Source organism: Protopterus annectens, chromosome 14.part0 (assembly GCF_019279795.1).
Source record: "Protopterus annectens isolate FY-2018-M chromosome 14.part0, PAN1.0, whole genome shotgun sequence".
Lineage (NCBI taxonomy): Eukaryota > Metazoa > Chordata > Ceratodontiformes > Protopteridae > Protopterus > Protopterus annectens.
Genome location: NC_056748.1, coordinates 211,142,391 through 211,214,479, shown reverse-complemented (window position 1 = coordinate 211,214,479; position 72,089 = coordinate 211,142,391).

Below are 72,089 nucleotides of genomic sequence, written 5' to 3'. Positions count from 1 at the left end.
TCAGGAAGCTCAATCATGTCTCTCTTCATATAGTCCAGAGATGTATGTCTCAAGTCCTTCACACCAACATGGACTATGACAGAGTCATAGCAGTACCTGTTATTGATAGACTTGATGCGTATGTGATATGGTGGATTCTGGCCCCTTAAAGACCACTAACCGTGACATTTTCCTTACCCAGCCTGGTGAGAGGCACATCTCTGTGTCTCACAATGGATTCTCCTATGACTAATATGTTGTGTTTAAGATGAAGCCTTAGTGGCTGTGAGGCACAGGTGTGTGGAGTATGCATGGTATGTGGTGTGGAGGGCTGTGGAGATCGCATTTGTTTTTGCCTCAGAGGTCTCCTTTGGGTATGTTTACGTGGAGGACCTCCGCATATGTAGGTGTGTGTTGTGTAGATGTGGATGGTGTTTGAGGTGTAGTGATTGTGTTGACAACCTTTTCAGTGCCAGATATACTGGCTTGAGGGGGAGAGAGCTTGAACGCTAGGTTCCTAATGTAATTGCATTTCTCACAAATTGTGTTCCTAAGTGGTAGTAGTAGATGGTTGTCCATGTACATGAGTCAGTTGCTACACTGTCTCAGGATGCCCATAGCAACCAGACTTGCAGGTGAAACTGTAGGAAATTCTCCATTCATATTTGTCAGAAACTGAGGGAGAGGGACCAGGGAGAGCTATGGGGTGGGCATAAAGCTCAAATGCTTAAACCAACACTAAGAGCTTAGAATAACACTTAAGAATAACAACAATTTAGGCAGGCTATAAACAAGCAGTAATAAATGCATCAATAAAAATGCAGTTGAACACTTTAAAGAATAGGCAGCAAGTAGCAGGAAAAAACAGAGCAAGATGAAGTAATAGAGTAGTAGGAAGAAACAAATTATAGAAATATAAGCAGCTGAATAAAGTGTCTTTTTTATAAAGTAAAAAGGGAGAGAGGAGGAACAGAAGATAATCCAAAGTTAAGGGACTAAGGAGTTTGGCCTTCCCAAATGATCTCTGTATTAGTTAGAATGAGCTAACTGTGGTGGTGATGCTACGGTAGCATTGTCGCCTCACAGTAAGATGTTATCCTGTTCGATTCTCAGCTAGAGCGTCTTCTGTGTGGAGACATGCGTGAATGGGCGTACCTTTGTTGAAGGTTGTATGTCAGAGCTGGCAACTCGGCACATAAAAATCTACTGCTAATCATTAGCGGACCGGAGTTCCACTGTGGCAACCCCTAACCAGGAAAAGCTGAAAGACACAACAACAACATTAGGTAGAATGAGCTAAAGAGATGGGACTGGGAGGAGTGTTGCAGATCACATTTACAGTAGGGGTGGGCAAAAGCTACCAACTTTAAGAAAACAGCAATACGTTGGGAGGGTGGAGAAAAAAGGTTTCAGCACAGATCAGAAAAAATTCTACCAGCAAATATATAAATTCAGTCAAGCAAAAATAAAAGCTCTGAACAGTAAAAGTGCAAAAAAATATACTTATCTGCTGTATAGTTCCAGATTGTTTGAGAGATACTCTCAGTCAGAATATAAGGAGATTCTAGAAATGATATGCAGGAATTTACAAAAAGGTAATATTTTTATACCAGCAAGACACAAGCCAAGCCTTGAGACAATCAGATAACACAAAAACTGTTAGACCTGTTTTACCATCTTTAAGAGCACAACAGCAATAGGGTGGAAGAGTGGGAGAAAGGGTGTCAGCACAGATCAGAAAACAATATTCTGCCAGCAAATATATAAATAATTCAATCAAGCAAAAATAAAGACAGTGCAGAACCTGAACAGTTAAGGGCCAAAAAATATACTTATCAGCTCAAGATTTCTAGATTGTTTGAGAAGCACTCTCAGTCAGAACACAAGGAGATTCTAGCAATGATATCTGGAAAAAACTCTTTAAATATAGTCTGGAGAAAATGCTGGGAAAGAAGAAATAAGAGGGAGAGAAGCATAATAAGCATAAAAGAAAGGAGCAGTTTTAGATTCCAAGTTGTAATGTTGTTTTAGGTGGGTAAGGAAAATAGGGTAGATAGGAAAATGTAGAAATTGTTTATTTGAGAAAAATAGGCATTGCATTTTAAATAATAGAACATAATTTGGTCAGTTGGTTGGTCATCTGGGCGATGCACATGAGCATAACCATGCACCTATTTATTTATTTTTTAATTTGTATATGGAGGGATGAGTGTTTTCTGTAAGTCTAATTTTGAGAGGGATGGAGTTCCATGGTTTGGCATGATAGCAGGAGTTCAAGGAGTTACCTGCAGTGTTGCATGCATTGGTTGCCATCAGCAATATTTTCTCAGTGGAGTGCAGTGTCCTGCCAGTTGTATAGAGTTGGAGAATATTTTTTAGACTACAGCATTTGTCTGGTTGACAACTAAGCTCATGGGAGGTGATTTGTTGTGAACATGTGAGGTTGTGCCTTAGTTCTAACCAATGATGTTTTAGGGCATGCCAGTCATGAGACCTGTAGTGGGGATTTGTGGCAAATTTAGCTATTTTATTACAACACTGGTCTGATAGAGTTGTAGAAGGAAGTAGCAGTTTTCAGAAACCACAAAAACTTAATAGGCCAAAAAGGAGCTTTAAAGATGACAGAGTGGATTTTTGAGGATGAGAAGGAAATTACTGTTATGCAAGAAGCCCCTCTTTTCCAGATATAAGATATTCAGAAAGATAAATAGAGAAATTAGAAGAAAGAAAAATACCTGCAAAAGAAAAGCTGTCAAACGCTTCAAATGCAAATTTGCATCATTAATACATCAGATCCATGAAAAACATTACGTAGACAAAGTAAACTTTGGGCAACCCGGACAAAGACACAACGGAGGAATAGTGAAAATATAAAGAACAAAACGGAGTGATTCTTGAAAGGTTAAAACACAAGCAAACAAAAAAAGAAAAACATGCTCATGGAAAGAAAAGGAATCTGATATGGTGCGATATTTATGCAACAGAGAAAGCCAATTAAACAACACAAAAAAGCAGGTCCAACGATATTTGAAGAGAAAAACAGGAAAAGCTACAAAGATATGACAATTTCACAATATAAAAAAATAAGAAAACAAAGGTTGAACATAGACTAGAAGGCTAGTAAGGTAGAACATAAACGAATACAAACTAAAGTTATGGATTACATGTGAAATGAAAGATTGTGTAGAAAGTCTAACATTGGTAATGTCACAACTCGATAGAACAATTAGTCCCAAAATTAAGGAGAAGCAGATGAAGTGGGAGACATCTGAAGAAGAAATATGGTCATGGTAAACAAAAAGAGATTTGTTATAGTGCGATATTTATACAGAGGAGAAAGCAAAATTAATCAATCCTAAAAAAGCATCACTAAGGATATTTGAAGAGAAATACAACCAGAAACACCTAGATATGGAAGATTTCACACTACAAAAAAATAAATAAATAAATAGAAAATAAAGGCGAATAACAGAAAAGAGGATTAGTAATGGAGAAGATAAAGAAACAGAAAATGAAGTATGGATCATCTGCAAACTGAAGGATTTAGTGCAGAAAATCCAACACAAGTAATGTCAGAGTGTGATGGAATAATGAATTCCCAAACTAAGGAGAAACAGATGGAGTGGGAGACATCTGATGACTTACTGCATGGTGATTTTCTGGAGCTTTCAGTAGCAAAGCAGTACAAAAGTTCAGCTGGAGTTGCACAGCAGGAGAAGGTGCTGAAAACAATGTCAAGTCTGAGGCAGGGAATTTTGTGTAGTGATGGGTCAGTGAGTTCCCATATGAAGGGGCAGCAGATGATGCAGGATGCAGCTGAGTAGGATATGTCACAGGTAGATGTTCTGGAGCTTTCTGTGGAATGCCCACAGGAAGCAAAGATCTAGGAAGTGTGCTCTTAGCTTAGAAGAAAATGATCTAAGGGAAGTATTGCTTGACTTGACGCAGATGTATAGATATAGTAAGATTGATGAAAGAAGCAGATAATGGAAGGTAAATAAGACCAACAATGTTAGAATTCAGATCAAGCAGATGAACACAGTAGTGAAGGCTATTAACAGGAATTCATGTTCTATAACAGAAGTAAGTGAGAAAAGAAAGCAAAACGAATAGAAACACCATCAGGAATTTAGAAATAGACACGTTTTGAAAAAATGTTAATGAAGACCCTGTGGAATCTAACAAAGATGCTGAATGGATAGAACAATTAAAAGAAACATTAAGGAGTTCAAATACAGGATATGAAATGCAACGAAGCAATGGCCAGAGAAACTGAAACAAAATTAGGAAACGGTCCTGATTGGAAACCCCAGGCCCAGGTGCAGTATCTAACTTCTGGCTTAAAGTATTCATATCTTTACACAAAGATTTAGCCCTGAGTAAGACCTGGTTACATCAAGAACAATGATATTTCTTGTTAAGAGTGAACCTATAAGCTGTCCTAAAAAGTATAGACCAATAACTCGCCTTCCGACAATGTGCAACAAATATAGTGGAATTGATGCAGCCAGAGTTTATAGTTATTTACAAAAAAAATAAAAAATCACTCAGGACAATTGAACAAAAGTGTAACAGAAGAAAGTAATGTGAAACAAAGGATCATATTTTGCTAAATAAGCCATAATAGAAAATTGTAAAAAGGGGACAAATCTAATTACAGCATGGACAGATTAGAAAAAAAAACATTTGGCAACATTTCACATTCATGGATAAAGGAGAGCTTCCAGATGTATAAGATAGAGCCTACATTGATTAATTACATTACAATGACCATGAAACTGTGGCAAACCTATTTACAGGTAAGCCATGACAAAAGGCAAATTATTATCACAGGGATAAAAATTCAAAGGGAGATATTTCTTATTGATTCATTGCTACCACTGCTGTTTTGTCTTCCTGTTAGCCCATTCATCTGTTTACTTAACAGATTAAGTCGTGGTTACAGTCTGACTCCTAGAAAACTACTTTGCTTAAAGACTTCTCACGTACTTTTAGTGAATGACTTAAAATCATACAGTTCATCAGATGAGGAGTTGAAAGGGCAACTGCAGGTGGTTAAAACTTTCTCAGATGATACAAGAATGTCATTTGATCTTACTGTTGCAAGAAAATACCTATTTGAGACAGGAATGTGACATAAAGGAACCTGAGTAGGAGGGGGCACATATATTTTTGGAAACTGATGTTGGATTGGCAATAAAACATGAACAAATATAAATAAAACTCAATAAGGAGCACTCCACAAAACTAATACTAATATTATAAATGATCTTGACATCTAGGAATAAAGTCCAAGCTGTAAACCAATTTGCTCATCCTTTTCTAACTTACAGTTTTGGTGTGATTGGAAGGCCCTAGAAGATATTATCAGTTGGATAGGAAAAGAAGAAAAATGCTTCAGCCTTATCAAATGATGTATAAAATCAGTGTATACCAAGATTATATAATGTCCTTCTATTCATATGCTACAGTATCCATAACATGTGAGAGTCCACCTCTGGTTGACTCATATGTCTGGCCCTTATACCAAAGTTAAAATGCTACTGTAATGGTACATATGACAGCCTGCATCGCACAGCATATGTTGGCCATAAATGGATGTTGGGTATAAAGCGGACGTCAGCATCCACCTACCTCAGAACTTTTCTGCTGCCTTTTCAAATGCCAACTCCAGTCTTCAATCTCTTTGGGAAAGTCACCTTTGTGCTTCACTAGTGTTTCAGATAAGTACCCCATAGGGGGGTTTGTTATCTGATTTGCTACTGTGTTGTTTCTTGTGAGTTGGGAGAAAAAGTCTCAGTGTGGAAGGCAGAGTCTATATAAAGATGCCCATGAGCTCTTGTTTATTCTGTTTAGGCCCAGGACACAATCATACATCTTGTGATATTTGTAAGGCCTTCAACCCTAAGATCCTTAAGAGCCATTTCTCTTCCCTTAGGCTGTACTTGGAAAATCAATGACTTAAGCACCTTGCATGGGATATGCATTTGACATCAGGCCCTTTGGAACAGCCACAACCCAAGAAGGCTCGGCCTAACCCTGCGGCTGCTACCTCTATTCGGGCTTCACTCCCGAGGCTGATGAAAGCCCGGAGGCCACATCAGAAACTACAGAATCTCCTTTGATGGGTATCTTGGAGGAAACCATCTAGGAGTCTGCTAGCATGTCCCAGAGGGACTCGCAGGCTTCCAAACCAGTCCCCAAAGGGGGGGGGGGGCATGGCTTATTATTTCCAAAAGCCCATGTGGGGTTACTCAGATAGTGGTTCAAGAAGACGTTCTCTCGGATGTCGTTGAATGTCGTCTGAAATCAGGCCCTCCTACTTTCATCATCTTTCGGAGGCCCCTAAGAAGAAAAGCTACAAAAAAGGCATATTTCTTCTGGCCAGGAAGCAATGCCCTCTGATCAAACCTCTGATTGGCAGGCCTTTACACAAGGCCTCTTTAATGTCTTTATGGCCTTACACCAACCTCCAGCTCTTGTCCAGGCCCTCCGCCCTCCTTGGAAAAAGCATGTGGAAGAAGTTCAATCTGAGGAGGAAGACTCATCTGGGGATGGGGATGAGTCATTAACTTATTCTTCACAGATTGCTTCTCCTCTGGGGTATGTTTCCCCTGGAGTCTAATGCCACAGGTTCTCCTGGGGAGGACATTATATTTGGGGTGACCATTCTGCAGATGAAGGATTTTTTTTAATCGAGACTGCTGTCAGATCTCTGAGACCCAGAAGAGGTATTATGACCTCTTGCAAATGGAGTCCCCTAACCCTTTTGCTATTCCCCCTGTCCTGCCTGTTTTTTGGATGCCTTTTCTGCTTCTTCCAAGTCCCCAGACTCCCAGCCTCCAGCCCCTAAATATCCCAATAGATTATACAAAGTGTCTGAGGATGCTAAGTTACTCTTCAAGGCTCCATCAGCTGACCCCTCTACCATTTCTATAGCTGCAGATAAATTTCCAAGTTGTTACCCTCCATGTCCTTGGTTCTTTGTAATAAGGAGAGTAAAATTATGGAGAGGTTGGGTAAAATGTATAATTCTGCCACTCTGGCTTTCAGAGCTATATATTACCAAACCCATATGGCTAAATATTCCCTGGCCCTTATGGCAGATGCTATAAAACTCATTTCAGAACTAATAGATACCCTAACAAGGCCAAAATATCTAGCACTCTTCAATCCTGAAGCCAGGTTACTAGGCACTCCATAAAATGTAGTTACAATGCTGTGGAGGCCTTAGTCAGAGCAGCAGCATCAGGGTCTGTCTTAAGGAGTTATTCATGGCTTAGGTTGCACCCTTTGCCAGATGATGTTAAAGCCAAGCTCATGGATGCCCCTTTAGATAACAAGACCTTACTTGGCTCTGCAGCTGCAGAGCTCTTTAAAGACCTTCAGGAAAAGGAAAAGGAGCTACAAGATCTTAGGCACATTTTTGTTTCTCCTGTTTCCCACTTCAAGAGGAATTGTCCAACTAGGCAAACCTTTATGAGAAAGGACTCTAAGTATCACACTCCCAAGGGGAAAAAGGATAACAGAAAACAGGCCCCCACTAGATCTTCCCCTTCCATGCATTTTCAAAAGCAGTCTTTTCAGGCAAAACCTGGTAGCCTGTTACTACCAGGCCCTAAACCCTTCTATCCCTTTCTCTCTCTCTTTCTCTTCACCTATCCCTGTCTCTCCCAGCTTGGAAACAGATAACCCAGGAATATTTGGTCTTTACCATTATTGAACAAGGCTATATCATGGTTTGGGAATCCAGGTCAACCTTTAGAGGTATCCCACAACCCCCTCAGGACCAAATGGCTTTCTTTCCCACAGTCCTGAATTCCCTGCTATCCTAGGGTGCCATCCAAGAGGTGTTCCAAATCAAAAGGGAAAAGGGTTCTACTCCAGGATGTTTATAGTCCCCAAGAAAGAAGGTGCCTGGAGGCCTAGCTTAGATTTATCTCATTTAAACACCTTTCTGAAGGTCCCTACTTTTCGCATGGTGACTCTCCCTACACTCCTTCCCCTGATTCTCCCTCAGCCATACATGGTGCCATTGAACATAAAAGATGCTTATCTTCACATTCCCATTCATCTACATTTCAGGAAATTCCTACAGTTCTTTGGGGATTCTTCTCACTTTCAGTTCTGTGCTTTGCCATTCGGTCTTTCTATGGCTCCCAGATTATTCAGAAAATATTTGGCCCCAGTCATAACCTTCTGCAGAATGCAAGGTATTCAAATTTTTCCTTAACTGGATGACCTTCTCATCCAGGCTTCATCCCCAATGTTGGTGCAGGAGCACTTGGACTACACTATGTCCCTTCTGAGGGGTCTGGGGTTTACCATAAACCTTCAGAAATCTACCCTGACCCATTCCCAGAACCATGTCTTCCTGAGCTGCAGAATTCTCACAGACCAAATGATGGCCTGCCTATCTCCAGAAAAAATCCTGTCTCTCACCATGTACATTCAGGAACTAATTTCACTATAATCTCTGACTGCCAGAGAGTTGTACGAATCCCGGGATTCATGGCGTCCGTTATCACCCTTGTACCCTTGGCAAGGCTATGCATGAGGAAATTTCAGTGGTTCCTGAGGACAGTCTGTAAACAACACCTTCACCCTCTGGAGTTTGTGGTTCCACTCCCTGCTTAACAAAAGAAATAAAGTGGTGTATTTCACAGGTTGCAAAAAATCCAGGCCTTCCCCTTCAACCACTTCCCTCCAACCAGAATCTGTACACAATTGTATCAGACATGGGCTGGGGTGCAACTTTAGGGAATTGGAGGGTGAGAGATGTCTGGGACCCCTCTCAGTCAAGGGACTATATCAACATCAAAGAAATGAGGGCTTTGATCTATCAATTTTCAAGTTCAGAATCCTACCAACAGTGCTGAGATGGTTCACACACAACACCACGGTCCTCTGGTACATCAACAAGCAAGGACGGAAAAAGTCCTACATCCTTTGCAGATTGGTTCTGTACATGTGGAAGATTGCTCAACAGAATCACGTTTCTCTACAAGATGTTTACATCCCTTCAGTTCAGAATGTGATGGCAAATCCACTAAGCAGGTCCATGACTCAGTCCCACGAATGGATGTTAAACAGGGATGTGTTCAAGGACCTGGTCCATCCATGGGGTACTCCACAGATAGATCTGTTTGCCTCCCTCATGAACAGACAGCTTTCCAAATAATGTACCAGGATTGCCTCCTCTAGGACATGGAAGGTAGACACCCTTTACTTTCCTTGGAAGGTGATGCTTGTGTATGCACCCCCCCCCTTCCTTCTTATTCAGAATGTTCTGCTGAAAATTGAGAAAGAACAACCAAAAATTTTGACTGGTGACCCACTTTTGGCAAAGACAGCATTGGTTCCCCCTTCTTCATCATCTAGCCAAGGGCAGTCAGCACGAGTTACAATCAGGATAGGTCTTGCAGGACAAGAGAACTCTAATACACTCTCAAATGTCTACCCTAAACCTAACTCTGTAGGTGATATGGCTTTGATTCCTTTTAGACACCTTTACACTGAGGAAATGCCACAGGTTCTGCAGGAGACCAGAAAGCCCACTACTAGAAAATGCTATCTATCCAAATGGAAGAGGTTTTCTGTCTGGTGCCTAAAAATAATCTACAACCACTGACTGCGGAGCCACCAGTGGTCTGTCTTACCAGTGTGAACTGATGAAAAGTTGCTTGTCATACTCTTCCATCAAGGCACATTTATCTGCCCTCTCAGCATGTTTACCTTTGACTCCTCCCTTGATGTCCAGGTTGATAGTCAAGCTGTTCCGGAAAGGAGTTCTACACATCAGTCCACCAAGGAAACCAATTCCTCCCACATGGGATCTCAACTTTGTGTTGGAAAAGCTTACCTTAGCTCCTTTTGAACCAGCTGAGGCCTCTTCTCCACAACATTGCATGTAAAATACTGTTCTCCTGGTGGCTGTCACCTCGGCCAGAAGGGTTTCTGAACTTCAAGCCCTCATGGCATCATCTCCTTTCACAGTTTTCCATCGGGACAGGGTATCCCTACATACCAACCCATCCTTCATGCCCAAGGTAGTGAATAAGCTATTTCTGAATCAGGCCATCAATCTCCCTACCTTCTTCACATCTCCATAATCCTCTAGTGAAAGGATCCTTCACACTTTGGATGTGCACAGACAGCTCAGATACTACTTGGAAAAGACCAAGTCCATCCACAAGTCTGATAAGCCTTTTTATTTCTTATCCCTCAAGAGCCCTGTGACAGCCTGTTTCAATGCAAACTATTTCCTCCTGGATTTCTAAAGCCGTTACCTTCTGTTAAATTGCAAATAGGAAGGATCTTCCTTCTCCAGTTACGGCACACTCTATTACAGCTGTGTCTTCTTCTTGGGCCTTCTTTAAAGGTTTGGATGCAGCTTCCATCTTGGAGGCAGCTACCTGGTCATCTGTTCACACTTTCACCAAACACTGTGATTTGGATATCATCTCTAGGCCCAGAGCAGGATTTGTCAGGGCTATTCTGCATGGACTTGTGTAAAATGTCCCTGCTTCTCCTCCCAATCCCTTTTCTGCATGAGCTTTGGCATTCTCCCTCATGTTATGGATACTGCAACATATGAATAGAAGGACATAGAATAGTTGTGTAAAATCTTACCATAACCATAGATGTCCATCTCTTCTATATGCTGCAGTATAGCCCCCCCCCCTGCCTTGCCCCTGATGCTTGCCTGACCTCTGGATACTCACTCCTTTCAGGCTGGTGCATGGCAGCATTAATTTCTGAGGTAGGTACTTGCTGATGTCCACTTTATACCCAACATCCATTTATGGCCAAGGTATGCTGTGTGACATGGGCCATTGCACATACCTTTACAGTAGCATTTTAACTTTGGTATATGGTCTGATGTACGAGTAAACCGGAGATGGACTCCCACATGTTATGGATACTGCAGCATGTAGAAATGAAGGACATCTGTTGTTATGATAAGATTTTACACAACTATTCTTTCCTTGCTCTGAAGAAGGTATGGGCCTCCATGAAATTGATTGCATGTGTAGATCTGCAGTCAAAGGACTGTGTATGTATCTGCTGACCTCATCAAGTCCATATATAGTGAAAGTTTTAAAACATGAGGAGAAGAATTCTAAGATGACTTTCTGCTTAATTTAGCAGAAGCCTTCCTGTGTCAAGCTGGAATGGAAACCAAACCAGAAGTAGACAAAAAACAGACAACAAATCTTCTAGAATGACCTTGTGTTAATCAGGATTTGATATAGGAATGGTTAAGGAGAGGTGAGTTAAAACCAAAAGATGAAAGGTTAAAAATGGCAGCCTAGGATAGTGGACTACTTGCAGTCCGGTTTACTTGAACATGTAAAAGAAACAGACTAACTTAGGAAATGCAAAAAAAAAAAACTGTAAACAATAACACATCTGTCTGGGAGTGATACACTCATGTCAGAGGGCCTGTACACTGAAAGGCACAGTAATGCTGCATGGCTGTTGCACTGGAGTTTATGCAAACACTGCAATATATAAGTAGCTGAGAAGCTTTGGAAACATGAACCACAAAGAATTATAGAGAATGATGAAATGTATATTCCATGGGATCACGTATTACCAACAGTTCAGAAAAACATATGCAAGAAAGCCAGATATAGTAGTCCATGAAAAAGACAAAAGTAGAACTGACCACTGAAATTGCTACACCAAGTGATTACACTGTCTTGCATACAGAGAGAAACAAAGTCATTAAATATCACAATCCGCAGCTAAAAAAGATACCTTGATAGTACAGTCGCACTTAGATATTTTACCCATACATATAACTCCATATGAATTGCAGAAAGAGTCAGTCCTGGGCATATTATTAGTGCTGTGAACAGCACTTTTGGCTGACATCAAAGACTGAAACAATGCTAATATCATGAACTTTAATTGTATCTTGACTAAGGAATAGAGTACATTCCTGTTATGGTATTAGGGACCCAAAGGACTTGAAGAAATTAAATGGAGATTTTGAGTGGATTATAGGTTAATTAAAATGGGAACTGTGAATAATAGTGTTGAAATGAGGGATACAGTGATAATTTTCCTGGCATTATCTGTAAGGTTTTAACTATGGCACCTTGTTTTTGATGGATACTTTTTCCCGTATGTATTATGTGGTGGTCAGATTTTGTTTTCCACAATATTCACCCCAGAGGGATAGTATTGGCTTAATATGCTTGCTAATTGTGTCTTAGTCTTGTTGGAAGTGACTGAAAAGCAGTTCTTGTAGTCAGATAGTAGCTTCCAGGTAAATAGCATCAGTTTGTTTATTTGGGGGGGATTTAGGAACAGCTGCGAGTCAGTCTGCTAAGTGTCAGTGGTAGAAAAAAAACTCTTGGCTGACTGTCTTTATTTGTCTAGGCCTTTTGCAGATTAGATGAGTGTTGAATCATCTGAATTAGTTACTTGTTTGATGGATAAGTGGAGGTAATTTATTAATATATTGAAAACTGAAGGACCTTGAGGGACATTAAATGTGAAAATGAGAAAGGAAGAGATGTTATTTTATCATTTTGCTGCCTGCTATTTACTTGAGAGATAACTGGAAAGCCAAAATATTAAGGATTCATGAATTCCTAGAGAAGACAAATTGTATAGCAATTTTTGGTGTGATACCATGTTGAAGATTTTAGATAAGTCAAAGAAAAATGCTGAAAGTAAGTTGCAATTGTTTCATTTCCGGTCAACAGTAGTTATGTAACTAAGAAGGAGTTTCAAGGTGCTATGGAAAGGCTAGAAACCATATTATGCAGAAGATGGGAAGTAATTATCAGTGATAAAGGTCAGAAGCTAAGATTGGATATATTTATCAAGTATGTTTGAGAGATGAGATAATATGGTTATGGGCCTGAAGCTGGAAAGGTTGGTTGGGTTACCACCTTTGTATAAATGTAGTATGTAACCATTTTTTTTTCCCAGAGAATGTGAATAAAGCATTCTGTGATGAAACAGTTTATTAGACCAGAGTTTGGAGATGACAGTGAAGCTGCTGATATTCTGATATATTCAGCTATGAAGTTTTCAGGTGCAGGAGTAGTGGATTTTAAGGTTAGAAGTAATTTACTGATTTTGGAAATTGGAATGGGTTTGAGTGAGAGTGATTTGGGATGTAGCTTGGGGATAGGGGTGGGACACGGTTGGCAGTGGCCAAGAGATTATCAGAAAGGCTATCGTTTTGATAAAGTGAAAATTGATTTTTTTTTTACTATACTTTCCTCTTGATTAATTGTAGTGGGGCTAGGTTGAGTTGGTGTAGGATGTATTAGTTGGTTGACTGTGGAACAAAAATCACTGGGGTTATTGCAATTTGTTGCCTGTGATTTAACTAATTCACTCCAGTGGAGCTCAGGGAATTTACACTGTAACTTCCAATGGGCTGAGCTTAAGCCTTTTGACTGAATCAAATTGTTGTCACATTTCAGTCAAATGCTCATATCTCTGGATCCATAGTCATTATGAAAGAGGTATAAATGATAAACTCTTCAGCACAGACTATTTTTATAGTAGTAATATTCTTTATGTCTTAGGTTTTAAACTAAATTTCATAAATTACACTAAACACTCTATTACATTTTCAGTGTTTTGTAAACAACAACAGCACACATACTATCAACAGCATTTAATTCATCTAGATGACAGCATTCATATAAGGCTAAGGAGTTCTGTCTGTATTACTTGGTTGTTGCGATATATAGAAAGGCTCACCCAGACTCTGCTACCGTTTACTGTGAGGAAAAGGTTAGTTTGCTTTTTATTTGTTGTATTTTGTATTACTTTATACCTTGTTTGTATTTTGTATACTGTGATTTGTTTTCTTTACACTGTGTTTTACTTGTATTCTGCTTTTAACTGCATATTAAAACTTGAATATAGACCACGGCTCTGTCTGTTGTGAGTAAGACAGAAAAGTTTCCCACCCTCCTACCCAGTTACTGTTGTGTTTTTAAACACCACTGTCTTTCTAGTTGCCTGCCCCTTATGTTAATTTCACCATATATCTCATTTCCTCTCTGCTTTTACTGGCTCGTGTGAGTAAGCACAAAATTATCATTTTGTGAAATCACTCCCCTTCAACTATTTCAATTTATTGGTCATCTTACTGTATTCCATAGTACCAGAATACAAAAGTGATCACCCCCTTTCAGTCTATTTTGCTGTTTTAAAAATAGTGACTCTCTTAAAAAACTTTTTAGACAGGCAAAACTTAATTTACCTACTTTTACATCTAACTCCTCTAGTGCACACTGCAGTGTTTAGGATAAACCATTTTTTTTCATCTTACCGTTAAGCATCTATTGCAAGATCACCAGTTACTGGAGAGCCCACATTCCTGCCTCTCAGTAGTCATCTTGGGATTAGTGCTTCTGTTTTCTCCTTTGGAGAGAAGGAGTGCAGTTATATTATTTCCTGGAGAGTGCTGATCACCAGAAAGCTTAATAATTGCTTTATAGGTAACAGCTTGAAATCTATGCTTATGTGCTGATCCTGGTGAGAGTAGGAGCAAAGTACATTGATTCCAGACTCTTTCTGGTTGGAGAGTGAGTGTCTGTGTTCAACATACCTGACTGGTCTGGTTGCTATTCAAGGCATCTACCAGAAAAAGGCTACGAGTCTGTAGACCTTTGCATCATCTGGGAAAAAAAATGAGGATCACCAATCCAGCTAACATTTTGCTTCTGGTGAGAGAAGAAGCAAAGGAGTATTGTATCCAACAGAGTAAAGTTGTGCTGAGACTAGCATTAGTAGTAGCCAGGCAGTAGCCATTCATACGACTCCCCTCTTTTCATCATTCTTGACAAGCTAATTCTTTATTTTTAGTAAGTACTGCTTGATTTCTTTCAAATTTCAGAATATTTGCCTAAATACTTCATCCTTACATTTTCAGGGTCTACATATTAGTTTCTCCTCAAGTGTTTGGCAGTGCTCTGTACAGACTCAGACACCTTGAGTGAATTTTTCCTGTAAAAGGAATATATAGGGAAACAGCACCAGTACTTATAATAATGACCAACCCTCCTCACATGTCTAAAGGTCAGTTTCCTGTGTTTGCTCCTATTAACCTGGTGAACTTGGGCATTCTGAGGCAGTGTAGCAACTGTCTCATGTACATAAACAACCCTCTCCTCTTACTTCCCAATACTCAGACTTCTGAGAGATACACTTATAGATCCAAATTGGAAGCCTTGCACTCTCAAGCCAACACCGGAATAGCTGATCAAGAGGAGAAGATCAACACCTGCAACACACCACATGCAACACATAGCCCTCCAGAACACGTAACATCACAGCTCTCACAGAAAAGCACAAACTACACACCCTCTCTCAACAGAAGTCTACCCAAACAGGGGAGACCTCCAAGGCAGAAACACACTCAACCACTACACCACAGCTCAAACCACAAGACACATAGCTCACCTACACAGTGTGCCCATCATCCTAAGCCCCTAAGGCAAAACAGCTTGCCCAATACACTACGTGACTCGATAGTGAGGCACATTGATGTCCCACTCACTAAGTTGAATAAGGAGAAGGTAACAGTCAGCTGTCTATCAGGTGCCAGAATCCAACACATAACAAACACACTCAGGTCAATCTGTGACAGGTACAAATATGACTCTGTCACTGTCGATGTGGGTGTGAATGACCTGAGATGCATCTCCCTGGACTACATGAAAAGAGACATGGAGGAGGTCTCAGATTATGTAGCCCAGGCAGGTATGACCCTATCCCTGAGAAGCATCCTACAAAAGGCCCAGAATGATACTGCAGTACAAGCAGAAAATGACTGACTTCAACAATTGGCTAAGTTTCTGGTGTAATTCTAAGGGGTCCAGTATCTGCTGCTTGGAATGACATGATTGATGGACCTTGATGCTTTGCCAGAGATGGCCTGCATTTGTCAACCCTGGGTTTCTGGATCCTGGCTAAGACTCTTGCCGCCCTGTATAGTGCCATTTTTAAGCAATGTTCCAAAGACCAAATTACCACCATAACAACTATAAATAAATGCAATCTGAAGGTCATGCTGCTCAATGCTAGAAGTCTAAATCTCAAGATGCACTTGCTGGAAGCACTCCTCAAAATAGAGAACATCAACATTTGTGCTGTAACAGAGACTTAGTTTAAAGCAGCAGAAAGCACCCCTGAGCTACCAGGCTATAGCTCATTCCACACTTTTCGGCCCCAGAACATGGACCGAAGCTCTAAAGGTGGTGGTGTCTCCATATTCATAAATGATATGCATACCTTCAGACTTATAGCCCAGCATAATGCATCTGAGATACTTCAGGTACAATTAACATTAGGTAAGATGGTGATTCAGGTCATAGCCTGCTATAGGTCCCCAACCATGTCACAAGACTCTCACTCCATGTTCCTAAGCACCCTGGAAGCTATTAGGGTCCAACCCAGCACTCTCATACTAGGTGACTTCAACTACCCCTCCATCAACTGGGAAAACTACTCATGCCACCAATACACTGGCCCAATGCTTCCTGAAATTCATAAATTCCAGTGCCCTAGACCAGCTCATTCTTACCACCACTAGAGGAAGCAACATCCTTGACCTGGTTATTACAAACGTGGGCAACCATTGCTCTACACCAATAGTCAATTCCTCCCTGGTAAGATCCAACCACAAACTAATCACCATGGAAATCCACATCTCATCCACCCCCCCCCCCCGCAAAGGTAACCACAATGAAAAACTTCTACAAAGCTGACTTTGAGCTTCTAAAAACAGAGGCACCCATGTCAATGGAAAATAGATACATGACTGCTGAATCATACACCAATGCACTGTACGAGCATGCACATAAATGCATTGAACTAGCCATACCCAACAGAACCAAGATGCTCTCCTCCAAAAAACAAGCCAATCCGGTGGTCCTTGACATTAATAAACTCTACAACAGAAGGAAGAAACTCTTGTAGACAAAGGTGAAGTCCCAAGACTGGAAAAATTCCCTTATTAGCCTTAACAAAATGTTGAGATCCCTCATCAAGTCCTCTAAAGCTAGCTATGAAGGAAGAATTGTGGCAGACACTACAAACAAGCACAAAGCCTTCTATAGTTATTTCAGTAATCTCCACGGCAATACCCAGGTTTCTCTGAGTTACTACACAATGGTACCTCCTATACTGAGCCAACAGATATTGCCAGCATACTGGCCGACAGATTCAGTGCCAACTTTACCCCATCTCCCCCCCCCCCAAAGGACCAGTCACAATACCAGAGGAATGCCAGGCACCCAACATTACTGCAGCACAGGTTAAAGCTGCATTGTCCAAGGCCAAGAATACAGTTTCCGTGGGACCCGACAATATCCCTGGATGTGTTCTACATGAACTACAAAGTGAACTGGCACCACATATGTGTGCCCTGTTCAATCACAGCTTCACCTCAGGCTTTGTCCCTACTGAATGGCAAACTGCTACAGTCATTCCTCTCCATGAGGGGGGGGGAGCAACTACAGACAATGGGAATTATCACCCCATTAGGCCGATGAGTCTGATATGTAAGACTATGGAGCACATCATCATGGACCTAATTAACAAGAATATAGGGAATCCCCAAACTCTAGACACCACACAATTTGGTTTTGTGAAAGCTAGATCATGCTTGCTCAACCTGGTTGACTTCTTTGAGTCAGTCACCAGGGCTGTGGATGAGGGCAAGGCAGTTCATACAGCCTACCTCTATCTGGCAAAGACCTTTGATACCATTCCCCACTTGGGAATTATTGATAAACTCGCCAAACTAGGCATCAACCCCTATATCACTAGGTGGGTTGCAAATTGGCTCACAACTAGAACCCGCAATTTGAAAGTAGCAGACTCCAAGTCAGACTGCCGACCAGTCACGACTGGTGTCCTACAGGGATTGGTCCTGGGTCCTCTCCTGTTTGGCATCTGCTTCTCAGAAGTCAAGGCCAAAACAGAGGGACTGTGGCTGACCAATTTTGCAGATGACTGCAAGTTGGAAGCCATTATTAACTCACCAAGTGAATTAGACATCCTACAAAAAGACCACAAGAGCAATGACTCGTATCGAAACCATGGACTTTACCTTAATGCCAAAAAAATACATCCTCATCCCCTTTGGGAAAAACTGAGTACCCACTAATTACCACATTGATGGGAGCCCACTGAACACTGAAGGTGTTATAAGAGATTTGGGGACACAGGTTGACAGCAACCTCCCCTTCGACCACCACATTGTTACTGTAGTTAGAAAGTCCTACTATGTGGCACATCTCATTACCAAGGGTTTTGCATCCAGGAAGAAAGAGGTCATCATCTCTCTCTACTCTTCCCTCATTAGGCCAATCATTGAGTATAATGCCCATTTGGCATGTACCTCACTAGACATATGCAACAGCTGGAAAGGCCACAAAATTACCTCATGAAGAGAAACCTGGGCCTTATACACATGTCCTACATGGACAGACTCAAAAAACTCCAGCTATTCCCTGTCTCATATAATCTACTAAGAGGCAATCACTGCTTGACTTACAAAACCATGTATGAGCCAGCTCTGTTAGAAATGGTACCTCTAGGTGGTGGGTGACCTAATGGTTAAGGTGTTTGCCTTACAAACACAAAGTGCAGGGTTTGATTCTCACAAGGGATAATTGGCTAGGCCTAAAATGGCTCGGAAGGGCAGTTAGCTTAGTACGAACCTATGAAACTATGAACCTATGAATCTAAAGAATCCCATTCCCTCCACACCACATGCTCCAGAGACCTCAACCTCATTACTTCAATCAACAGAAAATGCTGGAGGGACAGGTTCATAACCCAGAGACTGACCATGCTCTGGAATAGACTTCCCATACATGTCAAGCAGAGCACCTCACTGGCCCTCTTCAACAGAAATCTTGATGAGTGGATAGAAACTAGAAAGTTCACCCCAGGGATTATTCCAGTGGTTCTACTTAAAAGAGGCACTGAGAACTAACGCTGGGTGGCACGATGCCAAGGCACTTCTGTGGGCTAGGCTTGTAAAGGCTCCAGGGCCATTAGCCTAGTACACACCTGTGAACCTATGAACCTAAATCTCTTTAACTCCAGATGGATTTTTAAGTCTTCTGTGGAAAGGTTGAGCTCTCCATTTTCTGAGAGTCGTACATCTCCATGGCTAGTCTGAGTGTCCTCCTGGTTGCTATTGTGTGATGCAGCTGTGACTAAAGCTGTGACCCTGTCTGTTTTTGTCAGGTTGGCATGAACCAGTCCTTTAGCCTGGTACATCTTAGCCAACTGGCTCTTTGTCAGCTTGCCATACTCCTCTGCTGACATGCTTGCTTGCTCTCCCTGACTTACTAAGCTAACAAAAAAATAAAACAAATGTGATATGAACTCTGAATGTTCACTGTGAGACTGATTGAGAGTACAAACACCTTCACTGACCACTGTACACAGGCTACAGGAATTCAATATCTACAACACTACAAGTCAGTTAATATGTGATATGGCTAACTCACCACTGACAGCCAATTAATATGTGATGTGGGTATCCCACCACTGCCAAGCAATAAATATGTGATGCCCCTGCACTGGCCCAGTAATCAAAGAGCCTCAGTCCTCACCACTAACACCAGTGAGGGACATATACTTTGGGGAGAAGACAAGTACGCACACAGTAAAGTAAAATTCTCCTTCTGAACACAGAGAGATCACAAGTCAGTCTGGGGCTGATTTCTGCCTTTCTCCAGATCCACAATAAGACTTCCCACTGGCAGAGTTATAGGGTTAAGATCTCAGCTGAGTGGTCAAGCCAAAACCTCCAGCACCCTGTCTGTCCAACCAGTGCTTCATGTCCCTGCCCAAGTAGTTCATACACACACACACACAAACTTTGACATTTGATTTATTTACAAACATACAGACACTCCTGGGGAAGGTTGGCACAAGTTTGCTAGCTATGCCCCCTTCTGTTCTGCACAGACTATAATGTAGTTATCACTGCCATCAGCCAGTACTTATCAGCTACTATAAAGGTCCTTACAAAGGGTGACCAATCCTACTGTGTAGTGTTACTATTATCCAAATGGTAAGTCTGACCAAGGCTAAGGCTATTTAGGAGTGGCCTGTACAGTGTCACCATGTACATATGCAAGTACGCTAAGAGCTTAAATATCTCTAAACAAACCAGCCACAAAGGTAGGTTAAAATATATTTAACAAATAATAAAAGAACAAAACAATACTCAAACAACACAATAGCTACAATGTTCAGAATCACAGGAAATATTTTAAAACAACATGGCAGGACAGTCTGAAATAAATACAGAAACATCTAAACTAATCTTTACTATATTCCTGTCTATATCTAAAATATACAATGCCCTAAATAACTTAAAGAACAAGACAAAGCAGATGATGGATGTTTCTATGTCCAAGACAAGATACAAAATGCCCAGTCTCTCTATCTGAGAGAGTTCTTACATTAATATCACATATTACTGCTGTGTTGCCCTGGATGACATCACTCTTTGTCACCTGCCTTCAGTTCCTAGGATAACAAAAACTTAACAAAATGTAACATTTCTATGGGAAAAATACATATGTCTCAGATGTTTGCTCAGAAGTCGCAAAACAATTAAACACTTTTACATTTGAAACCTAGAAATTATTTCTGTTACAAGACAATAGGAAAACCTCTATCTAGCTCTATACATTGTGTCTGCTTACTGAGATATAACACAATCATGAAACTTTTTCCTTTTTAGCTTATTTTCTTGGAAGGTTTGCAAGTTACCTCTGCATGTTCCAACTTCTACTATTAAAACATACATCTGCACAGGTATATAGTTTATAGTGGGTAGGGAATGGTAAGCACTAGGAAACCTATCTTCCACATAAGGAGTGGTTTCAGGCAGAGAAATTGTAGATACTGGCTGTTTGGGCAGTTTTTCCATCTCTCAATTTCTGAATTTAAAAGCCTGCATTTGCACTTGCTTCCCCCCCTTCCTGTAACTAGTCTTGTCCAGATACATATTTGCTGTATCCAGGACTGTTTGTAAGGTCCTGAGCCCCCCAAGCCTTTCTGTGTTAGAGGGAAGCCTTCTAGCTTATCAGTGGGAGTGGTAAGCACTAGGTAACCTATCTACCACATAAGGAGTGGTTCTGGCCCATATATTGTAGTTATTGGCCATTTGGGCAGTGTTTCCATCTCTCTCAACTTTCTGATTTAAAAACCTGCATTTGCACTTGTTTCCCCCTCTTTCCTGTAACTAGTCTAGTCCAGATACAGATTTGCTGTATCCAGGACTGTTTGTAAGCTCCTGAGGCCCCAAGCCTTTCTTAGTTGGAGGGAAGCCTGGTAGCTTATCAGTGGGAGTGGTAAGCACTCGGTAACCTATCTACCACATACAGAGTGGTTTCTGGCCCAGAAATTGTAGTTATTAGCCGTTTGGGCAATTTTTCCATATCTCTCAACATTCTGAAAAAGCCCACATTTGCACTTGTTTCTTTTCTCTAACTAGTCTAGTTCAGATACAGATTCTTAGCTTTAGCACTTGAATTTGCTTATTCGTGCTCAGCACTTGTTCAGAACATGTTCTAAGCACTAAATAAGCTACAAATTACTACAGCACTCAACCTTCCTCATTGCCTAGAGGAAAATAGTTTTTGTACTTACTTTCCTCACTTGCTTAGAGAAAAACAGCTCTTGTACTCACTTTCCTAACTTGTCTAGAGGAAAAACGTTTTTTATTCAGGCATGTCCAAGGGTCAGCTCCCAGTGTTCTTTCCTGTATATCGGATGAATCTGTGCATCTTGGGGCAATGTAGCAATTGCCTCATGTACACAGACAACCCTCACCTCCTACCACCCAAAACTACAACCTGTGAGATATGCACTTATCTAGCCAAACTGGAAATAAAGCTCTCTCCAACCAAGATTGAACTTGACAGTAAAGAAGAGAAGGTAAACACTTGCACCACACCACACTCATCACATAGTCCCACTAAACCTACACCACCAAACTCCACACATAGAAACACAAAAACATTTGCGGAGGCACTCAATAATAATCTGCTCAAGCAACAGAGACCTCTAAAGCAGAAATGCAAGCAACCACCACCCACCAACACAAGCCAAATGACACATAGCTCACAGACTCAGTGTGCCACTCAACCACAGCCCATAAGGCAAAACAATGTGCCCAACACACTAGTCATAGGTGACTCTATAGTCAGGCAAACTGATGTCCCACTCACCAGGTGAAACAAGGAGAAGGTTACGGTCAGCTGCCTGTCAGATGTCAGGATCTGCCACGTAACCAATGCACTTAGGTCACTCCACAACAAGTACAAATATGACTCTGTCATTGTCCATGTTGGTGTGAAAGACCTGAGATGTACCTAACTGGACTACATGAAAAGAGACATGGAAGAGCTCTCCAATCTTGTAGTCCAGGCAAGTATGACCCTAGCCCTGAGTAGCATCCTGCCATCACCCAGAATGATACTGCAGTACAAGGACAAAATGATTGACTTCTACAATTGGCTAAGCTTGTGGTGTCATTCTAAGGAGATTCACTATCTGTCTGCCTGGGATGACATGGTCGACAGACCACTATGCTTTGCCAGAGATGGCCTGCACCTGTCACCCCTGGGATTCCGGATACTGGCTAAGGTTCTTGCCACTCCTATAATGCCTTTTTAGGCAAGGTTATAATGACAAATTCACCACTGTAACAGGAACAGGCAAGCAAAAACTGAGGGTAATACTACTCAATGCTAGAAGCCTAAATCTCAAAATGCACACCCTCAAGGCACTTCTTAAAATGGAGAACATTGATATCTGTGCAGTGACTGAGACCTGGTTCACAGCTCCAGAGAGCACCCCTGCATTACCAGGCTATAACTCATACCACACATTTTTGGCCATCTAACATGGACCGGAACACAAAAGGTGGAGGTGTGTCCATATCCATTAAGCATATCCACACCTCCAGGCTAGTTGCTCAACATAATGCATCAGAGGTTATCCAAGTGCAACTAACTTTGGGCAAAACTACAATCCAAATTGTAGCCTGTTACAGATCCCCCACCATGCCCCAGGATTCCCACTCCTCTTTTCTTGATATACTTTAAAATATTAGGGTTGAGCCAAACACGATTTCAACTATCCCACCATTAACTAGGAAAACTACTCATGTACCAACTCTTTTGCTCAACACTTTCTGGAATTCATATATTCCAATGCCCTGGATCAACTTATCCATACCCCCACCAGGGGCAACAATATCCTAGACCTAGTACTTACCAACATGGGTGACTTGTATTCCACACCTGAAGTCAACTCCTTGGTCAGATCCGACCATAAGCTAATCACCCTAGATATCAACATCCCTCCTTCATCCCCCATTAAGGAAACCACGGTAAAAGATTTCTCCAAAGCCAACTTCATGCTTCTTAAGACAAAAGTGGTGAACTTCATGACACCCATTCAGATAGACAAAACAGTTAAAACTGCTGAATCCTACACAGATGCACTCTATAAGCACTTACACGAGTGCATGGATCGCACTATCCCAAACAGAACCAAGACGCTATCCTCCAAAAAAAGGAAGCCAATCTGATGGTCTCCTGCCATAAACAAACTCTACAACAAAAGGAAGAAACTGTTGCAAAAAAGAGTAAAATCCCATGAGTGGAGGAGCTCCCTGGTCAGCCTCAGTAAGAAGCTGAGATCCCTTATAAGATCTTCCAAAGCTAGCTGCAAAAACAAAATTGGCACTGATTCTAGGGACACCCACAAGGCATTCTATAGCTTTGTCAAGAATCTCAATGGCAACACCCAGACATGCTCTGAGTTACAGCACAACAGCATGAAAATTACAGAACCAACTGATATTGTCAACATCTTGGCAGATAGTTTCAGTGCTAACTTTACCCCCTCTCACTCCCTAAAGGCCCCATATCTATACAGGAAGAATGCAGAGTCCCTGTAATCACAACTACGCAGGTAAAAGCTGCACACTCTATAGCCAAAAACACAGCATCCATGGGTCCGGACAACATCCCGGGCTGTGTTTTACATGAACTTCAGAACGAACTGGCTCCCAACCTAAGCATCATGTTCAGTAGTAGCCTCACGTCAGGCTTTGTGCCCACTGAATGGTGCACAGCAACAGTTATCCCATGCCACAAAGGGGGAGCCACCACTGATCCCGGGAACTATTGCCCTATTAGCCTGATGAGCCTGGTCTGTATAGCCATGGAACGTATCATAACAGATTTCATAAACAAAGACATTGGTAACCTCCAGATTCTGGACCCCACCCTGTTCCGGTTTGTGAAAGGCAGATCATGCCTCCTGAACCTGATCAACGACTTTGAGGCAGTCACCAAAGCCGTAGATGAAGGTAAGGTGGTTCACACAGCCTATCTTGACCTCGCCAAGGCTTTCAACACCATCCCCCATTCTGGAATTATAGCTAAACTCACTAAACTAGTTTAAATCCCTACCTCAGAAGATGGGTTGCCAACTGGCTCACTGCTAGAACCCACTCTGTAAAAGTTGCAGCCTCCAAATCTAACTTCAATCCAATGACAAGTGGAGTACCACAAGGTTCAGTCCTGGGACCTCTCTTGTTTGTTATCTACTTCTCTGAAGTACAGGCTAACACAGAAGGCCTTTGGCTAACAAAGTTCGCAGATGTCTGCAAACTAGGAGCCATAGTCAAATCCCCAAATGATGTGGACATCCTACAGAAGGGCCTCACTGAGACAGATGCCTGGTGTTGGAGCCATGGCCTCAAGCTCAATGCCAAAAAGTGCATTGTCATCCCCTTTGGTCAAAACTCTGTACCCATGAACTACCACATAGGCGGCAGTCTACTTAATGCCAAATGTGTAATAATAAACCTTGGGAACCAGGCGGACAGTAGTCTCTCCTTTGATAATCACATTGCCACAGTAGTCAGGAAATCTTTCTACATGGCACACCTCATCACAAAAGGGTTTTCATCCAGGAAAAAATAGGTAATTGTTCCCCTCTACTCGACACTCATTAGACCCATTATAGAGTACAATGCCCCTTTTAGAATGTACCTCACAAGATATCTGCAGCAGCTGGAAAGGCCACAGAAGTACTTCATAAAGAGGAGTACTGGCCTCAAACAGATGCCCTACACTGACCGTCTCAAAAAACTCCAGCTTTACTCCGAAGCATATCGCTTACTCCGAGGTGATCTTTGCCTAACATATAAAGCTATGTCAAACCCAGAGCTGTTGGCATGCTACACCTAAAGAAATCCCAATCCCTCTGAGCCACATGCTCTAGGGACCTAAACCTTGTCACCACAATAAACAGGACATGCAGGAGGGATAGATTCTTGTCCCAGAGACTTCCCATACTCTGGAACAGGCTACCCATTTATGTCAAGCAAAGTTCCTTATTAGCACTCTTCAAGAAAAATCTTGATGAGTGGATGGGAAATAGGACATATACCCCGGGGATCAATTCTGTGGCTCTGCTCGACAGGGGCACAAGAAAAGAACTTTCCTGGGTGGCATAAACCAAGAAACCTTTTGGCTAGGCTTACTTAGGCCCTTGGGCTGATAGCCTAGTACCTACCTATGAACCCATGAACCTATATACATTTTTGTTCTTTTCCCATAGGGTACACTGTGGTTTCATTCTTGAAGCTCAGTACATAACATGCAGTTCTCTTACATTCATAAGACAGGCATATGAATCATATTAATATTCACAAATGACATATTATTATTTACAAAATTTCAGATTGCCAGGCTGGCAATGTCACAATAAAACATATGAATCATATTAATATTCATAAATGCCATGTGATTATTTACAAAATTCCAAATATCTGGGCCGGTAGTGTCACACAAGGGATCGTATAGTAGGCCCAACATTGAAGGAACTCTACACAAGATTATATTACTGGTCAAGTTTATATAGCATAGCTGCTGATATAGAAACTATTTTTGTTAATAACAGAAATGTTGTTTCCATTAGCTATTTTAAATTCACATATCCTATGCAGCTACCCACTGTAACTTCCAGATGTACCAGTAATATTCTAAGTAGTTTATAACTACAGCTACATTAAAAAGTTAGTATGTCTAGCTGCAGAAAAACATTGCAGAACAGCTGTAGCAGAATAGAATCAATAATGGTGCACTTTTACAACCACACATATTCTTACATACATCTACAGCAGTTGACATTTGGAAAGAAAAGTAAAAGGAAGTGATACATTCTTGTGGAGTAATAGGCAAAAATGTGTTTTGCTTGCATCACCAAAGTTATAAAAACTCAATAGCACAAAACAATAAATGAGAATAAACATTCTTGCATAAGGTTATTGCACTGATGAAAAACTGACATTTTTTGGCTGTCTGCAGATTACTAATCTAAAACATGAATTCACTATTAATCTGTACTTCCCAGTTTTTTAACAGTGTATCCCAGCATGTTAAAATAGATATTATACAATGACTGGCCATTAGCATTCAGAAAATAGCATGCTGATTGGTCAGCCCAACCACTGTGACCATTGTAAATCCGAGCATATACCAGTGGAAACAGGTCCAGTCACCTGGATTTTCTTCCATTAATATGTGCAATAAAAAATTTACTTTCTTTCATTTAAAAAAAGTAAACTCACAAAACTAGAGATCCAACTGAACAAGAGGGATGGCACAGAGAAAAATAAAAGGATAATCAGGTACGTTATGCAGAATTAAAGAAACATATCTGATTATTTTTTTATTTTCTCTGTCCCCTCTATCCTGTACATTAAAAGCCTCCCAGGTTCTTTTTTCTTTTTTAATTGCAACGAAGATCTTCCTGTCTCCTTTACTTCATTTAGACAACACTGGTGTACTGTAAGAATGGGAATGCAACTCCATACGCATTTGCAGTATATCAGCAATGCCCCAAGATCCCAAGGAAAATGCAGAAGAGCACCACGGTGCTGTTATACAAAGACATTATTTAAGAAAAGTAATTAATTTGTTTCTTAAATAATGCAATTGTTTTATAGCAATAACCAACTCCTTGGTATTGTATATTGAAGATTTAGCCACAATTAGCTTTGTTTAATCACTCGGGCTTCAAATCGTGATAAAACCATACCAAACGTGGGTAAATCTTCATTATACCGCACTCACATTGTTGGTTATTGTTATAATAAATTACGCACCAACATCACTAAGAGGAAGGAATAAGCCAGTACTGTCCTCCATCTGAATGTCCACAGAGGCTGTAACATGGTGGTTTCATTTCAGTCTTGTCTGTTAAGCAAAGCTCCAAACCACAAACGAATCAATGCCAATTAATGTGTGCAACAAAGTATCTCATGCAGTTGATGGTCAAATACTTTTTCAATAATTTTCAGGCATATTTGAGGGAACATTGAATAGTAAATAACAAAAATGGATGACGGAGAAAACAAATTCACTAATAATCACCACAAAATCTCTGTACCAGGATCCAATAAAGGCAGTCCCACAGCTTGGTAGAAAAAAGGCCAATATGAGAAATTCTTTTGAAAAACTTTGCAGTCCACAAAGAAACGTTTCAGTCCACAAACACGAAATACGAAATAAACTCTGTATAGTTTTAACTTTTATTAACAACACAGCACGACAGTATTCAAGTAATCCAAGCAGAAAGATTTAGCGCTTTCATTTCCATAACAGGAAACTTTGTCAGAATAATGCATGTATTCCTGCTTGCTAAATTATATGAATTCTAAACTCAATCCATTATTCAATTTGTTTTAATCTATTAATTAAAGTTAAAATGCAGTTTTTAACAACAAAAAATAAAAAGGAGAGAACTTTTTAGATCGTTTAAAATCATTTTAGAAACTTTTTAAAAAAACGTTTTTAGAAAATCATTTTAACAATCGATTGACCACAGGAAAACAAAATATATATATATATGTGTGTTAAGAAGTGTGGTTTGACCATATTGTCAGTGAATGAAGTAAGTACAAAGAAATAACGTATACAAATGTAATAGACCTGTATAATGTATGTATATGTATAAAATTATATATATAAATCTAATAAGTAAATATGATAAATATGAATATAAATATAAATTATATGATGAAGATAAAATTAAGTAATATAGTAGTAAGTATAATGTATAATATATAATAAATATATAATAAATATATAAATGTGAACTAATTTGTAACACCAACATAATAAAATTGGTATAATATGTACATATAAGTTAATCTAAAACATAAATAGTCACATCCATGTGATGTATTAAAAACTCCTGTTAAAATTTTTCTTTTTGTTTTTGTTATTGTTTTTAACTTTGTTAGCCCTTAACCTTAGGGCTGGTAAAATTGACATATAGTCATTCATTCCTGGGGGTGTATTGACATCCAAACGTAGCTGCCATATCAGTTCTCTATATGTTAAGTGATTTTCCCAATCCCCACCTCTGTTATTCCTAGGTAACATTTCCAATACCCAAAATTTAAAATTAGCCTGATTACAAGACAATGTATGTCTAAAAAGTGCATTAGTTTCTTTCTTTCTGTTTACATCATACGTGTTCATATATTCTTTGTCTCAAAATTCTTTCTCACTTTCCTACATAATAAGCCCAACAGAAAGTACAGTAAACTAAATATACTATTCCTCGAGTATAACAAGTATAATGTTGTTTACTTTTAAAATTAGCAAGCAGGAATACATGCATTATTCTGACTAAGTTTCCTGTTATGGAAATGAAAGCGCTAAATCTTTCTGCTTGGATTATTTGAATACTGTCGTGCTGTGTTGTTAATAAAAGTTAAAACTATACAGCGTTTATTTCATATTTCGTGTTTGTGGACTGAAACGTTTCTTTGTGGACTGCAAAGTTTTTCAAAAGAATTTCTCATATTGGCCTTTTTTTCTACCAAGCTGTGGGACTGCCTTTATTGGATCCTGGTACGGAGATTTTGTGGTGATTATTGGAACATTGAATAGTACTAGACTCCTTAATGATGATAATGCAGAGATAGTTACACTCAGAATTAACTGAGGCAAACTGTTTTGAGGATGAACAAGGAATGATTTTTCATGTGGTGCAGTAACATTTCATAAACATTTTAGATTTATTTTATTTATCATTCATTCATTCGGTTTCCATTACCTGCTGTAACCTGTTCAGTATGTCATAATAACAAGAAACCTGTCTTAACTATCAGAAACCATGAGGCAGAGAAAGAGTGCTTGATAAGACACTACATCACCCCCCCCCCACGCACACACACACACAAACAAACTCAATCACATTTCATAAATATTTGTGGGTAGTTTAGGGTTTGAGCACAATTAGGTTAGTATTGGTATATTTTTTGGAATGTGAGAAGAAACTGAAGCACCAGACGAAAACCTGTGCAGACACAGAAGATACATAATCCACATATTAGTCATCACAACCAGTGGTCAAAGCAGAGCTCAGAGTACTATGTGTAATTCTGTCATCAGACTAATTAAAGTCATTCAAAGTGCTGCATTTGAGCCAAAACAGCCAAGCTGAGATTCAGCTATCAGGGAAAAATAGAAATTATTTTGAAAAGGACTGCTCTGTGGATTTAGCGTCCTGAATCTGTACGTAATCTGGTTCTGGAGATCATGTGAGTACAGGTGTAGATCATTGTGTGTATTGTACTAGTTAGCCACTGTAGCTAGATAACACATGCATATAAGTTGCTGAGCACATGCAATATCAGTGCCATTTTGTATAGTCAGAATGACTGCAAGCTTGAATGGAGATGCACATGCAAGTGTGTTTGAAGTAACAAGTCAATTAGTTAGCTCATGAAGTTTGAAGTATATGTTCCACTTACAGCTCCTGATGTGTTTATGTACAATAAACAACCTGAAGCCATCTCATGCCTCCATGTCTTATTTGAATACAAGAGACATGCAACAACAGGGGCATTAGGCAGCTAGTCATATTTCAAAGGAATAGTACAAGAAAGATGTAGGCAGTAGAGGTCAACCATTTGACCAGATATTAAGGGGGCTAGGGCTCTTCTCACTATGAAATGAAAAAGGGAAAGGAGACGCATAATATGGCACACAAGTGAGTGAAATGTGGTGAAGGGGTAGTGAAAGGTAGGCATCTCATGTAGTCAGTTGTAGGGAAAAAAACTACTCCATGGATTTTTAAAAGTAGTCCTTCACAAGATGGTTGTGGACCATGAATCAGTGGTGGAGAAGGAATCCACAGATGTAGTTAGGAGGCATGGAATGATTGAATGAAGCAGATGGGTTGTAAAGCATTACATTCATTTAAAGCACATAGCAGATAGGCAATTGTCTCCTTCAAACAAGGCAAGCAAAAACTGAAATGGGAAACACTGGCATATAATGGAGGGACAATAATAGTTAGAAAGAGTCTGACAGATGGTGAGCAAATGATGATGATAGGGAGCAGTGAACTACAAAACAGTGGACTGGGTTTGAGATGAAAAGGTGGGAAACACACAGAGAGAAAGGCCTGCCCGTATGGCCCATAGGGGCACCTACCCAGACTTCAGTTATCTTCAAGACTGGGCATCATGGCTGCTCCTGGTCTATACCCCTAATGGTCTGATAGTCTGTGCCTGCTGGCAGTAAGACTTGGCAGGCTGTAAAAGGAGGAACTCCTGGATGCTGATGCTGATGTGGACATCAACCTGTTGGTCCATGTCCTCCTCAGCTGTTACACCTCACACCATGTGTCCCAGAACGATATCCTTGAGCCACTCTCTGAGGAGGAACCTAAACCTACAACAGGAGAAGTAGCAAGAAAGAGAATTAGTAAGCATTTTAGGTCTCCTTCCACAGGGTAAGATTTGTCTCTCTGTAGGGAGCCTGACCTGGGGATTTTGGTGCTACATTTCAGCAAATTTTCTTGAAACAAAGTTTTAAAATATTGGCCTAGGGAAAGGATAAACGTAGACAACCCCCCCTCCTCAATGCAGGTGACTTTAAACCCTGCATTTATTTACTAATAGTAATCACCTCTAAGGTTGTACTCTCTCAGAAGTAAAAGTGCATATTTTAGTGTTCTTTCAATAACAACTGACATGATGAAACACCAATGACCCCCTAAATGCATTTCTGGAGATCTTCCCTAAGGTAATGCCTTGCACTGAGACATAAAGTGATTTTAGGAAATATCACACAAGACTAGCAAGTCACAGCCATCCACCACCTGGCTCCAACAGTACCCATAATACTTATCAATCCTGAGTCGTGTCGGTAGTAGTCAGAAAGTGATGAAGCAATCGCAGGACCACTAAATTATGCAAATATTGTTAACTAAACTTTTTTATGTACAACATTGAGCCAAAAACCAATATAAACAACATAATTAAAAAAGAAATACAAAATTGGGCAGAGGATGCCACTGTGAGTTACATTGATGATGGCAAGTTAATTCTGTTCAGATATTAGTGAACTTGAAGGTAGTGGCAACAGAAGTGAACAAAACTGTACATGGTGGATGTTCCATGTTTGTGTACACCTTATCATAAGAATGAATTCTGAATGGACTCATAGATAGAAGACACTGAAAGGCATAGGTGACATGAAGCCTTTTCTTGCACCAGCATATGTTTTACAGTACACTTCACTCAACTTTTCCACAACACAAGAATTTTTTCAGTTGCTAATCATTTAAGGGTTCATATAGCCAGAAAGGCTATACCACAAAAGCTCTCATTTCAGTGAAAGCTATCACATCTTCTCTGTTTACCACTGTTGTCTGACTGAGGTCCAGCAACTTATCTCTGTTGTTATAGCTAAGCAAAGAAGCATAACAGAATTCTGGTCAACATTATGGAAATGTTGCGCAGAACTCGTTGCATCAGTGTATTCTGTTTAATGAATTACTAAAAGGATATCATAATGCCTACAAAATGACATGGTAGAAGTAAGTTACTTCAAAAATAAATAATTAAATGAAACCAGAAAAGGTCAGACATTAAGTGATAGGTCAGTGTGTTTAACTTCATTGGAAAAAAAAGTGAGCAAACAGCAACAAAAGCAAAGTTATAGTACATGTTGTCTTTGGATTCATTATGTTCAATCGTCAGAGTTGATTTTTTTGGGTCTATATTATATTCTTGAAAGCCGACAATATCGAAGCTGATATTGTCGATATGAGAATAGGGAAAGTGCACAACATCGAACATGTAAATGGAAATTTCCGTAAGGGGAGATTTCCATTTACTGCAATGTAGTGTGGTCTTGGAGTTGGTATATTTAAGTAGCGGGGGTGTGGGGGTGCAGAGGGGATCCCGCCCCCCTGCTTAAATTCATTAGGGTACTTTTTTCCTTTTTTTTTGTCATTTTTATAAGTTCGATGTTTGAAGACATCGACCGTTTGGTGTCAACCATATGGTGTTCAATGTTTTCAACCATCGGTCTTATAATTTAGACCTGATTTTTTTCTTTTACTCCTTTACTGGGGCAGATGATTTGTCATTTGCTCTTTGGTCTTCCTTTACTGCCAAAGATGATTTGTCCAAGGGTCCCCACATGACATGTTTTCCTGATATGTTGTGAGTGTATTTAAGGTGATAGTCCTGCACAGCAGATAGCAGTAAGGGTAGTAAGCAGGACCTGGAAAGGGCCTTTTTCACTTCAGACTCAAACAGTTTTTTTGGGAAAGGTTTAACATAAACCTAGTTACTGGGCCGCAGTTAGTGACACAGCTGGTCAGGCAATTGAGGAACAGCTTTTCATACAGTTTTGTGGTACTGCTGCAATAAATGAATATGTTTTGTGCAGTAAGACAATATAACATTATTCATTAGAGTTATTTTACACAGGTGGAGTAGCAGGAAGGGTCGTGGGTCTCCCCATTAATATCTCACAGGGGCTCAATCTCCTTGTAGTATTTAATGTACTCCTCATATTCATTAATGCTAAGGGAAGTGCCTCTTGTCATTTAATTTTTGTCTCAGCACAGATATTCAAAATCTTATTTTTAAAGGTTCTAGTGACCATCTCTACTAATTCATTCGACTGTAGATGGTTGGGAAAGTGAAGACCAAATTTAATATTAAAAATCTTGTATAGTTCTCTGGTCAGGCAATTATTAAAATGTATTCCTTGATCATTATTGATGGTACAAGGTACACCAGATCTAGGTATTAGTTCAAAAAGTATTTGTTTTTAACAACTGTCACAGAATCTGTCTTATGGGTAAGCTTTCACCCATGCAGAAAACATGCATAATACCACCAGCAAAAATTGTAAATTATGGACCTTTGCCATCTGGACAAAGTCCAGCTGCACATTAACACATGTCCCCAAGGTGGTAGTAAGCATGCAGCTTTAACATTTGAGTTTTTGCTAACATTGTATGTTAAACATACTGTACAATTATTAACATACTGAAGTATCAAAGCGGATACATTATGGGCATACCAACTTCGGGTAATTTGATTAAATAATGCTGTCTTACATGCATGGCCTGGTAAATGATATGCCCTTACCAGGTAAGTTAGCAAGGAGGCAGGTGCCACCAGTCAGCCATCCAGATGTCCCCATTACCCATTGTTCGATTTACTGCATCTATCTTTAAGTCACCGCTGGACTTCTCACTTTGATGCTTTAGCTTGGAAAGTTGATGCTCTCTTAAATTCAAACACATCATTACTGTTAGATTTTTGCAATAACATCACATGTAAGTCCTGCTACACCTTGCTTAATAGCTTTACCTGCCAAATTATTTCTCTTTGAAACAATATATATACTCTTTTGATGGGCACTACATTTAGATACTTCTAATTCTTTGGGAAACAAAAGAGAATTTAAAAGAGCATTCACAAAAAAGAATGTTGAATCTGACTTCCTGCTGAAGTTAAAAATACTCTGTTTCCAAAGTTGCCCAAAATCATGTACTATACCAAAAGTATAGCGACTATCAGTGTAGGCAATAGCAACGTTGTCTTTGGCTAACTCATAAGTCCATTGTAGTAGCACTAACTCAGCTACCTGGGCTGAATAAGGGCCCTCTAGGCTTTGTTGAAGCAAAACATTATTATTGTTGTAGACGGATATTTTTGATCTCTTCCACAGGAACCATCCATAAATGGGTCTAGTTTAGTGTTGGGTATAGGAATGTCCTTTAAGTCATTTTTAGGAGAAAGCAGATAATTAGTCTCACACACACACAATCATGATCTCTACCATCCTCGGCGATAGGTAACAGAGATGCAGGATTTAGAACAGGACAGCATATTATAGGGATTGGGAGGGTGGCCTAATGGTTAAGGTGTTTGCCTTACAAACACAAGGTGCAGGGTTTGAGTCTCACAAGGGATAACTGGCTAGGCTTAAAATGGCTCGCAAGGGCAGTTAGCTTAGTATGAACCTAGATAACCTAGATTAGAGAAATAGATGGATCAGAAAGAAGAGTAAGTTTCTATTTAGTTAGATGTGCAGCTGAGAGGGGTTGAGTTTTCACTTTAAGAGAGTTGATACAGAATGAGGGATGGCTACTGCAAGATCATGCCAGAGAACCAGGGGATTGCACAAGATGGACTAGAATGGCAGCAGCCACTGACCTTAAACATGGTGGACATCCCTTTGCAACAGAATTAAGTGCCATACTATAATGAGCTAAAGGATTAACGTTGTCCCCCTGTTTTTGTGTAAATGTTCCCTGAGTAAATCCATTTATTTCATGACAAAATAAAATGAAAGTCCTTCCATAATTTGGCAACCCTAAAGCTGGGGCAGTAGCTAAAGCTTTCTTTAAATTCTGAAATTATTTTTTTCTTCACTATCCCAAGGAAGGGGCTCTGGTATATCCCAGATTAAAAGATTTGTCAAAGGTTTAGCAATTCTTGTATAGCTAGAAATCCACTGTCTGCAATATCCTGTCATACCTAAGAAAGATCTAAGCTGATGTTGAATAGCTGATTGTGGGGCTTTAGCTATTGCCTAAATATGAGATGGTAACATTTGCCTGCTACCCTGATATATCAAATGACCAAGGTAATGTACCTGAGATAACCATAGCGGTAACTTTTTTCTCAACAACTTATGCCCCTTTTCTGCAAGGATAGATGAAAGATGCATTGTATTCTGCTGACACCCCTGAAAAGAATCATATGCTATTAGTAAATCATCTACATATTGCACTAAAACAGAAATGTCACATTTTCCAAATCTTTTTTTTTAGAATTTGCAAAAATAATAAAGGAGATTCAGTATATCCCTGTGGTAACCATGTACATGTATACTGCTGTCCCTTATAAGTAAAGGCAAAAACATAAACTGACTTTCAGTGTGGATAGGTATAGAAATGCTGAATACGGGTCCATCATACAAAAATATATTGTTATAGGTGTTATGCAACTCAGTATTGTTGTTGGATTTGAAGCCACAGGAAAAGTTGATAATACTGTATTGCTTACAGTTCTCATATCTTACAAAAAAACTATAAGTATCCTTTCCTGGCTTCTTTACAGGGTGAATAGCAGTATTACAAGGGCTTTTGGCTGGAACTATTATTTCTTGTTGTATTAAGGACTGAATTACAGATTTAATTTCTTGCTGTGCTTCTGCTCTCAGTGGATACTGTGGAACTCTAGGGAGAGCTTCAGATGGATTCAATGTTATTTTTACTGGTTCTGCAGATTTTAATATACCCACTTTATTAGCATGTTTAGCCCATAAGTTAGCAGAGACCTGCTGCAACAGTTTTTCAGCTGTCTGTATGCCTTCAGCAGGCTGTTCCTCAGCTTCTGAGAAGACTGCTAATACTTTCCTCTCTCATTCTGCTGGAACATTCAAATACAGTCCTTCTTGTGTACAGTAAATAGTACAACTCAGTTTGCATAACAGGTTTCTCCCTAGCAAATTCACTGGTGCAGTAGTATTCTAAAGGAAATAATGCCCGTTTCAAACTTTCCTAAAAAAATGGGTATAGGTTCTGAAACAGGATACATAGCAGCTATGTTACACCATAACAGCTACAAGCAAACAAAATCTGAGGGTTATACTACTCAATGATAGAAGTCTTAATTTCAAAATGCACTCGCTCAAAGCACTCCTTAGAATGGAGAGCATCGACATCTGTGCAGTGACTGAGACCTGGTTAAAGGCTCCGGAGAGCACCCCAGTACTACCAGGCTATAATTCATACCATATCTTTCAGCTCCTAAACCTGGACCAAAGCACTAAAGGCAGTGGTGTCTCCATATTCATTAAGGATATGCACACCTCCAGACTAGTGGCTCAACATAACACATCAGAAATACTTCAGGTACAACTAACACTGGGTAAAATAGCAATCTAGGTGGTAGCCTGCTATAGATCCCCCACCATGTTCCAAGACTCCCACTCCACATTCCTAAACACACTGGAAAATATCAGTGTACAACCCAATACCTTTATACTGGGAGACTTTAACTCTTCCTCCATTAACCGGTAAAATTACTCATGTACCAACACACTTGCTCAACCTTTTCTGGAATTCATTAATTCCAACACCCTGGACCAACTCATTCTTACCCTCACCAGGGGTAGAAACATCCTTGACCTAATCATTACTAACATGGAAGACCATTGATCTATACCAGTAATCAACTCCTCCCTGGTCAGATCTGACCACAAGTTAATCCCCCAAAGGAAACCACTGTAAAAAAACTTCTCCAAAGCCAATTTTGAACTTCTAAAAACAGAGCTGGCTAACTTCATGACACCCATGCAAATGGAAAATAGGTGCATGACTGAATCATACACCAATGCACTGTATGAGCACATATACATGTGCATGGAATGGGCCATACCAAACAAAACCAAGACACTCTCCTCCAAAAAAGCAAGCCAATTTGGTGGTCCCTCACTATAAACAAACTCTACAACAGAAGGAAAAAACTGTTGCAGGAAAGTGTGCAGTCCCAAGACCGGAAAACCCCCCCTTGTCAGCCTCAGCAGAAAACAGAGATCCATCATCAAATCCTCTAAAGCTAGCTATGAAAACAAAATTGCTGCAGATTCTAAAGACAACCACAAGGCATTCTATAGTTATGTCAAGAATCTTCATGGCAATACTTAGATCTGCTCTGAGTTACAGCACAATGGCAATACATATACAGAACCAACTGATATTGCCAACATATTGGCTGACAGGTTCAGTGCGAACTTTACCTCTCTTTCACCCCCTAAAGGGCCTATCACAATACCTGAGGAATGCCAAGTCCCTATTATCATGACTACACAAGTAAAAAAATGCACTGTTCAAAACCAAGAATACAGCTTCCATGGGACCTGATAATATCCCTGGCTGTGTTCTGCATGAAATACAAAGTGAACTGGCAGCACACCTGAGTAACCTGTTCAATCACAGCCTCATTTCAGCCTTTGTTCCTACCGAATGGTGCACTGCATGGTCATCCCGCTCCACAAAGGGGGAACGAATACAGACCCTAAGGACTACCGCCCCATTAACCTTACAAGACTGATATGTAAGGCTATGGAGTGCATCATCATGGACCTTATAAATAAGGACATAGGGAATCTCCAAACTCTGGACCCCACGCAGTTTGGGTTTGTGAAAGGTAGATCATGCCTGCTCAAACTGATAGACTTCTTTGAGTCTATCACCAGCGCTGTGGATAAGGGCAAGGTAGTTCACACAGCCTACCTAGATCTTGCCAAGGCCTTCGATACCATCCCTCACTCAGGAATCATAAATAGACTCACTAAACTAAGCATAAACCCCTATGTCATAAGATGGGTTGCCAACTGGCTCACTGACAGAACCCACACTGTGAAAGTAGCAGACTCCAAATCTGACTACCAACCAGTTACAAGTTGTATCCCACAGGGATCGGTCCTAGGTCCTCTCCTGTTTGGCATCTATGTCTATGACGTTCAAGTCAACACAAAGGGACTCTGGCTGACCAAGTTCACAGATTATTGCAAACTGGGAGCCATTATTGATTCTCCAGCTGATGTAGACATTCTACAAAAAGGCCTCACTGACACCAATGACTGGTGCCAGAACCATGGCCTTAAGCTCAATGCCAAAAAGTACATTGTCATTCCCTTTGGGAAAAATTTGGTGCCCATGAACTACCACATAGGCAGTAGTCCACTAAACACCAATGGTGTGATAAGAGACCTGGTGACACAGGTTAACAGCAACCTCTCCTTTGACAACCACATTGCCACTGTAGTCAGAAAGTCCTTCTATGTGGCACATTTCATTACAAAAGGTTTCTCATCCAGGAAGAAAGCTGTCATAATCCCTCTCTACTCATCCCTCATTAAACCTATTATAGAATATAATGCCTTATTTGGTATATACCTCACTAGACACCTACAACAATTGGAAAGGCCACGAAAATGCCTCACTAAGAGGATCTTAGGCCTTAGACACATGCCCTATATGGACAGACTCAAAAAACTCCAGCTATACTCTGTCTCTTATCACCTACTTAGATTCGATTTCTGCTTGACCTACAAAGCCATGTCTGACCCAGAACTGCTAGATATGCTACACCTAAAGAAATCCCAATCCCTCCATGCCACACACAACAGGGACCTAAACCTCATTACCACAATAAACAGAACATGCTGTAGGACAGGTTCCTAACCCAGAGACTTCCTATACTCTGGAACAAACTTCCCATTCACGCCAAGCAGAGAAATTCAATGGCCCTCCTTAAGAGAAATATTGACGAGTGGATGGGCAATATGAAGTTCACCTTGGGAATCATTTCAGTGGCCTTGCTTAACAGTGGTACTGGGAACTAACTTTGGGCAGCATGATGCCAGACAATCATCTTGGGCTAGAAATATATAGGCTCCTGGGCCGTTAGCCTAGTACACACCTATGAACCTATGAACAGTAGCATTTGTTACTCCAAGTGCTTTTATTTTATGTTTTGATACTGGTATCTGACTTTCTGAGGTAAATTTTAATATAAACCTAGTGGCTCCAGTATCCACCAGGAAAGGAATTTTCTTTGAATTTATTTCTAACTTCACTTTGGCTCCCTTTTGATCTATTGGCAGCAGAGGATTATGATTTATTTCTGTTTTATTATTCTGACATAGTCAGTACATTAATTCCAGACTCCTTCCAATTTGAGGAGGTGGTAGAGGAAATGCAGCATTGCTACAATTCAGCTTCAATTCAGTCCACATATTTTGGACTCTGCATTTGCTTGTGTGGGCATTTTTCCCTCCATTATCCTGCTTCCTCACAATCGAAGTAAGATCCATGAGAAAAGGCAGGAGGGACACTGACAGCTCATTGTTGTCAACCTGTTGCACTGTGTTCCCCTCGACCAGGACTCTTAGTAAATCCTCTAGCCATTACTCTCCCCCTTCCCCTGCTTCATCCCCTTGGGGCTCCTTGCTTCCTTATTTGTAAAGTTAACAGCTTATCTTCAGTATCCTTTCTCGTTTTTTTCTGATACTCAGTACAGTGATTTGCAGCACTTAATAAGTACTCCAAGTCCTTTCCTTGTCAGTCTTTAACCACTTGCCTTATCTGATTTTTTTACAGGGGCTTACAAACCTTGTACAAAAGCAGTTGCAACAGCTGATTAGCTTGTTCTTACGGATCTAGTATTTCTGAATGTCTGGCAAACGTGACTCAAATAATCTGCAGGGGCTTCTCCTTTATTTTGTTTACATGCCTGTATCTTAGACCAATTTATCCTAACTTGACACACTTCTGTAACTTTATTTAACTACTATGTTCTTTTGTCTATTAGTGCATTCTCTGTGAGAGTAAAATCTGTTATTTCCACCTTTCCAAGTAACTGTTATCTTAGTTCATCCAAAGTGGCTAGCCATCGCAGCTGGTTTAAATCTGTCAAAGCAGGGTTATAGCATTTTATTACAGTTTTTAATTCCTCATTAAACCTTAACAGATTTTCTCCAATATTTGGAAAATATTTGGATATGGTATGCAAATAAACAAGGGTCCAAGGGTGTTGTTAGCCCTAATATTTCTCTAAGAGGTGCCAAAAGATTCTCTTCAGAGGCAACAACCTCTTGTCCTACCCTGTCATGCGAGATGTGTGGTCGGCTATGGGTGTATCAAATCCTAGTGCTCCTGTTGGAGAGGGAGATGCTTGTTGGAATTGAGGAGGAGGAGGAGAAGAAGCAGAAGAAACCTCCCCAACTGCAGATGCCTGTTTTGAAGATGAGGTTTAACAGGGGAACTAGGATGAGATGTAAGAGTGCAGAGCTGACCTGGTGTTCACTGGACAGTTGTCCAAAATGCAGGGGTCTGAGAAACAGCAGAATTTTGTAAACGAACCACCTGTAATGATGCATATGGTGGTGGGGGTGCATCCTCTTTTGAAATCTTTGTTTTTTGGCCATTTCCATTTTTTTCCCCAACCTTGACAAGACAGGATAAAAGGATCCCTTTTTACTGGTCTGTATTGCCTTCTTGTCTCTTTTAACTGTTGTAGCAACTTCTTATTAGTATCCTGTATTCCCCTTAATGGTGATTCATGTTCCCTTTTAAGAGCTTCAGTACACCAAGAATAAAATAATGCTCATTGTTTCCCACTTGCCTTGTTTTTCTTTCCTTTCAAAATACCTTTCAAATTCTCTAATTTATTTTTATCATCATTTCCATTTAATGGAAATGTTTCACCAGAGCAATTTTCAGTAAACTGAAACCACTCATACAAATACTTACAACTTTCCTTTCCATAACTATGATACATAAAATATGCAGGTGTTCCCTTAACAGAGATTTGATCATGCCTCCTTAACTTTATTAATGTTGTTTTCCCTAATATAATTTACCATGTAGAGCCTGGATTCTGGTAATTCAGAAAATAAAAATTACTACATCAATTTATACACCATCTAGGGTGGAAAGGGTAGGGATTCTGTCATTGTGCAATGACAGAGGAAAGGTTTCAGTCAGCCGTTTTTCATAGTGCACGTTGCTTTTGTCCCATCATGAGCTCAAAATTGACAGCTCCAGCACTGCGATCAGGATAAAGGGGTGGGCAGGTACAGTGTTCAGAACCGACCACTCTTTTGCACCTTCTTTGGGTACTGTTACACAGTCACACATATGTCGAAACATGCTAGGGACTTATAAACTTTATTTACTAGCACACCTGCACCTATGTTCCAATTTGATTTATCAACACACACACACCTATATCCCAGCATCATATAGGCTCACAAATTTGGTTTATCCACAAACACACACACACACACACACACACACACACATACACACACACACACACACACACACACACACACACACACACACACACACACACACACACACACACACACAAACAAACAAACAGCTATGTCCCAACATATATAGGCTCACAAATTTGATTTATCCACAAAAACACCTATGCCCTAGCATGCTATAGGCTAATGATCTTGATTTATCCTTACACACACCTATGTTGCAGTATGCTATAGGATCATAAACTTAATTTAACTTTAACTTTTTTTTTACTCATACATTATACAACACAAAACATCTCTCATGCCATTTACCTTTTAGCCTTGAGGGTACCACCCTCAATACAAGGTGCCTCCTTGTGTTAATTTTTTCTTTTGTTGCATGCGCATACACAATAATAAACTTTTCCTTATTTTCTGTGGGTTCCTCCCACTATTACTTTACATATACATAACAAACAAACTCAGTCATTTAACAAAACAGTTTTTTATTCATTCCACTTTTTTAACTACATTTATCTAAGAGAGGAAAAACATTTTCCACAAATCCATGTGCCCCGTTTAGTCTTGCATGTTTACATAGCCTGAATAGTTAGGCATCTGAATCTTTGACTCTTCCATACAAAGCGGCATGGGATTCACAGAAGAACTTTCTGTGCTGGGCCCTTGTAATTTATTCCATACTACCCTACAGCAATACAAACGCTCAGAATCCAACTCACAGCACCAAATGTTAAAGATTACAAATAAATAACAGGAGTTTTTCCTTGTAGTCTCCATTAAGAATAATGCTTCAGAGTGTGCAATGTACTTTATTTATTTTATAGCATATTATATTGTTTGTGTGTACATTTCTCTGTGAGATCAAATGCAATTCTGTGTGATAGATTGTAAATGCATATTGCCAATGTTTACTCAGACTATTTATAATATAGTGAACATATATTAACCTTAATCTGTATGTGTAAAATAGATGTATTAAGAACTCACTATATGTATTACTGTGCATTGTAAAGTGAACACATATTAACCTTAATCTATATGTGTAAAATAGATACATTAAGAACTCACTATATGTATTACTGTGTAACAATGTGTTACTTCTCTGGTGTAATATTTTTAAAACTCTGTACAGTTCTGTTCTAAATGTGGGGCTTTTCTCCTCAGGCCTCCACTGAAAAAGGATGTGCATCCAGTTGGACTGCCCTGGTAAACAAATGTAAAATAAATAAATAATAACTAATTTTAAATGTTTTATGTTCTCATGATCTTCACTTAGAGATTCATGTGAGCACTACATAAATATGCCTTTTTAAACATAGACCACCTGTGCTTAAGCTTTATTGGCCTGCAACTTTGTAACATTCAGTAGTATTCCACACTGTCTCACAGACATCCTTGCAAAGACTCATCCTCCAGCCTCAGAAGGCCAGAGTGTGCTGTTGATTAATCTGGTTTCCATGGATACCTGCCACTTTTAAACAGAACAGAACAGAACATTCCTTAACTCCTTCAGCACATACTTTGCCTTAACTTTGAACAGCATGCATCTTCTGTAGTAAGAAAAGCTTTCTACATGGCAGACTTGATAAGTAAAGGCATTTCCATGAGAGCAAAATAAGTTATAACCCCCTATACTCGCCACTTATCCTGCTCATAATAGAGTATAATGCCCTTTTTGGCATGTACTGTACTAAGCACCTACAACAATTAAAGAGACTTCAGAGGTTTCTAACAAAGAAGATGAAGGGGCGCCAGCATGTGCCTTACACAGACTGATTAAAGTTTCTGTGACTATATTCCATATCATATAAACTTAGGGGAGACTTTTGCCTGGCCTACAGAGCAATCCAAGACCCAAACCTAATGAACTTACTACATATCCATAAATCAAATGGGACTAGGGCTACCCATTCCAGGGATTTAAATATAGCCAGTGACTTAAATAAGACATGCTAGAGGGACAGATTTATTTTCCAGCTAATGCAACGTCTTTGGAACAGGAGCACCTCTATGACACTGCTCAATAGGAACATGGATGAGTGGACGAGTCACCGTAAGATCTTACCAGGAGCCCACAACCCTCCTGGACATGGTCAGTCATCATTGAATGCAATCTAGGGTACTGACTAGCATTTCTCTGGTTTTACATTGGGAAGAAATGGCTAGGCTTAAAATGACATCTGGGTAGATAGCCTAGCAATCTCCCATGATCCTTCAGTTATCAGTCAGCACATTACCTAAAGAATGTAATTGTAAGACACTTGAAATAAGTTGCTACTTATGTGAAACTATTTCATGCATCTGTTTTTCAGTTTTTTTCATAGACATAATCATTTTATTTGTCTCATTTGAGAAGAAATTCCAAGTTAATATGCATTTTGTGAAGAATAAATATGAAACATAATAGCCTTCTAACACACACACACACACATATATATATATATATATATATATATATATATATATATATACACACACATATAGATATAAATACAGATATAGATCTATGAGGGATTTTTTATATATATATAAAAATGTGTGTGTGTGTGTGTGTGTGTGTGTGTGTGTGTGTGTGTGTGTGTGTGTGTGTGTGTGTGTGTGTGTGTGTCTGTGTAATACTGAGTACATTGTGACCACTGAATGAAGAATGGGTACACTGCATGGTAACAGTAACAAACAACTGTAATGGATTTGTATAACACTTTTAAACAATAATTATGTGAATTTAATGAAATAAAAATCTTACTGTTTATACACTGCATGCATTGTATAGGGCAAGATGTTGATTACAAACATTTACTGACTCTGGACCCAAAAATAAATGTCTTCAGCTGGTGCATACACAATCCTTAATTAGGAAGTTTGCTATTTATGCAAGTACCATACTTTAGATAGTTCCTATTCATAAAGAAATAATTGAGGGTTTCTTTAGTAAAATCAGAAAATCACAATAGATTACCTTAGTCAAGGGAGGGGCTGCAGCCATTGCCTACCTAGATTTTAGCACAAACAAAGTACTAGAGAGGAATTTAATCACCAAACAACCATGACTAACTGTGTTAAAGTTAGAAAAAAGGCAGAGGATGGAGGGTCTGATTTCTATGGCTAACCTGCTAGTTAAAGAACTGTAAATGCATAAGTATTCAGCTTGTTGATTTAAACTCAGATTCTACATTCTCAATTGTTGTATAGAAAAGTCACTTTTGCTGTAATTTCTGTTTATATACCATCAGTGACAACATTGTGTGTGGTCTTTTCTCTTTTTCTCATATTTTTGTTACTTTGATGTTGATATACATAAGTTCGAGGGCTTGTGTGAGCTTGCCCCTGGCAAAGCCTCTGCTTTTTTTTCTTGAGTGGAAGATTTTAATCCAGTTTAAAACTTCAGTGAGTTGTAACTTGTTGAGTGGTGTGGGATCTGAGTTCTTTGTTCGGGTTTTGAAAACCTTAACCAAGTCAATTGCTAAACGGAGTAAAATTGTAACAAAGAAATCAGCATCAGAAATTCAAACCAGTTTTGCTTGTGTAAACTTCATTAGTGGCATGAACATTCAAAAGTCTGTAACTACAATTATTGTTGAATTGTATAAAATCATTTAACACAGTTCTTTAATTAAAACAGCTGAAAACATTTCATTAAGTAAATATCTTTTTGATTATGCAAAGATAGGGTTATGTGCCCACTGAATTCAAATGAATCTTTTTTAGCTGGACTCCTTGTATGCATTAATATCTGGGCATAAATGGAATTTATATTGTCCAGAATTTCCCCTTTATGAGGTCACACAAATTGCTGCTTATTTCAGTATTGCTGTTAATGTAACGCTTATAGATTTTATTTGTTAAACACATTTGTAAGACAGTGTTGACGGATGGTATATTTACAAAGTTTAAATGAAAGGAGGATTTGTTTATTCTGTGGTCTAATTAATACAAAATATGTTCAAAATTCAAGTTTAAATGTCATATTCTCAGTCTGGTTATCTTGAATTCTAAACTAATGTATACTGCTTGAATTTCACAGTAACATAACTGCGCAACAGGCATATTCTTTTTTTCTTAGATTGTCCAGAGAGAGGACAGTAAGAAAAATCACCTCTCTGAGATGTAGGCTTTGCTTTGGCGAGACAGAGTAATTTAGAGTCTATACTTTTTGCAATGGACTTAAAGGTCAGAAGTGATGTTATCTTAGTTGTAACTTTTGAAATGCATTTAATAGGCCTGACAATGGACCATGTGCTCGGTTTCACAACACCTCTAGGGATTTTATAGTTTGCACCAGTCTCATGAAACTCACATTTGACTGCATTAATCTTAGTTGTCACTTGTAAAACTGTAGACATTATTACAAAGATTAATAGTTTTGCCAGTTTAATGAAAGTTAAAGTATTAACTAAGAGCATTCTTGAATAACCTGCTAGAACACTCAGTCAATACACATTATCATTTAATTAGCTTATTTTCCCAAACGGCCATTAACAGGAATGTCACAAGCATCAAAACGCTGTTTATTTTATACTAAATAAACTATCCTTGCTTTTATAGAAGTATATTAGCTGCAATCACTAGATAGACCACATCTGTAAAATTGCACATTTTTCCTACTGCTGTGAAGTCTTCTGTTTTTCTGTTGGTGGCTGCTTTCATAGACGTACATCACCTGTGTATACCTAGTTTGTTCTTAGGGTATTTTCAGTATGCATACATATTACAACTGCAAAATTCTTAGTATTAAAATTTGTTTCTATATAGGTTTGCACATCATATTTTGTAATGTTGAAGAAACAGGGATTAACTGCTATGCCCAGGATCTCATGCATTCTGGAATAGTTAAATCATAGCCAGAGATTTACGATGTAATTTTGGGGGTCATACACATTTGATATCTACCTCTGACGAAGGCAGCAGAAAGACAGTATGGCATGCAACAAAGAGGAGTGAGGAGAGAGTATCAGAAGATAAAGATATCGTGATACACTTGAACATTTTAACATCTGCATCTTAAAATTAGAGAGATATGAATGGTGGTAAGATTGCAAAGAAATGAATACGCATCATTGGTGCTCAATTTCATTATAAAATGAATACTCATCCTTGGTGCTCGATTTCATTATTTAAAAAAAATGTCTTTTAACTTTAAACTTGAGAATACAATTTATTCCACTTTTTTACATGTTATAAAATGCATGCATTGCTCTGTTCATTTTTACTTCCACTATGTCACATACAAAATAGTCATGGATTTCCTCTCACTCATTTTTGTCTGTTTAGCTTTTATGAGTGTACACACTATGTCTGGGACTCAGAAACATCCCTGGTATGGTCACTCTGGGTTGGCTACTATGAAGGATTAACATCATGAAATAGCTGTAGGAATCCTGCTGATATTATACAAAAAAAAATGCTCACAGCCAGGGCAAGGCTTGCAGTAAGGGCAGGTATTCTCCAGTGGGAGCCAAGGAATGCAAACAGAAATTGTTGTGAATGAGATACATGTACATTTATTGATGTAGCTTCATGCATACACTTGCACATAAAAGTGACAATCAAAGAAAGGGAGCTAGCTGGCTTAAATGGCCCAAAAACAGTGTTCCCATATATGGTTCAACTACATTAAAGGGAGGAAATGGTAGTAGAAGACAGTAATAAGAAATGCCAAACTGAGAGAAGCACATAAGGGGAAGTGCTAAGAAATGAAAGGAAGCAAGGGTGTGTGGAATGCAGGATAACAGTTTTTTTAAGACAGGTGCTGCTTTTATACATAGCAAGCAGGTTAGATAGAGAAAGCAGGTTAGATAGAGAAGGGATGAAGTAAAATTGAAGAAATGGTTAGAGGGTTAGAGAAGATAGCATGGCACACAACAATACATATTGACAAGAGAGGTTCTGATACACTAAGGAAGGGGGAATGAGACAAGCAGAAATAAGACAAACAACTCATATACGGAAACAGGAACGAGTCGGCTACACAGATATCCAAATACCACAAGGACCACAAAAAGCAAAATTAGATAAAAATAGCTCGAGACTCTCAATATAACGATAAAACGAACGTTCTTTATTTAATACAGTTAGCGCTTTCACCTACTCGGCTTCATCAGACTGTATCAGAGTAAAACATCACAGTCATTTAAATAGCACACTCAATTAACACCCTAAATTAAACACTTGCAATCATTGAACATAATATTTCAATCAACAATTCAAATGTTAAAAAATACTTGATTTAAAGAAAAAATATGAAAAAATACAAATGCAGGTACAATAAAAACATGTTTTAAAAAATGTTTTAAAATTTTTTCATGTGCACAGAAGAACATATTTGTATAGTTATTTAATAACTATTACCTATGTATAATATAATAACAATAATAATGAGCCTTGCTATACATTAAATGTGTGTGAATTTTTATTGTTATTATTATTGTTGTTTCTTTGCCCCTTTCTTTAGCCTTCTCTTTTTCAAAATAGTTTGTAGGCTGACCTTGTCATTTAAACCGGGTGGATAATCTGCTTTGAGGCGTATTATCCATCTCAGTTCAATTTCTAAGGTAAAGTTCTCTAAGTCACCACCTCTAAGACTAGTATTAATTTGTTGTACAGCAAAGAATGTAAACTTATGCAAAGGACCTGCCAGTCTACATTGCCTGGCTAAGGCATTATGTTCCTGTCCAATACGTATTTGATATGTGTTCCCTTATCCGTAGTCTGAATTCCCTATTGGTCTTGCCTATATAAAATGCAGTGCATGCATCGCACTGAGCCAGATATATCACATTTACACTTCTACAGTTAGTGCCTGTCATGAAAAAGAATTCTTTATCAACATTACACATCATTATGGGGTGGGAGTCCTCCCTCTGAAATGGGGTGTCTGTATGGGGAAAGGGGTAGTTAAAGTGTTAAAACTCCCAACCCCATCCTGGTTAGTACCATTACATGTATTCTTACTTCTAACAACTGTATCATTCCCTACTTCAACATCTAAATTACCAATAACAAGGGAGATTGTATGAGCTTTCCCATCTACTTTACTACTGATGTAGGTAACATTAGAAAAATTATACAAGAACGATGGGATATATTAGAAGCAGAAGAAGAAATTATGAAAATAGTAGGAAGCAGACCTAGATTCAAATATAAAAACAAAAAGAATCTAAAGAGGATGCTTTGTCATAAATCTACCCCGGAACAGAGAATTATGACCTATAACACTGTTCCTTGTAATAAATGCAACCAGTGTAGTTATATAAATATGGATCATTCATTTAAGCCCCCTAATGTTGATAAAGAATTCTTTTTCATGACAGGCACTAACTGTAGAAGTGTAAATGTGATATATTTGGCTCAGTGCGATGCATGCACTGCATTTTATATAGGCAAGACCAATAGGGAATTCAGACTACGGATAAGGGAACACTTATATCAAATACGTATTGGACAGGAACATAATGCCTTAGCCAGGCATTGTAGAGTGGCAGGTCCTTTGCATAAGTTTACATTCTTTGCTGTACAACAAATTAATACTAGTCTTAGAGGTGGTGACTTAGAGAACTTTACCTTAGAAATTGAACTGAGATGGATAATACGCCTCAAAGCAGATTATCCACCCAGTTTAAATGACAAGGTCAGCCTACAAACTATTTTGAAAAAGAGAAGGCTAAAGAAAGGGGCAAAGAAACAACAATAATAATAACAATAAAAATTCACACACATTTAATGTATAGCAAGGCTCATTATTATTGTTATTATATTATACATAGGTAATAGTTATTAAATAACTATACAAATATGTTCTTCTGTGCACATGAAAAAATTAAAAAAAAATTTTTAAAACATGTTTTTATTGTACCTGCATTTGTATTTTTTCATATTTTTTCTTTAAATCAAGTATTTTTTAACATTTGAATTGTTGATTGAAATATTATGTTCAATGATTGCAAGTGTTTAATTTAGGGTGTTAATTGAGTGTGCTATTTAAATGACTGTGATGTTTTACTCTGATACAGTCTGATGAAGCCGAGTAGGTGAAAGCGCTAACTGTATTAAATAAAGAACGTTCGTTTTATCGTTATATTGAGAGTCTCGAGCTATTTTTATCTAATTTTGCTTTTTGTGGTCCTTGTGGTATTTGGATATCTGTGTAGCCGACTTGTTCCTGTTTCCGTATATGAGTTGTTGGACATTTATTTTACGCTTGGCAACGGGAACACTACTCGCCTGGGGCTGTGTTATCGTTTGTTAGAAATAAGACAAAGGTGTTGGGAAGGAATAGACAAGAAATGAGGGAGGGCATAAAGGGAGGGGAACAATGGGATGCGGCATAGGGTATGTATCACCGGGTCTACTTCATATGACCTAAACTTCATTTGACTGAGATTCATTTGATTGAGACCAAAACACTGAAAGTTCAAAAGACTGAAAACTCATTTGACTGAAACTTATAACACTGACACATTAAAGTAAAAAGTATATGCTCTTTTCCCCACTGTAGTGCGATCCTGGAGTTAGTATATATAGTTGGGGGGGTGTGGGGGCCGAATAGTTTAAGTAAATATTGTTTTCAGCAAAGAGTTATTCATTGCAATTATAAATATCCAAGTGTATTGCTTAAAATGTATAAAGTATGGGGAGGGCTCCACCCCCCCCTAACTATATATACTAACTCCAGGATCGCACTACAATGGGGAAAAGGGCATATACCTTTTACTTTAATGTGTCAGTGTTATGAGTTTCAGACAAATTAGTTTTCAGTCTTTTGAACTTTCATTGTTTTGGTCTCAGTCAAATGAAATTTAGGTCATATGAAATAGACCCATATCACCAGAAGTACTACTCTGCCTGCATCAGGCCCAACAATTAGAGTTCAGATACAACCTTGGCCACTGTCACAACTGGGCCCTAGTTCTCATGGCATGATTAGTGCTAGACATGGCTGCGGTTCTACAAGCCACAAAAAGAGTCTTTCTAAGTGGCCAATTTGGGCATTAAGACCTGGTCCACTAGCTCTTCTATCATCGCTGCAAGCTGGTTTCTTCTAATTAATGGGTCCCCACTCCTGGCAGAACCACCAATGGGAAACGTGATGCCCTCAACCTGTAAAGCCCTAAGAGTGTCAGGGCTGGGGAGGTGTCACTGGCATCCTTAGCAGATGATGTGACAGGTGTTGCTAGTTACTGGGGGCTGGTGGTCCACAGCAGGGCCTCATATGGTACTATGACGCCCGTGCACTGGCCCAGCAATCAAAGAGCCTCAATCCTCACCACTAATACCAGTGAGGAGCGTCCATATAGGGAAAGGATAATAAATGCACACACAATAAAGTACAATTTCCCTTAAGAGCTCACAGAGGTCACAGTCAGTCTTGAGCTGGTTTCACCTTTTCTCTCCAGGTCCCCAAAAAGACTCCCCACTGGCACAGCCACAGGGTCCAGAGCCCAGCCTAGCGGGCAAGGTAAAACCTCCAACACTCTCTCTGTAGACATATTGGCTCCGAATTTTGACATCAAAGACAGTCATAAAATGCTTGACTTAGTTTTCTTACAGCAGAGTGCACTGTTGTTACATTTTTGCAGTTCAATATCCAATGCAGTCTTTTCACATTTAAGAGAACAAGCCTGTGGCTTACATTAATATTTACAGATGACAGAATTATCTACAAAATTCTGTCTAGCTAGGCTGGCAGCCTTTACCTATCTTCACAGGTACTGTTAGATGTTGTTGTATAACCAAAAAAAATAATACCAAATTAATAGAAGGAGAGAAACAACAAACCAAACCAAAAAGAAGTGAAATAAACAGAAAATATAGGAACAAATAGGATGGGGGAAATACATGCAAACATACCATGATACATAACAATGAAAATATATTACCACAACTGCAGCTGAAGCACTGCCATGATAAAGAATCATTGGCAATAACAGGGGTTAACTACAAATGCAAACATGAGTGGCCTGAGGTGTGCAACGCCGTTAACATAAATAACATATATGTGCATCTGTGTTAAATGCTGCGTCTGTGACTGTCCTGTCAAAGTGCACCTTGTAAGTAAGGTTTCATACAATCATATGTCTACATGTGTATATATGTATGCATATGTGTTTACATAGCACATTAAAAGTTATCCTCTCTATTGTATGCAGCTATCACAAAGTCAGTGAGATGAGTCCCCTAAGATGTCTATTCACAGGACAGAAGATAATGCCTCCCACCCCATATTGATGTGTAATGTGTGTGTGTACATGTGCATGCATGCGTTTGTGAATGTGTGTGCATGTGCATGAGGTTTGTGTGTGTGTGTGTGTGTGTGTGTGTGTGTGTGTGTGTGTGTGTGTGCACGCAGTGCAGATTGAAGGAAAGCACTTGCCATAGAATAGAAACCAGCACCTTCCTAATATCCACCTTGAAAGCTGAGAGTGCTGCTAGCTAAGTCACACCAGCAGCACTAGACCTGTACTGCCTAGTGAATATGTGTGCAGTAAGATTTCATACAGTCAAGTGTAAATGTGTGTGTGTGTGTATATATATATATATATATATATATATATATATATATATATATAATTCCTGACACACAAAGTTATTCTTTCTGCTATATGCACCTATCACAAAGTATGTCTGACAGAGCCCTGCATAAGTCACATTCACTAAACAGTAGCTGATGCCCCCTATGCTGAACTGTTGTTGGAAGGATGGCACATGCTGTGGAAATAGAACAATAGAGCCCAGAGCCTTCTTATTGTGAACCATGAAAGGCAAGTGTGCTACCTGTGGAAATACCAAAATAGTACTGCAAGTTCTGAATATTCATAAATTAAGAAGTGCACATACCAACAAACCACTAAAATAGCTGTGGAAAAGAATTTTATTTTCCTTAAAATACCACCAGATTACCCTACAGTCACCTGTGCCATCTGAGACCATGTCCATTCACCAAGTCTAGTACCAGAGAATAATGGCTGGCTTCTCATGTTAATGACCATTTCCTTTAGAGAGGATAGTCATACAACATCGAAGACCTTGATAGGACAGGCAGTGGCAGGGTTCAAAATAAACCATACCATTTCTGAAGTTGTGCAGTACAGGGTCACAGATGTGAAATATGGCAAGCAGAGTCAGCTGTATTGCATATTCAGGGCCGGCCTTAGCCGAAATGGTGCCCTTGGTGAAGTAGTGCTCTGGGCCCCTTAAGCCCCACCCACACCACAGTCATGAAGCATCCCTATTTGAGCCACACCCACAGAGTCACTCCCCAAGAAAGCCACTCCAGCCATTGCCTTAAATTATTTAAATGCATAGCAAGAATAACTACATTGCAAGGTATCTTTTAACTACAACTACTTCTGCATAGTATTTTCTACTTTAAATACCAGAGCCAGATCATGATCAAATAGGGCCCTAGGCAGGGTAATAGACTGCCCCCCAGTGCAGCCACTCCTGCAGCAACCCCATCACCCCAGCAGCAGCCCCCTCGTCAGCCATTCCAGTGTTCCATTATTTGGTTATTTCTCACCAGTTACCATGCATACTATTCTCATATTTGCTTCTACAGTCATTACAGATATTGAAATAAAATAGCACAAACACAGGCAGCCGTTTGCTAAACAATACAGTCTCGCAATAAAAACAGACTTAGCATAAGCAGTAAACTTCTCTGCCCTTCAAACTCACATTCATTGAAATGTGAAAAATTCATATTCATTGAAACGGCATGAAAACCCACATTCATAGAAAATGCATCTGGCCAGTGAAGAATTAAGTTTACCTTTGGGCTGTTTTCAAAACAGACTCCTTGCACACATTTTTTAGGGCCATGCATATGTATATTTGTTCTTTGATTCACCTTTCTGGTTGCATTGAATTATATTCCTTGTATAATACAGCACCACTTGTTAGAAAGTGTTTTAAATTTGTAGATTTAAACATTCTTTTAATAAGCAATGAAACAAAATGTATGAACCAATACCTACCCATTTCAGAAAATTTCAACCATAAAAGGCCACTCAAGACTTCTGTCATTATAATCCACCAATATTACTCCATGCACACAATCTCTGCAGATATAAAATCATCTGAATTCCACATTAAATAAATCTGTACCTAATGAAGAGGTTTCTACTGGCAAAACAACTTCATATATCAATGTTTTATCTACAAATTCCGTGCCTGCTTTCCTTGAAGAATTAATTGCCTATATTGCATTAAAAAATTGGTAAGTTGGTAATATTGCAGTAGGAAATGACTAACAAGTTCATAGTCACAACAAATGTCTTGCAAAGGACATACTCAGGAGTGTAGAACCCCTATCCCCCTTAAAATGCACCAAATAATCAGCAATCATATGAACAATGCAATATCAGCACTCCATCTACATGGTGTGGGAGTAGAAACCCCAGCCTTCTGCACCAAAGGCAATTATGCTACTAACACTGCTTTCAGATTTTATAACGCAGTATGCCATTTGATAAACAGAAAAAACAGCTAGTTGCACATAGAAACATTTACACTTGTTAGAGTATGTTTTAAATTTGTAGTTTTAAACATTTTTCCAGTAAGCAATGAAACAAAATGTATGAACCAATAATGACAAAACTACCCATTTCAGAATATTTTAACGATAAAAGGCCCCTCAAACATCTGTCATTACAACCCACCATGCATTTTCTGAAGGAAATGAAGGCTGAAACTCAAATGTATGACATTTAGTTATTTAAATCTTCAGTGATTTGCCAGAAAAACACAAATTTTATGAGGAATAGGCCAACAATATGAGGCAAAAATCTGGATAGTTGAGAGATATCTTACGCAAGAAACATCTAATTTAATACGATAAATTATATGGCATGAAAGGAAGATGCACATAAATTTCCCAAAACAAAAAGACGTACAATGAATGAATAAAATCATGAAACTAGTATATTACCATAAAATAAACCATAAAGTAGCCAACAACATACCATAAAATAATAAAACATAATGTACCCATTAAAAAGAACACAACATTGTGTGTGTGTCACGTGCACGTTGCTTGAACTGCAGAATGCATTTAGTTGACATTGGCGTCATGACGCATACAAGTTTCTCCTTAAAGGAGAAGACTCTCACACCGCCAACTAAAGTTTTTTTTTTTTTTTAGCCTCCTAGCTAACCCGCAGCTGTAAGTGGGAGGGTGCTCGCGTCCCCTCCCCCACCCTCCGCCTGCTGGTTCCAGTGCCAAGAAGAGAGCAAACTTTATATTAATTAAAATAAATACATAAGGCGCCCTTTACAAGGCCAGCCTGTACGGCACCCTAGGCAATCGCCTAGTTCGCCTATGCCTAAGGCCGGCCGTGTGCATATTGTGAGAGCATTGCAATTAGACTGCTATTTGATAACCCTGTTTCTAACATGATGACACTAGGAGTTGCAGAGAACATTCTAACATAATTTACACACACACACACACACACACACACACACACACACACACACACACACATGTATAATGCACCTAATATGTACCTGTGTGGAATGCTATGTAGAACTGCCTGTGAGAGTCTGCTCATGGGAAAGACATGTAGAGTGAGTGACCATCTCAGAGGCATTCATGAGCTGTGCCCTCATTTGCATAACCATCATGCTCAGAGGGCCGAATCAGCATAATTTAAGCCCTTTCATCTGCAGAGAGGCTCATTATTCTATAGAAGATGTCATAGATTCACAGCCTTACAACAAGCTTCACTTGTTGTGGAGAGTCACTACTAGAGAAAGTTTAATTTCTACTTATTGAAGTTGTGTAGGATTTCCTTGACTTGTACTGTAGATGCTCCCAAAAACAATTGTGAAGTGTAACACCAAAAAGGTGGCAGGGCAGCACCAAGCATCTAGTTGTAACTTGGTATTGTCACACTTACATCATACCACTACAGCTGCACCCTACATGGTAAGGTGCATGGCTGTGTGACTGCTGAAGGTGACTAGAGCAAGTAGGACCCTGTCACGTCCCAGTGGAAGGGTGTGTGCGGCAGACTACATTCAAAAAAACTACTGAGACATGAAGAAGGGGACTCACCAGTAACCTTCCTGCCTTAGGCTTGCATGTACATGGGGAGTGGGGGTAAATGTAGTTTCAATGAGAGAGTTAATCTGCCTTCAGTCTCACTTGCTGTCCTCTGCACCTATGTGCTTAGAAGGAAACCATCTGAAATTTAGTAAAAACACTTTCTAAAATGCTTCTTTCAAAAGAGCTCTTTTCAGAAGAGTTTTCTAGAAATTCTTCATTGTTATGCAAAGTCTTTATGGTGTGATGTTTTAACATATGAAAGCCACATTTCTCTTAAATGCAATACAAAAGCAGACCCATTTTCTAGCATGACACATATCTCTCTAAATTGAGTTTCACTGCATTCATGATATCAGAAGCCATTTCATTTAATTTGTCATATTTTGAGATTTCTCTGTAAAATAAAATACTTCAAATACAATAATGCTTCACAATGTGCATAACACTCAAATTTTAAATACTGTCCTTCAGGTAATTGAACTGGTATGCATTTAAAATAATAATGCTCTGTTAGATATACATTTATACTAATATTTCTTTAAAAGAACTTCACACTTGAATGTGTGCCTAAAATGGTGAACTACAGAAGCACTCAGGAACTCATCATGTTATGCTGTGCAGTATTATTTTATAGACATATTTTGTGTTCCATGGCTTATTTTATTCAGTTTTACAGTACCAATGTTTCCTTTTTTACCATGTAGTTAACAAAAAAAAAAAAAAGTTATATTGTGTTTATATAATTGACTGTCTGTTACTGCATTGCTAAAGTGTTCCTGTTTTCTGAATTGGTGTTTTCTTCTGCTTTTCCTAAACTTCTCTGTAGTCTAATAAGTTTTCCAGCTAGAGTTTGGTCAAGTGTTAACTTCGAAGAACCATTGGTAGTCATTCTGTACCAGAATATTAAATGGCTACTGTATTCTGGAAGAGGGCATTTTTAGTTATTCTTCTGTCATTTCTTTTGTTTCCCCAGGAGGAATAAGTAGATAAGCAATAGTGAAGAAGCCTGCTTGTCTTCATTAAAAAAAAGACTCAAGAGACTAAATGCAGATAGCATGATCTGAAATTGTAAAAGTTGGTGTCTTGAGCTGAATATTCATCTAAAGAGCAGAAATGTATTGTTTTCTATGCAGTTATACTTGTCTGGTACATATTTCAAGGAGTGAACGTCACACCCTCCACACTGCAATGTTTCTGCTTGGTTTATCTAGTGCATTTGTTTAGGTTCTATTTAATTTAGCATTTCTGTACTTTTATTTTTACTGGTTGTTTACAAAATTGGGTTTTTATTATTATACAGTGTCCTGGCTATTACTCTACTGCTAAAGTGTTTCTGGTATCTGATTTTGTTTCTTTTTTCCAGTTAATTTTTTTTGGAAGTTAGCTTTCAAGAACCAGTCATAATGGTTCTGTGGCAGACAATTGAACTGTTATTGAAGATTACAAATAGGCATTTTTGGCTGAAATTCTAGGTACTGTTGAATTCTGGCAGTTTGTGTTTTTGGCTGAAGTCCTTGCTAATTTTCTGTAGGTTCTTTCATTTTCCCTGCTAGAATAAATAGTGCTGAAACAGCCTGCTTATCTTAATTTAAAGGTTCCAGAAAGCTGAGCACAAGAACACATGGTCTAAAGTTACAGAAGTTGTCATTTTGAGCTGATTTCTCATAAAATTACAAAGAATGACTTTTGCACTTACAGTTGCCTAGTGAAGTATATAGATTTACTGTTATTTTATTCAGTTCTGTTTCAGAGGAAGTGTACCACTATAGGTTACCTTCCTAACAGGAATCTGCAGCCTGTGTGTTACTGAGAACGGACTCTGTCAGCATTTTTGACTGTTTTGGCATGACATAAACCTGAAAGACGTTTGAGATTAACTGAAGCTTTATTACTAAGCTATCTACTGACCGTGCCAATTTTTGAGGTTCCTCTTTAATAAATATTAAAACAACATAAATGCTTCTAAAAAATAGCCTATAATGTTTTGAAATGCACTAATACTGTTACTAGTTTATTATTTGACCTTGCTTAAAGCATTTGTTATAGTCATTAACATTTTCTGGAATTGCTAGCATCATATGGACTCTGTCTTAGTATGATTGTATCTATCTCTCTTCACTGGTGATCACAGTGTCTTCACATGTCTCAGTTCATCACCTCTCAATCTTCTTATCCAGCAACATGATGGTTGAATGTTATGGTCATGGAAAACTAGTTCACTATGACAACAAACCATATAGAACTTCAAAATATGCAACTTGCTGAAAAATGTATGCAAAAGTTGAACAAAAAAATCACCCCAGAGACAAGTGCTTAAAAATGAACAACATTTTATGCATCCAGGTGCCAAATTAGCATTTGCATTCTTCTAGTGTTAATAACTTAATCTGTACTCTCTGATAGTTGAATTTCCTTCTTTTTTTTTTATTCTCTCCCTTCTTGAAAACAAATGCTGTGTGAGGTTTTATTGCATCAATATTTTTTTCATGTGTACCTCATATCTGCTGAACAATTTTCATTTAATTGTGAATCAATATCTATTTGTTTAGTTTTGTGGATAAATTCATAACCAAATAAATGTATATGTTCTGAATGAAATATATTCCTTAGTCTCCTATATTATGAATTTCTTATTTACCTGCAATGTGTTCTGCTTCGTCAGTAGGGAATAGCCTTATCTTTTCTATCCTGCAATGATACTTGGATTTATGCACCTACTTAATGTGTTACTGAAGTGCTTTATAGTCATTTAACTAAATGTCTGTTGATTTAGTATCTCTCCCTCCCAAAAGTGAAGCCAGTGACATAATATTATAGAGAGGTCTGTAATCACAGACCAAACCATGAGGTTCTTGGGTGGTGAATAATGTTAGAATATTAAATATAATGCAAGATTATGACAGATAAAGTGAAAATGTCAGTAATATGATCCTGGAGCCTGCGTATAAATGGGGAGGCTATCTTTAAAAATGTAAGTTTGTCTTTTAAGTTGACAGCCCATTTCTAACATGCAGTCCATCAAATAATTGAGCCAATATATTTGCCATGATAACCTTTTTTTATATTCTATAGTTCACTGAGAAGCAGAGAAGTAAGGAAAGGTGAAGGTAAGAGAGCTATGAGACAGGCAAGGGAAGATTAAAAAGAGAAGTGATGGCAGTAGGAGGCTAGTGTATTGTGATAAGAGGAGAGACTAAGGTTTAGAGACTAGGGACACTATAAGTGGAAATGATAAAACAACAGTGGAAGATAAGTGAGCTAGATTTAACTACAGGGCCATTAAGGGAGATTTAGGAGATGATATTAATTAGATGATTAAAAGGGTGATGTGAGCTGTGTTAGTATGTGGAAATTTGAATTTTGTTAATATGAGAACTGAATAAATTGCCCAAGAAGGATTAGTGGAAATATAGTCATCCAATAAGAAGAGAGAAAAAGGAATTGAGTATTACTAAGGAAACATATTTTAGGAAATAGACAATAAAAAGATATTTCCTGGAATGGGGACTGAATAGGCTAAATGGCAAATTCTAAGAAGAGATAAGAAGAAAGACTAGGTAAAAAGTACACAATTTGAGAAAGAGATGAGAAAATTGTGAAAGAGTAATATGTCAGGGCATGGAAGGAATGGAATTAACTCCTTATGAAATGTAAGACATTGAGAAGCTGACGTCTGGAAGAAATAGAACTGACTCATACACATCTTGGGACTTCATTAGATGTAGAGAAAAATCATGCTGAGAGGGGAAAATGTTGGAGCTGCTGAATGAGAACATTAAGGACAGTGCCTATTTTGGAGGAGTGTTGGAAATAAATAAGGTAAGATCAAAGGCAAGTGAGAAGTAGAAATTAATTGATATGAAATAATTGAAAGGTAGAGGAGATGTTTTATCTGTTTGTAAGAGGGGAAGATAAGTAAGGGAAGGGAAAGAATGGGAAATATGTCAAATTCTTTTGCTAATAATATATTTTTTAAATCTTGCTGCTAGCAATTGGAATGAAAAACAATGCATGTGATCTAAAAATATTTCAGATGGAAATTGAAAGGCAACATGAAAAGGTGGAGGTGACAGAAAACTGAAGTAATGGTGAAAAGAAAACATGTTTAAAGCAAATAATTGAATTGTTAATGCAGGAAATGGTAATGAAGCTGTAAAATAGTTGTATATCAGTGACAATTTATGCATCGTCTAAAACTGGGATGCTATCTGTGAACAGAATTGTGCAGCAGCTGGACTATATGGAATTGTTAGTTGAACTTTTTGAAAAAAATAAAAATGATAAAATTAAGGAGAGGGTTTTGAGAAGAAATGAGAAGTAGTTTATTTTATAGTTAATATTGCAATTTAATCTGAGTATGTGGTAATACGAGTAAGAAATGCATATACACACACCCAGGTAGACATAGACGGGGAAACAAAAATGGTGCATATGCTGAAATGAATGTAATGTACAGTGGAGATGGAGCAACACAAGACAATCTGTACAACATCATCAGGATATCTTCAACAATGACTGGATAAATGTGTCTATGGTGCCCTAAAGTATTGAAGGAGGATGAATTAACAATGTAGAGTGTTGGAAGAAGGGGAGGAGGTGAATGGAGGCAAGGAGAACAGTAGGTATGTGGCCTCTGGTCCATAAATTGTTTCACATAGAATGTTGACAGTATCTCAAAATTGAACAGTGATGAAAGTGAATGAAAAACATAGAGGAAAATAGATGTAACTGCACTGCAGGAGTGGAAGGAAACTGATAAATTACAGAAATGAGTAAGAAGTAAAGGAAGAATATGAAGAAAGGGATAACAAAAGAGATGATTCTGAACAACTAATAGAATAAAGAAGAAAAGAAAGGGGAATACAGAAAGAAGAAGAAAGTAATAGCATGATGAGATAATATAAGCACTGCTGACAGATCTATTGTGAAGCTGTGGAAGGAGGGAATGAAGAAAGATAAGAACATGAGAGGGAGAATAATGCAAAGATCTGTTGACCAGGAAGGGAGCTGAACATTTAATATTGGAGCTCAGCAAATAGAAATCATAAAAAAGCAAAAATGGGGCTGCATTGGCATTAATAAAGCAGCGCCTGCACCCAGGTGACCCAGCTCTGATTAATTGCTTGGTTGTCTACTACAGCTAGTATAGACAAGATGAGCATAAATTTCTTGCAGAAAGATCACTGATGGCTTCTTTAAAAACACTTGATGATCAGACATGCATCAGCAGATCCCTCACCTTGTGTAAGCAATGACGTGTGGTATAACACATGTATATATTCCATAGCAAGCACTTGTAGAATTTCTTGGTTCTCTGTCCACATTATTTCTCACTTGTCTTCTCCCTAACAGGCATCTGTTACTTTTGTGGGAGGTGTGAGTTGGCTGATTTGAATTTTGCCCTCTTTGGGGAATAATGAGGCCATATGGCTTTTGCTCTGTCTGAAAAAATGAATAGGTCAGGGTCTTCTTATAGGCAGAACACATGACTTGAGGGAATCTTTGGACAAATCAGGTAGACAGAGTGTGTGGAAAAAAGAATGTTAAAATGGAAAGAATAACATGCCTATGGGGGAAATGGTATAGAAGAGTGCAGACTATATATTCATTGACATATACTATTTGGAGTATAACAATATTCTGATTTGAGGAACATTATGCTTACTGATGTCTTGTTCTGCTGAAATACAAAATGTTGCTGGTATAAAGTTTTGTTCTAGTCGTTGAGTACTTGTTTTGGGACATCCTGTTTCAATACAAGTATCATATGGTCTGCTTTTTACTGTTCTGAGATTAAAAAGTTCACAGTAAAGAAATAAGAGCTTTATTTGTAAATACTTTTTTTCTTTATTCCACGTTTATGTGGTATTGTAATTTATATATTTATTGGTTGGGATATGGAAGTGGTGTCCATTTGTTTTTCAATGTTGTGGTTTATGATGGTTTGTGTTTTGATGGTGTTGCCTTTGATATTTATTTATTTTTTTATATTTGAGACTTGACATAACAAGACTTAGTGCCCCTCTACCATTTCCTGAGTTAGATGTATCTTACAGCACCAAATTAAAAGCAAATAACTGAACCTTTAGTTATTCAAAAACTCTGAAAAAGTATTTTGGCATGAGAGAAAGACCCCCTTTGCTTCACTTGCATGGGGTAAACACTGTCCCTTGCTTAAATATACTAAAGCCATGGTCCCACATCCTTGGAGAAAAAAACACAAACACTGAATCATCAGCAGCATGCAAACACTAATTAAGTTGCAGTGATGGTCTATGCAAGCAGCCAATGACAACCTGAGAATTGTTGAATTAAAACTGGCAAGTTGAAACCTCATCAAGTTAACACTTGAAAAAGTAAGGAGTAATAGATACTAAATGTTGCACTGTTAAATAATGGCATATTGTAACAAAATATTTAATAATCATCTTTGAGTTCTCATTTACAATCCTGTACTTAAGAGAACATAGTGAAACATCTGTGAGAATTATTGCTTGTGTCCTTATGTAAAACCCATACTGTTATTTGTGTTGTAATAATGCAATGATAATTATTCCTCTATTTTAGTTTCATAGTCAGTCCCTGGAATTCAATAATGCCTACACTAAGTGTACACCATTCTGAGTGAACAGACAACACAGACATAAATCACACCTTCTTCCTCCTAATTTTAGTTTTCCTACTGATATTCTTGCAGCTTTAAGTATCAACAGCGATTCATAAAGGTTACCACAAAGTGTAGACTGCATGTACACTTAGCGTAATCTTTCTGAGTGACAAGAAAGCACAAAAAATGTGATAAGAATGTTCTTGAATACATATCGTGTACACTTAGTGTAGGCTTTATTGAATCTGGTGAGTATTTTATCAGACTTAAGAATGCTATTGTACCCATGACATAATAATGGCTAACAGAGTGACTGATAAGCTGTCCTGAAGCATTGTACGAGGTGGAATCATCCCATGATGATAGTAGGAAGCATACCTACTCACAGGATGAGTTGTGATGCAAATTGTATGTTATAGTTCACTCTGAATTTTGGTGACTCATGCATTCAGCAGGGCTTTTTGTCTCCTGCAGAATGTCATTTCCAACCAAACTATTGTAATAAATTTACCAGACGATAGCCTGTGCTGTCTGTTTTGTCTTGTCAGGTATAAAACAATGAATATATAAATGTAACCTGATTACCACTGTAAATTATGTCATGCTAACTTTCAAATTAAGTCATTTTAAGGAACATGTAGTATATAGATATTTCCTCTGGCATTTTTCCTCACAGAGAAAGATAGATTAATGGCACCATTTTCTGAACTTGTGACAATACTTGCACATATGCGGGTTCACAATTTTTTATAAGTTGACATTAGTGTCTGCTGAAGATCATTGGGGTACTCAGTCCCCTGCCAAAAATGTAGATCATCCATTTTCCATGTTCCCAAACCATGCTCTTACAACAAGAAATCTGGACAGTCATAAATAATGAGGGTAGGGGAGGCAAAGACCAAAAAATATGGACATTTATTTAAATGCTGCTCTTGCAAACATAAAACATTGATAAAATAACATGTTTTGTATCAGTATGATTCTGAAACTCAAATGCCTGTCAATATTTTTTGAATTCAGTCGTCAATGATTTTCCAGTTCTTTGCTAGGAAACCAAAATTTATGAGGAACAGACCAATAATTTGAGGTGAAAATCTGGACAGTCTGCAAAGAAATGGTGTCATTTGAGAGGTATGCCCCAAGCCATGATAACCCTTTACCATATGTATGTATTTCTGAACATGGGTCATTAGTTTCACAGAAATCCAGATGTTATGCCCGCATTCCTGGTTGTTTTATGTAGTACTCACTTATACCACACTGTGTTTTAATACAATTTTCCTTCGCTAACCTAGTTTTGGCTGAGCATTGTTTGATTTCCTTTGACTTATCAGGCAAATGGAGCATGGCTACAAGTCTATGTCATAAACTGATACATCACGTAGAAAGAGATCTGGAAATCCTGCTATGGAGAAAATTCTAAGTCCCTTGTTGATGTACTCTTTGGAGTAATTTGGGATGTGGTAATAATAATGTAAAACACAGGGTTGCCCCCACTGTATACATGTATTTTAAAAATGACATCGCCAAGGAAGAACATGAACATTCTCTTGTATATAAGAAAATGTAAAACAACTTTTGAATCATAAAATTAAATGTTTTGATTTGATGTAGGGCATAAGATTGCATTAGAAGTACACCAGTTATATGAAGCATATTCTCTAATATTCTATCGACAGGCTCTAAAACCCAATAACTTCTCTTGCTTCCCATTGGATAAGACAGAAAGCAACAGAGCACAAAACAAAAATGTAAGTTTGATGCTGTTGGGTAACATGAGATAACTGTACATTTCAGTGCAGAAGGTACACAATCTATGCACATATAAATAATATCTGAAGCCACCACTAATTCTGCAGACTTTGGACTATAATAACAACTCATGTATGGTGACATTACCTCATGAAGATCAGCAAATCATTCTGTAACCATAAAAGGCTGCATCAGAAAGTACATCATGTTTTGCATGCATCTTACAATGAAGTTACTGTGTCACCGGTCTTGCATTGTTTTCATTAAGCTATTCACAACTGTGTGTTTCATTTTTTTTTTGAAATCTTTCCGCAGCTTTACACATGTTATTACCAAAATAAAATGGAATACTGGAAAAAGAAAGGCAATTTCATTTTCAAAGCCATGTTGTCTTTAAAATCAGACTTTTTTTTCTGCTTGACGTTTAATGCATATTCTTAAATTCAGGTTTGTTGTTGTAAGATCATTCTGCAATCTGCACAGAAGGAAACAAAAAGGTGATTTCACTGGCTGCACCAGATTTTATTTCTGTATCTATTGATGTCGAAACAGTGACCATAAATACTGCAGGGTAATATCTAATTTCATATTCACCTATGTCATTGACCTTGTAAAACAGGTAAATAAGGCATCGCAGATTATCGGCAGTTTGCATTACTCTTCTTACATTTCATAAAATATGGCACTGCATCTTAAAATAAAAGAATGATGCATGTATGTTCTTCTTTCAAACTGAATATCCAAGCACATTCTGTAAATATTGAGTCAGAGCAGGATCATTAAGATAGATTAACAGCCACAAGGGCACAATGAGAAGTTATTAGTGATGGATTAGTCTCGCTAAAGAGAATATTGGCAGTAGGTTAAAGGTATATAATTAATTGTCTGATGTTTGCTTCATAATATTGATTCATATGATTTGAAATGCACTAGGACTTCCTTATTTCTTACCATATTACCTTGTATGTGTTAATTAATAGAAAGTTGGTTGAGAAATGAAGACTAAGGCTGTTAATGTATAGGCTGGGGCAAAATATACCAAGACCTCAGAACACCATTATTATTTAATTTTCTAAGGAGAGACAATTTAAGCAACAGTTTGCAAATAATTCAGTTGATGTTTCTTGCTTGACTTAACACTACTTGTTTGGAATTACAAGAAGCAGTCCCTGAAGTACACTGGCAGTTTTTTTTTTGTTTGTTTTAATGTGTGTTGTGAATGTTACCAAACTACAAATTGTATTGGTGACTTGCTAAACCTGGTACCTTTTGACTCCTCTTGTAACAAGAAGGACCATCTTACACATTGACTATAGTTTATATCCTGTATGAATATTAGGGCTAGGAAAAAAAAAGAAAAAGAAAAAAAATATATAACAATTCATACGTTGCTAAGAACTGTAAGTTTAAAACTAGAACTTCAGCAGATGTAGCTGCAGTCATTAGAAATGGAATGGGATCCTAGCTGAGTTGTTAAGACATTAACGTGTGCTTTAAAGATATTATAAGTAGGTGGGTGTCTACATATGTTGTTTGTTCTTGTTATGATTTAACTTTGTGGGCATCTCTAGCAAGAGTGAGAGGAACAAATACCATATTATGGACTTCATTAGGGCAGATTAAGATTGGCTAACATATGTTTCCGTCAGAAACCACTAATGCTGTGTAGGTGTGCACTAAAAGCTTAAGGTTTTCATAAAAAAGGGGCATAGTAGAACAGTCTACCCAATTTGCAGAGTAATTTAGACTAACTCTCCAGGTGCAATTTGTATGTGAGACTGAGGTATTTACATGTTAGGGATACTTCAATTTTCAGCAGTGTTTATGAGCATCAGATTTTCTAAATGATGCAAAAATCTGACTTTATATATTGCATTCATTGCTTAAATATTGTCAGTTAATTATTGCCTTTTTTGATCTGTTTTGTGTCATGTGCTGAAGTCAATGGTTCACTTGGTTGCTTCACATTGCCTCATTCTGCAGTTTGGTTCTTGGTTAGAGTGGCTTCTGTGCTGTGTCTGTACATCCCACCTGTGTCTGTATGAGTTTTATGTATACTTTGAAATGCATCCTACATATCATTCTTAAGGGTCCTGATAAGTACATCTGTTGTGTGAAACAACATGAATTTAGCCCATCTACAACTGACCTCTTGCTCAAATATGCAAGAATTCTACCAGGTGTTTGTAGATATGCTCTCTGCTGGATTACAGCTAAACAATTTCTATCAAATCATACTCCTGTAAGAACAGCCATCCATTCTCCATGTTTTAGAATTATTATTTATTTATTTATTGACATTTTTTGCTGATTGAGCAATGCCTTTTTTCAGAGGTGGCCCAGGGAGAAAAACTCCATTATGCGTTAATCATAGACATCATTTGCATTGTTGCATCATTTACAGAGAGTTTCATTCTTGAGCAATAATACAGTTATTTAGACATCCACAACATTGCTTACATCAGTTGCAAACAGATTTGATTAAAAATAACAGTTACATGGGTTGTATATAAATACGTTTTTTTAAATTATTTCCCTCCAAAGGGCTAAAGCTCATACATCCATGAGTAAAACACAAAACATGTCAGCATGGTATACATCCTCTATCTAATTATCTGATATCAGCCAATGAGCTGTCTTACTGGAAATGCCAATATCAGGTACACTGAAAGTATGCAGGTCCTAGAAATGCCAAAAAGTCTGTAATTCTTTTATAAATATTTTTGCTGTCCTTCTGCAGCTGATCACTGGCTATACCTTTTGTATTTGATCTCTAGGTCCCAACATCAACCATTCCATAAGACCTGATCCCATAGTCAATGCTGGAGAGAAGACTGGGATGTCTGAGTGTACTGTCATTATGTAACTGAAGAGATTTATTTATTTATTTATTGGTTTTGTCTTGTCCATGTTGCTACAATGATGCAACCACAGAATCATGATGGCATCTTTCAGTGTGCACACAAATTATGGTGAGTGATGGACTCTCTTCTTCTTCTCTCCAACCAAACTTGGCAGATTAATCCAAAAACGCTTACTTTTTCATTGAGATGCACAAGTTAGCAAATGTTCTGCTCTTCTCCCATCCACTTGTTAGCAGACTGCTCAGGAACCAGGGGTACTAATCTAACTCAGGTCTCCTGATTCTGCTCAGGGCTCAGTTCTCTTCCACCACAGAGCTGACATTAAGCTTCTAACTGTGAAATGTTACCCTTAAGGTTCTCTGTGATTTAAGATGGTTTTTCTTACCATGACTAAAGCCCCATCCCATGCACCTGGTGTGGAGACAAGCCACAAATCATCCCCTAAATTTATATGTAGCAACTCAGAGGTCATCACACCTCAAAAAAAAAAAAAAAAGGAAAAGTTGTAGGAAAAGCAGTCTCAGAATTAGTAGATACATGTTCGTTTTTTTCACTCATCCTGACTTGCAGTAACAAGTCTTGGAATGTCAGATGGTTATCACAGAGAAGACTCATGAAACAAAATCAATAGGTATGCCATCAAAAGAATATGGTGGGAGAAATGCTGGTTGTAATGCAGGAAGTAGAGAATGGTAGATAGGGTGAAGCACTAGGACAAATTACAGATCTCACTTCTTTGCAAAAGAAATATGGAAAAGCCTAAAATAAGGGGAGGAACAAAGGCATACAAATAGGGACAGAGTTTAAATATCATTCTTATAAACTTAGAGAGTTGCTAAAATAAAATGATATGTGCATGTATTTTCTGAAGAATATGAAGTCTGAAACCCAAACTTATGTCATTATTTAGTGGCTTTGGTGCTCAATAATTTGCCAGAAAACAAGAGATTTTATGAGGAGCAGACTAAAAGTATGAGGCAAAAGTCTGCTTAGTTGAGAATACTTGTTCTTTTAGATATTTTATTCTGTAGGGACTAGTGAGTGTTGAAAACTAGAATCAACCTCTTTACAGATAACATAAACATAAGATCACAATTAAGCACATGAAGTGCAGACGTGATTAAGGAGTTAACTAAGCTACTAGAACAGGAAAGCAGAAGGAAGATAGAGCTTAAATATAAGGTGGTAATATTATGGGATCAAAAATTCAGAGAGCTATATAAAATACATGCATGAAGTCAGAAAGTGACTTTACAACAAATTGAATTTGGTGTTGTAATCACCTCAACAAAAGATCAGGCCAGACAACATGAGAAGTAAGCAGCTAAGACCATGTTAATTAAAGGCTGAAGAAAGAAAAATATAGCTTCACATGTGTATTGAGTCAAACCTAAACTGCTGCCAGCAGATTATACAAAAGTAAGTTAAAGATAACTGAGACACTGCAAAGAAAACAGGAACAATAGTAAGGGGAGGATAGAAGACAGAATTATTAAAAAAATAAATCTGCATGAGTAAGGCAACAAACCTGGACAAGTCAGGTGAGATATAATATGATTCCTAAGTATATTTGTCATAGATTCAAAATTTTATAAAATTGAAGCCATAATATCAACAACCAAAATAATGAAACCCAGAATATTGAAATGAAAAACTTATATTATGCAGGTGGGCTTGTCCCCCCACACAGGAAAGGTCTGGTCTCCCAACATACCCTGCTATATATATATATATATATATATATATATATATATATATATATATATAAACTCAGGATCACTCAGTGAGTGGGGTAAGGATTTTCATTGTTAGTATTATGAGTTTTGATATTTTGTGTGTGAATATTATGATATGTTGATATTATAACAGGGACATAGGTCCATGCTCTGGTGAAGGAAATCACATTTAAGAAAAAGCACACAGCCAGAAGAAGCAAACATGGCTAGAAGAATTAAGCGACTAGCATCTTTACAGGCATAATGATGTAGTACTTCAAAATGAGAGTGGTAGGATACAGGAGAGAATTACTTGGAGGCTGTTTGGATTACAGTTTTACGTGAAGATAAACAATTGCATAGAGCAGAACAAACAGGAGAGAGGAGGGACTGCTGGAGCAATAGGAGTGATAGTAATGGGCAGCCTTCTGCTGGTAATATCCTTTATTGTAATGATGGAAGTACATAATAACAGTGTACCAGTCTGAGTACAGTATCCCACAGATGTTGCTACTGACATCATATCCTGCTTATGGTAGTTATGGATTAAATTAATCCACCAGTTCAAGAACCGCTGTATACATTCGAAGGGAAATTTGCTACAAAAATTACATCATTTTTTAATTAAATCACTTAATTTACTGACTTCCCTATGACACTGTAACAACTAATGCTATTCACCCTGTATGATGCATGACAAATACACACACACACACACATATATATATATATATATATATATATATATATGGGCTATATCACATAGTCAAAGTTTAATAACTTCGAACACGGAATGTTCAAACCATCCTGTTCGAAAACTTTGACTATGGATAAAAAACAAAAAAAAAAAAAAAGAAAGCAAAATAAACTGTTTTAAGGGGGGGCAAGCCCCCCCTGCACACCCCATATACCAGTATACCAACTCCAAGATTGCACTACATTGAACAAAACAGAAACCTCCCCTTATGAAGATTTCCATTGAAATGCCAAACTTCTGCAAATTCGAACTTATGGTCTCGACCATATGAGGTTCGAACTTGCAGAAGTTTGACTATCTCATAGGAACCCATATATATGTATATATTTGTATGTGTATGTATATTATATATATATATATATATATATATATATATATATATATATATATATATATATATGGTTTACTATGGGAAAGTTGAAGCAGACCTGGTCAAATGATGGGATCATCGACCCACATCCGCGGAAGTGACAATGTTGAAAGACTTGATTTCGACCTTGAAATGGGCTTTAACAAGGGTTGAGATAGTGGCAAGATTTGTACTTCGACAGTGTCAGGTTCAACATTGTCACTGTTCAGCCTCCAGACTTCATCTAAAGTGGATTCCACTGAGTCTGCTTCAACTTTCCCGTGGTAAACCATATATATGTAATATATATATATATATATATATATATATATATATATATATATATATATATATATATATATATATATATATAGATTCACTTCAGAATCTCGAAATTCTGAAACATTGAATTTCGTATGATTGAGACCATATGATCGATGATTCAGAATATCGAAATTCTGAAACAAATCCAAAAAAAAATTTAAATGTTTATGCACCTCCCCCCACACCCCCTCTACTTAAATATTCCAAATCCAAGATCACACTACAGCGAGGAAAAGGGAGATCTCCCATTCTGTGCTGTATGCAGAGCTCTGTTCACATTATCGGGATTCTGAAAGTTCGATCATATGGTCCCTGCCATATGAAATTCAATCTTAAGAGGATTTTAGCATTGTGAAGTGTTCCTATAAATATATATATATATATATATTTATATATATATATATATATATATATATTTATTTATTATATGTGTACATGTATATATGTATATATATATATATATATATATATATATATATATATATATATATGTGTGTGTGTGTGTGTGTGTGTGTGTGCATTTTTCTCACTCTAGAAATATATAAAATCAAACACGGATGCTGATCATATCAATTTCAGTTTGTCAGGGCTGTAATCATTTATTTATGATTTCCAACAAAGAGATTAAATAAAATTCTCTTAAAAATATGATGTCAGTATTTTGCTTCTATTCTGTTCCCATTGTTACAAAATGGTAAGCTATTTTTATGTTTAGTAAAATATGTAAAGGAAAACCGTATCTGTTTTTTTTTCAAGTAAAATGTACAACATACATGTGCTGGGAAGTTGTCATGTTTATTTGCAATATTTATGTGAGAAAATGCAGTTTCACAAGAAAGGAAAAAATCCTTTCCTGTCATCCATGAAATTTGTAAAACTGAATCAAGAAGCCAAGAGTAATAATATATGTATATATATATATATATATATATATATATAAATATATATATATATAAGTATCATTAGCATGCTTGACCCATTCCTAAAAAAAATTGTCTCATTTTTTAGTTATTGAATCTCAATCATCGAGGTCAATGTAATGTATGATGTAGTTGGATTGAGATGCTGTATAGTAAAATCTCTTAAAGATAAATGTTTATTATTTTGTAATTTAGAGAAAATTGGTGTATTTATCTTACTGAAGTAGTTTTTTTTTCAAATATTCTGTCCGTGCTACTGATCACTGTTTTCTTTTCATTGTATAACTATCTTTACCTCAGCATATTTAATTTGCATCAGCTCTGTTTTGACTTTTCTATTATCTAAGTAACATTCCTATTTGATTTTAATATCTTGTGACTGATATTTATTTATACATTATATGTTATCTGAGAAAGGGATATTATTCAACACTATAAGTTGTCAGGCTGCTGGTATCCACCTCCAGTTGTCCAGATTGGTCTACACATTACTATTTTGTATTTATTAGTTTATCTGGCTAGATATGAATAGTAGAATGTAGCTTAGTGGTTCAAACTGATGGCAGCACAACCTTGCCAGTAGTAAAGCTGTGGGTAATTACATAATTCTGCTTGTCTTCTCCGAAACATATGTATCAATGTTTGTGTGTTTGTTACTGTTATTAATATTACTTAATGCATTTTTGTGTTAGGACAGTAGCATACTCTTTAAAGTTTAGTCATCTTTCAGAGAAGTGAAATGTATGATCATGATGTCTATATATTTTTTCTAGTTTATAGATTTTTAATTATTATTATTTGCTGTTTTATTGTTTTAAGTAATTGTAGTAGATGGCCTTTGTCAGACTGATTCAGGTCCAGCTGGCATCCATGGGGTGGGGTGTAAGGCTCTATGTCTGATGCAGCATGGGAAGATCTCTATCTCTTTCATATCTTTAAGCAGTGATGAAATTAGTCTCTGTCAGACTAAAGGAGATCAGATAGCAGCCATTAGGCTGGGATAGAAGATCTTCCAATTAATGCAGCGCCAGGATTTCTCCATGCTCTTCTATGAAGGAAATGAGGTCCAGAGGATGCATCACCCTATGTCCCTGTCCTAAGGTATAAGCACATCAGTCAGTCTGAAGAAGGAGATACAGAGATAAGGGAAGGACACCTGACACTGTAAATGGAAAACTGTGACAGGGTACCAAAAGTAAATAAAGGAAAACTAAACTAAGTTAAACTAAAACTAAAATATTCCTGATGTCCAAAGCATTATTGAGGGAATGTTTCATTATTTAAAATACATTATAAAACATTATGCAGTATTTAAAATGCATTATAAAACATTGTCATTATTCTTTATAAAGCATGCAGGTCATCAGTTAGAATATTTAGAAAATCAGAAGCAGAATTTGAAGAAATATCAGTAGTCTTAGCTATATGGCTTATATCCTGCAAAGATATAATTGCTGACCAGCTGCAAAAGCTTCAGGGCACCATCCACATGCCCAAAATGTCAAGCAGCTTGAGTGGAGTTTCTTTATAAGACATTTGGGTGCAAAATC